Source organism: Haliotis rufescens, unplaced genomic scaffold (genome assembly GCF_023055435.1).
Source record: "Haliotis rufescens isolate VD_foot unplaced genomic scaffold, xgHalRufe1.0.p SCAF_1, whole genome shotgun sequence".
Lineage (NCBI taxonomy): Eukaryota > Metazoa > Mollusca > Gastropoda > Lepetellida > Haliotidae > Haliotis > Haliotis rufescens.
The window spans coordinates 48,881,903-48,946,828 of record NW_025963779.1 but is presented as its reverse complement, the minus strand read 5'-3'; the positions used below and the strand labels follow the sequence as shown (position 1 = coordinate 48,946,828).

At 43.0% G+C, this 64,926-nt stretch overlaps 1 protein-coding gene across 3 annotated transcripts; it reads left to right on the top strand.

The window, feature by feature from the left end:
* The first annotated feature begins 13,923 nt into the window (after positions 1-13,923).
* On the top strand, positions 13,924-49,673 carry LOC124131421 (galactocerebrosidase-like). Of its 3 annotated transcripts, XM_048397010.1 has the most exons (19): positions 13,924-14,128; positions 20,940-21,008; positions 21,654-21,717; positions 22,237-22,325; positions 23,615-23,779; positions 25,219-25,257; positions 27,266-27,396; positions 28,081-28,198; positions 30,907-30,944; positions 31,973-32,097; positions 36,022-36,161; positions 36,975-37,067; positions 38,713-38,802; positions 39,529-39,598; positions 39,710-39,781; positions 42,914-43,091; positions 47,356-47,525; positions 48,228-48,307; positions 49,288-49,673. In XM_048397010.1, exons 1-19 carry the CDS (start codon positions 13,991-13,993, stop codon positions 49,543-49,545), a joined length of 2,127 nt encoding a protein of 708 aa, XP_048252967.1. In that variant the 5' UTR covers positions 13,924-13,990; the 3' UTR covers positions 49,546-49,673. The 3 variants fall into 3 exon arrangements, with proteins under 3 accessions (XP_048252967.1, XP_046350655.2, XP_046350657.2); XM_046494699.2 differs by lacking the exon at positions 39,529-39,598 and having other exon boundaries at positions 39,640-39,781; XM_046494701.2 differs by lacking the exons at positions 13,924-14,128; positions 39,529-39,598 and adding an exon at positions 19,994-20,557 and having other exon boundaries at positions 39,640-39,781.
* The last annotated feature ends 15,253 nt before the right edge of the window (positions 49,674-64,926 follow it).

The window sequence follows — 64,926 nt, the reverse complement described above, 5'->3', positions numbered from 1 at the left end:
TGATCTAGACTAGCAGCTGGACTTCCATTTTGTGGAAGCCTCCGTGACCTAGTGGATTAAGATTAGGTGCTTCGCTCTAGATGTGAGGGTGTGGGTTCGAATCCCAAACCCACCAAAAAAGTACTAGGATTTGTACTTCGCAAAACAGATGTTAGATATTTTTAATTCTCGAGACATGCACTGTAACCAGAGATTGAACTTTTTGTGTTTTGTGTTGTTTTGAGTGGCATTTTGGTTACGCCAAGAGGCAAACCCTTCATTCGCTTGCTGACTGAAGAAATGACATTACTAAACATAGCCGACATTTGCCGTGGTGTATTGTAGACATCACATGGCGCTTGAGAGCATTCCTTTAGTTTTGAAGAACATACACCTGCCACATGCTATTTAGGAGGTCAGTCTCAAATCGCGACACAAACATTTACTTGGAGTGTCTAAAATGTCATAATTAGTGTTTGCGATGGGCAGCTTGTAGACGGAGCCACACGTGAGCTTACCAAGTGTTGTAGTGTAACGGTATGGGAAGGCATCACACCTCATAGGAGAACACAACTCATAATTGATCATGGCAATTTGAATGTCGTACGCTAGCGGGGCGTAACGTCACGTAACAGCAGGATAATTTCCACCCACATGTTGACGTGTTGTAACAGATTTTTTAGGCAGTATAGCATTACTGTGCCACAATGGCCGACTGTGTCTCCAGACCTCTCCCCAAGAGAACACGTCTGACATGTGATAGAACGACGCCTAAGACAGGACCAGAACCATTCAGTGACGCAAACAGCTGCTTAGTTGGACTAATCTTCGGTTGACATTTGGAACACACCCCTGACTGTTTTCAATCATCTAGTGCCTTCAGGGCGCCGCCTCTGTCTCGTCTGTATCAGCGCAAATGGGGGTAACCCGATATGGACATTGTTAATTGACTTGTTACACCACCCCTCTTTTCGGGCGTGTCCCTCTGTCTTCTGTTACCAGGTATGTCAATAAATTTGTTATGATTTGTTATGACATTTACACCACTTTATATGAAGCACTGTTACTTTTTCTATCAGTATAGATGGATGGATGGATGGATGGATGGATGGATGGATGGATGGATGGATGTTACATAATACTATAAATAACTATATTTTACTTTAAACGACAAGGTTATGCGATATAAAGGTGGCGTCAAATTGCGGGAAGTTCATTCTCGCCTGTGGTCTAGTCTACGTCAGACCTACTTGTATATAAGTATAAACATTATAATTGATTTGACAGCTACGGTATTTAAGGTGCGAGATCTGAGATCTTACAGTAAGGTGTGCCGTGATCTGCAGAGACGTGTTGACCAAACTGGTTGGGATGGTAACCGGCAAAGACGGCTGTCGTGTTTGTGAAAGTGTTGGTCTTATAATAACGCCTCATTGGCTGAATAGACGCCACACCTTGTACCGTAGGAGACGTTCTGGCTTTGATGGACTTTGTGTGTGGTTTGCGGGGTGGTGCAAAGAACTGCTATTGATATTTAACTGCAGACAATGAACACAAAATGAAAATAAAGATGATTAAGGATGATAATGTATATTGAGAAGGATGTGAATGGTGGCTTGATGAGTCGGGGGCAAATATGTTTCTAACTCAGTACAATAAAAACTAACCGGCATCTACACATGCTTACAACTTACAGCTCAGTTGGGACGCTAAGGCTTTACATTTGGCAAATTAGTAACACTACTTAGCTTTGCATATGATGGATGAACAAAACATTACATATCCACCATATCCAGAAAGGTAACAAAACATGAGAGCCACGTGATCGAAGCTCGTGTATGTTCTGCATGTGAAACATTGTGAATAGGTCTGTACAAGTGTTGGGTTCTTGGTTGCCGAAACGTTGGCTTTTAACAACTGCTGAACCGTGCAGTCATGCCAAAACTATCTGAGAGACAACTGTACAACGTCGTTGAACATTTGGAAGCATGAGAATTGTATTCGGCTGTATCCAACTGTCACAACGCTGCCCCGGGCCGCTTCATACGGTTACGTCCTTTGCAGCACCCTCTAGTACATAGGCAATTCAAGGATTGCGAAGGATTTTCAAATCTGACCAGACAGCGTGGAAATGCTTTTGTGAGGCTTGTCAGCTTGTCAGAGATGTTGTGGCGCAACAATATCGTCAACTGCGACGTCAGAGGTGTCAAGCATACAGAGCGATGGCGAAATGTTTGATTCAGCGACGAGTCAAGTTAAGATTTCAGCTCTATCTAGCTGATGTGAGACCAAGGTGTACCGACGTCGCCATGAACACTTTGCCGCTAATTGCACAAGGGAGGTCATCAGATTTGACGGGGGCAGCCCGCAAGCAGAATGTAGCACAACCGACGTCCTGAGTATCAGCAAATTTTAATCATTAATTTTCCAGAGTGGCACTAACAGTGATCAAGGGTGTGACAGAAACCATGAGAGGCTAATGTGCTGTTCCAGGACCACCATTATGTCGTAAAATCAAGAACTCCTAAAACAGCATCTAGGAGTATACACACATTATATATATATATATATATATATATATATATATATATATATATATATATATATATATATATATATATATATATATATATATATATATATATAGATAGCCGTGTCAAGCAGCGAGTAGATGCTCCCTCAGTGGTCGAGGTTCTGGCTGGATCATAGTCCCTTCGTATCAAGAGTGGCACAGAGGGTAGGGTTCCTTTGTAAGTGGCGCCATATCAAACTTGGTAGTTGCATAGACATTCCTGATATGCTTTCCTCATTTGGCATGCCAAGGTCTAATGATTCCCACAGACAGGAAAGACCCCACAAGTATTCCACCTACACTTAAGTTTATCCCTTAGAAATATTTCCAATCTGGCGTCTCATCTCGTATCATGGTATGGTATGGTTCGGTATGGTATGGTATGGTATGGTATGGTATGGTATGGTATGGTATGGTATGGTATGGTATGGTATGGTATGGCATAGCATGGTATGGTATGGTATGGTATGTATGGTATCATTAAGTTGATCAGTAAGATGATTCACTGGAATATTCTCCATCCTCTTGAGTTTATCAGGTAACCTAATCAAGGTCAGTTTTATGACAGTTTTCGTGAAAACTTTCCAGAGTAACATGTTTGACTCGCTGTAGAAAATTATCTTCTAACTTGTACTGGCTTTCATTAGGATAATAAGGGAGGATAGTCATATGAGCATTATATGCTGAACATGAGGAGTTCAACTTAATTATTTCCAGAGGCGAGACCGCTATGGTGTATGAAAACGGGTTATTACTATCACTTATCATTACAAGATCCATCCTCCTATTTGTTGTCAATACGCAACGTCCCGCGATAATATATTCTGCTACAGGCAATATAGCATTTGGTTTGACCTCCGCGTGACATGTCTATCGGTCTTTCGGTTCATCTTTCATAAACAGAGCAATTACACATAGGTGCCAAAGATTGATCGGGTAGATTGTGCTCCGGATATGGCAATAGCCCGTAAGACGTTTTGTAAATGTCTGAACTTATTTCGCACGTTATTGACTGCAATTGCCTCTGTTTTAAAAAAATATGCTACTACTATATTATGCATGTCATTTGGTCCTGTAGTTATACCATAAATGATTATTGCTACCAGCAAATTATGAGCCATGTATATTCCGAACTGACACTAACATCTGAAAGAGGAATGGACCTGATTATCAATATCTTAACGCACAGGACGATGGAACATATACTGAACAACAAAAGTTCCTGTGACATTGAATAAGATTTAATGCAAAGTTATGTTTTTAATCAAATCTGAAACAATTTCGGTTTGCGACAGATAAAAGACTCCTGTTAGTGTTCAAATGGTATAATTTGCCATACTGACTTCAGAAAATGCGTGATTTCACCAAAAAGAACATGAACATGCCAAAATGTCAATTTACAAATCAATAGCGTGTGTGTCCACCTCTGGTTGCGATGCAAGCAACACATCTTCGTCTCATGGAATTGACCAGGGGTCGCACAAAGTCCTGTGGGATATCTGTCCATATAAGGTGGAGCATGTTTCGAAGTTCCTGAAGTGTCTGTGGAACACGTGGTTGACGTCGAAGGCGCCGATCCATCTCATTCCACATGTGCTCGATTGGTGAGAGATCAGGGAAGCGAGCCGACCAGGGGATGACATTCACGTTGTTTTGTTGAAGAGAATCCTGAACAAGTCGAGCAATATGAGGCCGGGCGTTGTCATGTTGAAAGGTAATGCCTGAGCCATGACGACGCAAAAACGGTAGAACAACTGGGCTGATGATCTCGTCGCGGTAGCGCTGTCCATTGATATTTCCCTCTACCACTATCAAACGGGTTCTCTGTCTTGCTGTAATCCCACCCCATACCATAACGCTGCCGCCCCCGAACCGATCTTCTTCCATGACACAATAATTGACGTAATGTTCACCTCGACGTCGGTACACTCGAATCCGTCCATCGCTGTGGCTGAGGTGAAAATGAGACTCGTCAGTGAATGGAACTTGTCCCCACTGCATGGCCGTCCAGCGTAGACGCTGTCTGCACCACCGTAGACGTGCTTGACGGAGGTTTCCTGTCAAAAAGGGACGTGTGGCGGGTCTTCTGGCGACAACGCCTGCACATCTGAGGCGACGACGCACGGTTTGTGAAGATATTCGTCGAAGGCCAGGGATGCTTCTTGCAGTCACTGTTGCCGGCTGGAATCGATTTCGTAGGTGTGTTGTTCGAATCCAGTTGTCTTGTCGATTATTGGTTACGCGTGGCCTGCCACTCCGAGGATGGTCTCTGACTGCATTCGGCTGTTGCCAACGTTGCCATAAACACCAAATGGTGTTTCTGTGGACGTTAAATTGTCTTGCAACCTCACGTTGACTCGATCCTGCTTCAAGCATACCAATGGCTCGCAGACGTTCATTTTCGGACAGGCGTGGCATTTCGTAATGTTGAATAATTGCGTAATTTTGTAGTTTTTCTGAGTGGTTGTTGTCAGCGCGATGCTAAACAATGCATATGGAATCCCGTTAACGCACATGTTTTTATACCCATTCTTGGGTAGTGAAATGCATGGGGCTTGCATAAAAGTCAACTTTTGCATGGAATGCATGCTTTTCTGTAGCAGTTGCGTTTTTTGTGACTTGATTCCATACATGTACTACAATATCTAAAACCTAACTTTACATGTTTGAAAAATACACTAAATTATTGGTGTCACGGGAACTTCTGTTGTTGAGTATAGTAAAGACTTATAGAAACCCCATAAGTTGTCTACTGTATCATCCCCTAACCAGAATCTAATAGGTAGGTGGGTTTGTATTCCACTCAATTCAGAAACTTCAGTAACTGTCAATTCAGTCAACAATTCACTAACTGACTTTGTGTTATGGTGCTTGGTGATATATGCCCTTAAGCCAACATATACACATGCACAAAAGTTAAGGTGAGGTGAGGTGAAATGGGGTTTAACGTCGCGTCCAAGATTATTGCACTTATATAGCGACGTGCATGCACGTGTGTGTGTTTGTGTGGCTGCTTGTACTAGTCCGGACTGATGCCGATTTATAGTGCTAGCTCACTGAGATACCATGCCGCAGTTTAACATGAATATCCCACTCAGACACATTATACTGACTCCGAGCCGACCAGTCCTTGTTTAAGCCCCTTAATGCCGAGCGCCAGACAGGGTAACAACAAGTACCATCTTTTAACGTCTTTTGGTATGACGCGGCCGGGGATCGAACCCCGAACCTTCCGCTCTCCGGGCGGACGCTCTACCACTAGACCACGGAGGCGGTCCACAAAAGTTAAGCGCCACCCACAATTTTTGTGAGCTGTTACTTTTGGCATTTAATGATGACTATTATAACAAGATGTACGATTGTTATAAGCCGTATATGTAAACCCCATGTGATGCAAAAGTTGTCCCAAAGCAAGTTTATCTTGTGTTCCAAAAGAATATGAGCAGAAAGGAATTTTACCGAAGACCAGAAATTGAAGGATTAGAAAACATTGAAAAACTTTTTTTTTTGTCATGTAACTGTCATGATATCAGCAGACAATATCAGGTGTCACATAGACACCCTAGGGAGTGCAGAGTCTATTGCAAGACAAAAACGTCAGTAACGTGTGTATGATCCACGGACATTGACCACAGCTTCAACCCTACGCCTCATACTCATTACAAGTCGTTGAATGCTTCTCTGAGGCAAACGGATCCATTCTTCATGAAGTGCGGCTTCAAGTCCAGCGAGATTTTGAACTGGGGGATCACGATGTCTGTTTTTTCCGGCCAAGAATGTCCCAGACATGCTCAATCGGATTAAGATCCGGGCTACAAGCCGGCCAAGGAAGAGTGGCAATAGCTTCTTGACGCAAATAAGCCAAAACTGCCAGAGATCTGTGTGGTGTGTGGTCTAGCATTGTCATCCATGTAAACAGGTCTTGTCTGAAGAGGATGGTTGTCAAAATGAGGGACTACCATTGGACGAACAACGGCATCTTGGTATTGTTTGGCCATTCAAGTTTCCACGAATTGTCACCAGCAGAAATTTGCAGCCGAAGGAAACACAACCCAATATCATGACAGGACCCCCCCCCCCCCCCCCCCCCCCCCCCCCCCCCCAGGTCTTCTGTTCTGGATGTGTTCCTTGGTGCAAAACGAGTGTTACGTTGCCTCCAAACACGTATTCGACCATCAACAGTTCGTAGCAGCATTCGACACTCGTCAGACCAATGGATCCTTCTCCAATTGGCCAAGTTCCATCGACTACGGGCACGACACCATATCAGACGATTCCGCATGTGCCTCTCAGTGAGTTGAGGACGTTTTACTCGTCTTCTGGCGTTATAACCAGCCGCTCTGAGGCGACGCCTTACGGTCATCGTCGAGAGTCTCTGATGGGTAATCCACTGCAGTCTTAAATCTGTTGAAGTGGCAAATGGATTTCGTCTGACTATCCTGAAAAGACGTCTATCCTCTCTGTTGGAGGTCTTTCTTGGCCTACCAGACCTATGCCTGTCATTGACATCATTGGTTTGACCATGTTTGACAATCAAACGAGTGATAACACTGTGATGACGACCCATTTGTCTTGCAATGGCCCTGCATGACATGCCAACATTTTTCATGCCTATCACTTGCCATCTTTCAGCGTTCGTTAACTTTCTCCTCACCATGGCTGATTTTCAACCAACATATAAAGCACGCTTTCCTTGTGGTATCTGGACAAATTTGGGTTCATGAAACTATGGAAGCCTAATTGAGTCATACATCATCATATTTCGTATTTCTGATTCCCACACGTGAAATCAAGAGACTATGAATATGGTGGCGCTTAACGTTTGTGCATGTGTATATTAATTTGTAATTGGAGGTGTTCCAAATGTGACAAAAAAGTTTGTACCATGCTTCGAATACCTTTGATTACTACTTCTTCTTGCAAATAGGTATTTGTGGCCCATTCTAACTAAGTAAAACGAGGCTCTTTGCTTACTCAATGTCACAAAGGCATTCTCAATTTCTTGTTCAACCTCATCCAGATCGTTGACTTTGTTGATGTCATGACTCGAGATTTGAATCGTTCTTGGTATCATGGATAGAGACCCCTTAGTGTATTACATGTGCCATACCTGCTTGATTCTCTGCAAGCATATGTACCTCTTGCTTAACGGTGTTTAGGTCAGCGTCAGACACAGTGCCTAATAAAAACCTTAAAGCCCTGCCAACAAATGGCAATAGCAAACGCTTGGGTCGGGTGCACAACCTGCCATATTCTGAAAAATGATCTACTAGGGCTATTTACGTTTGTAATCGGTGTTGTTATTTCTTCGTCTAATTATCAGATAATCAAAGACCAGCCTATCTATAAAGAATCTTGGCGCTCTATCGAGGCACCATTCCCTTCCCTACCAACTCATGTGTATGCCTCTTCAGCTATATTCAGCAGCCATCTGCAAACAGCAGCACACTTTCTCAATGTTTCTGTTTTACTGCCCTCAACAACATGAAAGCATGTTGTGAGTCCATTATCTCGGCAAACCTCCTGGTCAAGTCATGCCCTTGTTCCTGCCATGTTGCCTGATTGTGATCTTGTAAATATCGATAAAAACCATTACTGTCCCTGAACCTGACTGATAGTCAACTAGTTTTATCCTTTCTTGATCTGAAACTTGTAAGTACTGCATATCTTTTATGCTTTTTAATCATGCTTTAAATATTGTGGGTTCCCCCTCAAAAGCTTTAATGATCTGCTCTATCTCCTGAGCACCTAGGGTTGTCAAGGTTAGCTAACTGTACTGTTATTTATGTAACGAATAATGAACAGAGAAGAAGTCTCAGCTACTGACCCAAGTTGGTCTGAACTTCAATCTCCATTTGTCTCAGGCTGTTCCTTTTTTAGGGGGATCCGGGTCACGTCACCAAAGAAGAACCCAACGTAACCTCTACGTAGCAAAACAGCAGACGTTCTAGATTTCAGCAATTTTTAATCAGTACTTTTCTACGCTGGTACTAAGAGTTATCGAGGGCGTGGTAGAGGTGTGACCAGAGCTCGTCCTGTAGTGTTGGACTTCTTGGAGATAAGCTGGTGGTCAGCTCATGGTTTGTTGGTCTTCTCAGTCTCCTCTTCTGGACTGCTCTGGCGGTCTGGTCTTGTTCAATGCCCTGCTGTGCCTCTCTATTGACTTCACTGACCGGCAACTGTCAGTCAGAAATTGTCTAATTCGTGATCATCACGTCATTTCGAGGATCAAAACAAGTACCCAGCTCAATCAGTTGGAAACAACTTTTGGTCAGCAACTGTCCGACCGTTACCTGCATCATGTTGTTAAAACAAGAACTGCTAAAACCAGCCTCAGTGAATTTCCTGATGCATGGGGGAAGTCTACTCCAATATTATCACGGGTCAGAAACTGGCCATTTCGTGTGATTGTCAAAATAAGCCGGCCTACCTACACAGCCTCTGACCACTGGACAGTGTTACAAGAACAGACCTCGTGCAAATGCAACTTCCCCAATCAACATCAACAGCACGTACAGGTCCTCCCGTGGCCCTCTCTTTTCCCAGATTCAAATAGAAATCCTGTTGTTTGATTTGGACTGCCATATACGACAGCGCCCTCCTGAACCACAGAGGCTGAGAGGGTTACCATTTCCTAACGTGTGATCATTACGCATATTGCGTCCATGGACGGGAGGTGCCAGAGAGTCCCGTAATGTTGGACACACCAGATATTGAGTTCTCGTGACCTTGACTCATTCCGTGTAATCTGTTCATATTGGACAAGTGAAGACTGGATGTCATCACTAATCGCTCAGCTGACGTGCAGTCAATATACTGCACAACACAAATTTGGTTTGTCTCTTACTTTTTTCAGACGTATATCAAATGCTGGTTTAAACAACATCTAACTGATTAAATGCAGACATATTGTGATGTTAAACATTGATTTAACACGATCGACTCCTGTCGGGGGTAATATCTATCTAACTGGAGCCGACGTAGAAGTGTCTTGATGACATCTCGAACACTGAGCTCTCAAAACCACTCCAAAATAATCCACGTGACAACATGTGCTTATTGCATGTAAATCCGATGATGTGTTTTCACACCGTGCAGCATGTAGCTTTGGTGTGAATGTTTGTACGAGCGGGAACATAGTTTTCACAAATTCAGGACAAATTCGCCCTGAGGCATTGCGTAAATGAAGTGGAAATGCTTGCATTGTCAATTTATGTCCTTTTGTCGTTTGGTTTAACGTAAAATGTGTTACATACGTAATACCTATTTATGAAATATAACATCAAGTGTAAGACGAGTTTAATTACAGAGTTTATAGTAAACGCTACATGTAGTCATGAAACGGGACATTTTATGTAGCTTCGCTAGATCCATTGGCCGGCGATGAGACCCGTCGATACCACACGTACAGTCCCCGACTTGGATAGACACAGCATGTAAATGCACATGGTATCTTCGATCAATATTTCTTCCTTTGCAACACAGATATTGTCTTTTCAATAAATACAACAATGATTTTCGCACTGTGTTGATGTTGTCGTGCCATGTTTTTTCTTGTGAATACAAACTGAATCATTCTGAGATATGTACATCTACATTACACCGTGAGTGAGTTTGGGTTCAATATGTAAGTTAACTGCACGCCTAGACTAACATTCAGTCTCTGAATTGAAACAGTTGTTGAACTATGTTAATAAAATATAATAAAAGGGAGCCCAGAGATTCTTCCTGAAACTGCAGTAATCTAGACTTGCCCACTATTATAGACTTGCGTGGGCTGTATTGGATATATATTTGTTTCATGGTTTGTATGACAGACAACTGCACGGCGGGCACTGTCAATATCGGAGCGAAGTCTGAAGGAAATATATGTTGACAATTTTGGTGAGCCATATGGTAGTTTGGGCATGGTTCGTATGCTGACAGATCAATGATCATAACTCCAGTGAATGTGGGATTCGACCCCAAGACCAATCTGCCAACAGAGGGCCCTTTTTTCTCAGGCTTGATGGATATAGCCGAACGTGATTGCCCAAAGACTAGTGTATCCTGCTAGCTAAGGGAGGCGATCCCTTACACACCGCGGTCTGGTCGCTACTTCAACCTGGCATATATCTAGTTGAATATTGAACTAGTGACACGATACGTAGACACACTGGCCTTATACAAATCGTACGCCGCCATTTGTTATCTCGGCCGCCATGTCTGCTGTGCATGAATCGAGGCTGGGAATTCATTTATGGAGTGCCCTCGCCCAAGGTGTCGCTTTTGTTGCTGTGCGCATTCATTGTGCATTGTAATAGTCAAATGTAGCGAAAAGACGTCATATGAAAAGAAAGAACAATGTGCACTAAAGAACTTCAGTGCGCACGAAAGGACACTTAACTGCTAAAGGACGTTGACAATAAAGAACGCCAGATGACGCTGCAATTTGTAAAACATTGCGAGTTTAATCGGCTTGTTCCGCTTAAATTTGGGCCCTTTCCCTAATGTATATGTACAGACATTGATATATATATACACAATACACATATACACATGTACATATACATACATATATATACATTACAAACATACATACATACATACATACATACATACATACATACATACATACATACATACATACATACATACATACATGCACACATACACACGTATACACACGCACATGCACATACATGCACACTTACGTACATGACCTGTGAAGATCCGGGTTCGAATAGGTCTTCAGCAACCCATGCTTGCTGTAAAAGGCGACTATGCTTGTCGTAAGAGGCGACTAACGGGATCGAGTGGATTGATGCATGCCATCGTCTCCCAATAACGTGGATCGATGCTCATGATATCAATCACTGAAATGTCTGGTCCAGAGTCGATTATTCACAGACAGCCGTCATATAGCTGGAATATTGCTGAGTGCGACGTTAAACACACACACACACACACACACACACAACACAACACACACACACACACACACACACACACACACACACACACACACACACACACATACATACATATGTTCACATACACTAACATTCATTTACATTATTATTGTGACTTTCAGCTGGAGATTCATCCCCGTAGAGAATATTTTGTGTTGTACATGTAGATCCAGCTTTTATAATGCCAGTGCACATGATACATGTATTTCTGGGAATAGTGTCATTGGGACATTCAAGAAAGAAGTGTATGTTGTTTTCACATGGATTTCCACATTAGCAGGACAAAGTATCAGATAAATTTACTTTGAAAAGATCTGCATTTTGGGAACTGCAAGGATGCCTTAGACGTGTAATTAAAATGTTAGCTCTTCGGTTGCCTGTTAAGAAGTATGGCAGTGTAGCTGCAATGGTTGTTTTAATCATCTGTTTAAAATTTGACAACGACGTTGCACTTCTGTATTCAGCTCATATCTACTAATAGTTGATACTTTGGGAGGTAACGTGTCATGTAAATACGATGGACATACATTATCAACAATACTGTAAATTGTACAAAGTTTTTTTTTATTTTTCCTTCCATAAGATAGTGATTCCCATCCTGTCTCAAAATATAAACTCGATCTTGAGGAGAATTTAGGGAGACCTGTTACTATGCGAGCGGCTTCGAGTTGAATCATTTCAAGTTTTTAGGAACTTTCTTGACTGCAGTAACCCCATACCTCTGAAGCATATTCTTATATAGGCCTTATGAAAACGAGATAGATTTTGGACAGGGTTTTGGACTGTCAAGTAAATATTTAACGGTTCTTAACGGACAAATCATTTTGGAAGCTGAGCGGTAAATGTTATCAACGTGGGTTGTCCACTTCATATCATGAGATAGAGTTACGCACAGATATTTGTGCGAGATAGATGCGCTAAGAGAGGTATTGTTATAAATAACATCTGCAGAGCCGTTTTTACAATGAGTGAACAATATAAATGTTGTTTAGTCCGGGTTAAACTTAACTAGCCATCTATTGGCCCGGTACTGAGAAGCTCCAGATCACTGTTTAATCTATGTTCTATCATCAGTATGTGAAGAGATGATGTACCAATGGAAGTATCGTCAGCGAAAAGAGGAGTAGAATTCTCTAGATTATCAGCGAGATCGTTGATGTTGACTAAAAACAAGAAGGGACCTAAGACCGAGCCTTGGGGGACACCGGCTTTGGTGAATTTCAAAGATGAAAAGTTGCCATTTACAAAAACCTTTTGTCTCCGATGACTAATATAGTCATAGTAATAGCTTATGAAGTAATCCTTTATGCCAGACTCTATCAAATGCTTTCCATACATCACAGAATACCATACAATAGTATTCATGCTTGTCAACAGATGAGACAAGATCATTATAAATTCCTATAAATTGGGAGGTAGTAGAATGTCCTGGTACAAAGCCAGATTGATATTTGTACAGGAGACTTTTCATATTGAAATAGTTATATAAACGTTTAAAGACTAATCTCTCCTGTAGTTTTCCAAGAATTGATAACAGGCTTATTGGTCTGTAGTGAGTGAGTATGGTTTTACGCCGCTTTTAGCAATATTCTAGCAATATCACGGCGGGGGACACCAGAAATGGGCTTCACACATTGTACCCATGTCGGGAATCGAACCCGGGTCTTCGGCGTGACGAGCGAACGCTTTAACCACTAGGCTACCCGACCACCCTAATTGGTCTGTAGTTTGAGGGTAGTGCTTTGTCACCTTTCTTGTATAATGGCATGACGTGAGCGAGTTTCCAGATTTCTGTCAGCCAAGAGATTTAAAGTCTAGGGTTTATATAATCTGGTCCGCTTGATTTATTGCATAGTAGTGTCTATGTGAGATCACTTATTTCTGATTCAGCAACAGTAACCCTCCGAGAGAGGGGGATCACAACGTTGACTGAAATCCGGAAGCGGCTGATTACCGTCATCAACATCACAAATAGAAACGAAGTAAGTATTGCGTACATCGATCAGCCTTTTCGATGTCAGTAAATGCTGTAGGTTTATTAGGGTCGGTACAGAGAGGGGGCAAACATGTTGGTGAATTAGCATTTTTTATGATAAATCTCAATAATTTCCAGTAGATGGAACTGTTTGAATTAAAATGTGTTTCCAACAAGCCGTTAATGTTACTATACTATTTTTCTTTGGCTATGTTTTCCATTTCAGTAAAAAATATTCTTTGCCTTTTGTAATTGACAAGACGTGAATCACATAAAATAAAATATTATACAAATAATGCCTCCTCATTCTGACAGATTAGGTTGAATTAACCTAATGCGTTCTCGACCTACAGTTTGGGCGAGACATCCTATCGGAAGTATTATGTTTTCTCCGAACTATTTTTCCGGAAACTTACCCACGCGCCCGAACACTGTCGTACCTGTCGCCAGTCAGTCAACAGAGCGGATCGACTGGTATCACACGAGAAGCGCTGGAGATCGAACTGTTCCGAGATGAAGCTACTGGCTGTGCTGTGTTACATCTATTTCACCTTGAAGCGTGAAACAGTTGCATCGTCCGTATATAACATAGATGATTCTGTGGGATTAGGGAAACGGTTTGACGGCATTGGAGGTCTCAGTGGGGGGTCGGTAAGTGACACTTCGATCTTTCGGGGGCAGGCTAAAACGGCACCTCAGCAATCCCGCATAACCACAAAGGGGCGTCTCAAAAGTTTTGTATCACTTTTCTTGTGAAATTGTTTAACTGATAACGTACCTATATAGATCTATGTTGTTCCAAAGACGTATATGACTTTGGTTGTTCTTGGTGTTTTTAAATTGCAAAAAGTAATATTGAATTATTATACATACGAGACATCAAATCATATATATATGGAGTTCACGCAGGTAGGAAAACACCCGCGGGAGCTGAATATATTTATCATGATCTGTTTGTCATCGTCAAGTGCTCATCTCTTCTGAAACAGGATGAGGTTAAAACGGCACTCTGCTAAAACCGCATAATATTTGTCAGGCGAAAACAAAACCATGTGGACAAGTATTCATGGGCAAACTTTTCAAGTCTCGTCTGTTTTCGATTCAGAAAGTAAAAATGGCTTTTGGTGATATTTAATGTATTCCTGACATTATGTATATACTGGGTTTAAGTCAATATGCAATACTTTAGTGGACTTCAGAAACAACATTGAATATATGTTTAAAGGGATACAACACTCCAAGTTTGAAAGTATTGAGATATGGATCTTTGTGGATTCTGAATTTGCACATTATGGACTATACTTTCGAGGGGCGGTGAGGTATAGTAGCCTAGTGTTTAAAGCTTGGTTGAAGACCAGGGTCTGATTCCTCACATGGGCACAGTATGTGAAGCCCATTTCTTGTGTCCCCTGACGTGATATTGCTGGAATATTGCTAAAAGCCATGTAAAACCATACTCACTCACTCACTATAATTTCGACTGGTTTGATATGTGTTCGCCGGGCTATTTGAAGCGACACCTATCAGAGTATCGAAGAATGAGAAGCCTTACATCATAACAAAGATTGACAATAAGGAGCTGCAAACTGACATGTGTTTAGTTGTTCATAATTGCATGTACGACTTAAAAGGGTGAAGCTATCGGTCTAGATCATGTTCTGAACAATAAAAAACTACACAGTATCCCCTCAGAGAATTCAGGTAAATGAAAAGATGATGATAAACTTGATAAATAAAAATGTGAAATTCAGGTAAATTATCACTAAGCATGACGAAATTGGTTTGATTTGTATGTTCTGTTCTGCTACAGAGTTAGGCATTGTTTTAAATGCAGAAATAAAGATTATCGTGTGTATGTCCTTGTAAACTAAGATGGAAATAGCATTCAGGACGTTTTCCACATGCACAATGAACATTTTATACTAATCTCCCTGTGATTCAGTTAAAAAATACACAATATATATAACTCTAAAGAATTTTGTTGCAATGATCAGATGAACAGTACCTGAACTTATAATTTTTAAACTTATCCTATCTCATACCATGAAGTGGAAAATGTGCTGATACAAAGGTTTCCAGCTTCTAACAAAACAATTCGCCCAAACACCCCTTGCATCACCATGGTCACCTCCCAACAATCTGGGTCACACACACTCTGTATGCTTGTTGACCTATACATGTGAGCCACGTGATTTCCCCAGCCAACTCATTCTCTTTCTAATTGCCAGGGTGTGGTGATGTGCTATACAAATTAATCCTTATTTTTTTACCTGAGGATATTTTTCAACCCCTTCAGTGTTTTTCTCTCGCAGTCTAATTATGGACGATCAAGCAGTGCGATGTCCTACTTGCTTGACATGCAGGAGAGTATTTTAACCCTTGGATCCCTGATTGTCCGGACGTTGCAGCGCTTCTTCCAATTGTGGTCAATGTAGGGATTTACCTAAAGAATCCTTCAGCCTCTATTTGCACTAATACCGGGGTAGAATAGGTCTTCAGCAACCCATGCTTGCCGTAAGAAGCGACTATGCTTGTCGTAAAAAGGCGACTAACGGGATCGGGTGGTCAGACTCGCTGAATTGGTTGAAGCATGTCATTGTATCCGAATTAAGTGGATCGATGCTCATGGTGTCAATCACTGGATTGTCTGGTCCAGACTCGATTATATACAGACCGCCGTCATAAAGCTGGAATATTGCTGAGTGCAGCATTAAACAAGAAACAAACAAACAAATGCCGGCATAGAGAACAGGATTGCTACGCTAGATAGCCTGAAAAAATCTTAAGAGTCGAAGAAAACGCTGTCTGAAAGGATAAAATAAGCGGCAAAATTGTCCACAACATAGAAACAGCACTGCCTCATGCCCTCCAATCGTGGTATTCTTGGTTAGCTAGCTCTCTGACTGACAATATCTTGCCTGCACTGCAAACTTTCTCCGAGCACTTCGATGAACCTACCTTCGGGGACGGACGCTCGGAAAATGCTCACAACTGTTTTGGATCCTGCCAACCCTACGACTACTACTTCAGCCTCGGACATTTTGCCTTCGATGAACCCTTTGGATGTTCAAAATACTTCTCCACTTTCCACTTCAATGATAGATAACTCGAAGTTACTCTCGGCAGAGGGAACTTCCAATGGCTTCGGCAGATCCCTTGACAGTTAGAGACAGTTATGGGAGATCTTCTTTAGATCGCTCATCTATTCCGTTTTTTCTTCGACTTCAGTCTTCCAATGACACTGCCCCGATCAGGTTCGATCGACAAGACGGCCATAGGCGGGGAAACTACCCTCTGCAGTTTGTGTTTCAGACTAATAACATTTTTCGTCAGAGGATCGGTGAACCAAAGAATCGCAATTCATCCTCAGACCAACTCACCTCTAAGGTGTGTCAAACGTCTAAAGATCAGCGACCGTCTCTGGATCACCATGCTTCAAGCACTCAGCCTTCCAGTACTTAAACCACTTAAAATAAGGATCAGCGAACCTCTCAGGATTGGCGAACCTCGAAAGATAAGCAAACATCTAGAAAGCAATGCACTTCACTGGAGTGGCATGCTTCATCAGACCATATGTCTCCCAAGGTTGGTTGATGGTTGAGCCTCTAGCGTATGTTCCTCTCATCGGGGGGGGGGGGGGGGGGGGGGGGGGCACAGGTGGCCCAAGTGCAAAGTTGCGTCCCTTGGGCAGGCCAGAAACCTATAATTGTGGGTTCGAATCCCAGTTCACCCCAATTATGTTTCTAGGTTTGTCAGCACCATACCCGTGTCCATGGGTTTCACCGAAGTGGAAAACGTCAGAGACCTGCATCACTTCGGGCTTTCCTGCCACATTAAGCTGACACGCCATGATATGACTGGAAGCACTCACTCACTCACTTCCTCTCATCGTCGCTCACGCAGAGACTCTTAAGAATCATCACATGATTTGGAGGCTGGACATTATAAAGACTCATTAGGCCGACGGTCTCAAATGTCTCCTTCATCTTCAAGTCATCCGGACTCTCACCTACAGGATCGGTCACATTGTAACAACTACCATCACCAGCGCTGTGAACTATCTTTGAACCCGACCTCGTCTCCTGCTTACGCTCACATGACTCATGATTGGGATCACTACCCTCAGTCCATGGAAATTCTCTCACGCTACCGCACACCCAGACTACCACACTTGATTGACCTTCTCACACAGAGACAACCCTCGCTGCTCTGCTACTGTCAGCAGATATCTATCCCCTCTCAATGCACCAGGTTTTTTACTCTTTCCGTCAATTACAAGATGGGTTACAGTCTCCTCCTTTCATACCGAGGGAAACAGGCTCTCCTGGCATCACTACCTCTGCTCCTGAATTGGATGGAGATATCTCCACTTTGGCACCGAAGCGTCCTTTCACTTGTTCTTCGGTAGATGACAGAGAGGTAGTTCATCTTGACACTACCATTCATCGTACGTTGCCTTTAGCATCTACCACCCTTTCTACGTTTGAAACCTTTCACTCGGTAATCTTCACCAGAGGAGGCTTGAATTCGTAGGGCATTTGACCTAATTCACGACAGATGTCGGGCATCTTAGATCTCTTGGCTCACTATGCAGGATCCATCACTACTTTGCGATGTCACGGGATCCTCCAACACTGCTCCTAGGATGAGCCATTTAAGAACCGACTCTACCAATTACCGTGGTGCACATCCTCATTGTTCACAGGACCTATTCAAGACATAGCTCAGGACGTTCAATGGGATTCCTTCCGGAGACAGTTGATGTTTTGTGTCTTCAAGGGAACCAACTGGAGGAAGAAAGGAACGGAAGCGACCTTCTTTCGTACCCAACCAACCGGACCTTCGTAAAGTCATTAGCTCAAGGTCCAGCTCCTTTTGTGGCTGTCAAGGGCAACACAGAGGAAGGTCAGCTGCATGTACTGTTTCCTTTTCCAGGTCAAAAGGTGGCGACTCTCTCAAGAAGGGAGACTCTCTTCTGCCCCCAGCCATTCCAATAGTTCCATTACCTGTCGGCGGAATATTGAGCAGCCGTCTCGCCAGTATCAGGTCAAACAACTTGCCATTCTCACCAACACTCTAGAAAAGCTACTCACAAATAACGCTAGAATGCCTTGGTATGGCTCTGACCAGTTGTACCTAGAAGTTCAATTCTTCGTCGTGGCAAATTCATGATCATGATTTCCTTCGGGTCTTTTTTCTTTGCTGCCATTACCAATGAAAGGTGTTTCCATTTGGAATTTCTTTCGGCCCCGTGGCTATTTACCTGCCTCACTAAGCCCCTCTCCAGATTTGACCCTTGAAGATCCGGGGTAGAATAGGTCTTCAGCAACCCATGCTTGCTGTAATAGGCGACTCTGCTTGTCGTAGGAGGCGACTAATGGGATCGGGTGGTCAGGCTTGCTGACTTGGTTGATGCATGTCATCGATCCCAATTGCGTGGATCAATTGCTCATGATATCAATCACAGATCCAAATTTCTGAAAAATAAACTGTTGCATATTGAAACTGGAGACTAGCTATCCCGCATAGCCAGCAATAGTACAAGACTATTTCACTGACTGGGTCAGTGGTTCAATCCCAAAAGATGTTAAAAGATGGTACTTGTTATTGCCCTGTCTGGTACTCGGCATTAAGGGGATAGAACAAGGACAGGTTAGCTTGAAGTTAGTGTAATGTGTCTGAGTCGGGGTATCCATTTTAAACTGCAGTATGGTTTCTCAATGAGACAGCACTATAATTACAGCATTAGTCCAGACTGGTACAAGCCGATACACACACACATGCTAGACTCACATTTTGTCCCAGAAATAAAGTTATATATATATATTCCAAATAGAGCCTAGAACAAAGTTGATGCAATCTGGACTTGTTACATCATTCTAGACCTAACTTGGATTCAATTTCTTAATTTATTCTCTTGGGTCTGGGCGACAGACTAACACACATGCATACACATCACTTATATATAAGTGCAATGATATTGAACACGACATTACACCCGATATTTTCACCTCATCTTACGGCAAAATATGTCCAAAACAGAAAATGTTGGAAACTAAGTCAACTGTTCACACACTCATCCCCAAATAACAATGAATACTGGATCAAATGGATATATCATTCCACATTGTTTTCATTTAGATGTTATTGATAGATTTGGTCTTCTGGACATGCTCAATCCGGCACACTTTCAATAATGATTGCAGTAAAACAAAATATGCATGAACATAGATGGCTTATACAAAAAATTACTTTTGGTGCTAAAAAACACATGCAAATGATAGGGTTTTCTATGTTTTTCTCACAACTATCAATGTTATTGTGGAAAGGAGATGTAAATATGAAATGTCAATGCAAGAGAATAACCAGTCTTGATTATCCGCAAAAAAAAAGAATTAATTTGGCATAAAGGACAAAATTGCTGAAAATTATATGAATGGATTTCTGAAAATAAGTGATAAAAGAATGTGACCAGATGTTTGCAAAAAGGGTAAGCATGTCCTGAAAGTAAGAGATTAAATTTCTGGTACCATATCCATCAATAAGCAATGTTTACTTATAAAGAAACAGTTTTATGAAAATGACATGACTTCACTGCTTATGAGCTTGAAAATAGGTAACAATGGTAACAAGGGGATAGTATTATATGCACAAACTAGGGAAAATAAGCAATAATTTACCATTAGCCATGTACTTAAACCACACACACAAAATTCACCGATTTGGAGCCATGTAAACACTCACTTCATTCTTCTCCTGGAAGCGCAGGAATTTGGACCTTGATACGTCTCCAGCCCATGGACATGTTGTTGAGTCTGTTCTCATCAAGCTTAGCCATTACAAGAGATAATAATTTATTATTGGTAAAAACATGTGAAATGATGCCTTTTTAAAGATTTGTTTTACAAAACTGGTGGATTTTATGTGAATCTATGATGCATTTTGTGTTCCTGTGTTGTAAGAAACTGTTGCTCGAGAACCGGTAACCTTTCAACCGCTGTCACTGTCAAACTTTGTTGCTTATTTGGAATTACAACACTGACATCTCCTTTCAAGTTCATGAAACCTGTGAAGATCCGGGTAAGAATAGGTCTTCAGCAACCCATGCTTGCTGTAAAAGGCGACTATGCTTGTCGTAATAGGGATCAGGTGGTCAGACTCGTTGACTTGGTTGATGCATGTCATCATATCCCGATTGCGTGGATCGATGCTCATGATGTCAATCACTGGATTGTCTTGTCCAGGCTCAATTATTTACAGACTGATCATATAGCTGGAATATTGCTGAATGTGGCGTTAAACATGTTAAACAGCAAACAATTAATTTATATGTTCATGGTGTACAGGAATTGATGCTGATAACATGTTGAAGATTTTGGTTCATTATTTGGTTGAATGTTTCAGGAAGTGAATGTGATGTGGTATGACCAGCTCCAGTGTCATGTTGTGCTTCATGTTTCAGGCTACTTCCAAACTGCTGAAAGCTTATCCAGACAAACAGAGGAATCAGGTTTTAGACATTCTGTTTAAGGTACAAGTTTGTGCTATGTTGTATACAACTGATTTTATAGTTCAAGCTTTACTGATAAATAGGATAAATGTTACGGCTTCAAAGGGTCCAAATTCGTGGGCTAGAGTACCTGAGGGGTATCTGATAATTCAGCAGACAAGTATTTGTTGATGATTATCATTCCAACATGTATCTTCATTTAAGTGTAACCAGACCTACCTGCTAATGATATGGCTACAACAGTGCATGATTTGTATTCTATTTCATCCAGTTAACAAGTACGTTTTCAATATTATCAACATCACACAACACTCACTCAGTTCGAAACTGCAAATAAAACACACAGTATTTAAATTAATGTTACTTAATGCAAACAATCCCTGATCAAATGGGCTAGATTTGCTAACATACTAATCATGATGTTAGAAATTATATTCGTTCACAAATACAGTTACCCCACCATTTCAACACTTGGGTGAGGTAAGCCTGTTATTTGTATATTTTCACATATATTCAGAGAGTCAGTCATTGAAGCAGGTTACACTGTAGGCGTGATGACACTTTGATGGGGTGCAGATCTTTCCAAACCCTTGCTCACCATGATGCCCTATGTATTTGAATCCATCCTGCTGTAGACGTTGCCATGGTTATAACTTGTTTTTCCAGCCCAACTTTGCAGCCTCACTCCAGATTCTGAAAGTAGAGATTGGAGGGGACTCTGAAAGTTCTGGTTGGTGAACTGTGACACTGTGCATGTCTTGGTTCCTATGTGTCAGTGTTAACATTGAAAGCTACAGAGAATCTCACCAAACTGATTTATATATATCATTGCACATAATTTATAGTAACAAAATCTTAGGCAATTTGTAATCAGATATGAACATTATTTTATTTGGCATGGAATGACAGATTAACTATAGATAGGAAAGAATAAGGTGTTCTTTAGTGACCAACCACTTCATAATCTGGGAGGGGCGGTCTGGGATTTTGTATTGATATTTCTTTCATTAAACTCTGAGCCCAAATATTTGGTAAAAATACAATGTAATTTGTGTGGCAGACAATTTTTTCTTACCAGCAATTTCAAGCATTTTTTCAAAATATTTCGGCAACAATATATCTTTTTATATAAAATCCCAGGGTAACCCCCATAAATGGTTGGCACTTAATTTCGTTTGAGTAGTATATATTCGGCCGAGGGAGGCAGTGCCAGAGGTCAGCAATGCTCTCACTGTAGTGACTTTTGTAGATGCAACGGAGGCCTCGCACATGCACAACAGCTGGGATGAGGACTACAACAGAGGATACGAGTGGTGGATGATGGCAGAGGCTAAGAAGGTACACAGAATCAAAGCTGAGTCTAGATCTTCAGATGACCCACGTCCTTGACCACTGAAAAACAACAAATGGCCCTCTAATTCTGAATAATAAAGTCCTCGAACACTCTACTTCTGAAACCTGGCCTGTCGCTCTGAAGTGTTCAATGTTCGCTCTGAAGCCCTGTTAGTCTGGTCACCTGTTGTCCTTGGCAGAAATTTATCTAAGTGCCATTTGGAGGCAAATTGGGATACTGTTTTATTATTTTATTCAAACTTGTAATATTTAAGAAAAGGTCATATACTACATCTCAGTAGCATGCATCGGTGAGGTATTGTTCAGTAGCTAGATATGCAAGGTAGCAATAATTAGGCTTTTTATATAACCAACATTTCTTAAATTCCATACAGACAGATAGTTTGATTTGACTTGGTTAATCAGAGGTTTCAAATATCTATATATACATATGCCTCTGATTAAAATATCTTATTTGATCGCCACAATGAATTTGTACACATCCCATTACTTTCTATGTTATATCAGTGTAACAAAACAATTTTATATGATTAATAATATTGGTATGGAGATGGGAGTAATCAGGCATCATTTCTATTTATCTATGGAGAAACTCAAAGTTATATGTAGCACTCGTCCAGTGTGCATCCTTTCCTTTCGTCATACAGGGAAGTGCATTGATGTGCATCCTTTGAGGTTACACACAACCAAATGTTTTCCCATAGACTTCTATAGTAACGTTATAAAAAGTTTTAAAATAACTAAGCATTCAACAGCTATTACCTGTACCTGTACAGTTTGGCCTTAGAGCAGCAATAAAAACATAAAAATGACTAGCTTAGCCAGCTCCTTTTCCGAGTACAGGAAGCTAAACACACCACCCCCAGTTTTGCACCAAATGTCACCAACTTGAAAATAGCTGTGGTCACATTCAGCATAAGTCATCATGTTGAAAAAGACAGTATTAAATATAGAAAAACATGCTCAGTTTTAATAACTGGATGGATGTACATTTGAAAGACATAAAAATCTTACAGAATATCCTCCAATCACAGCCTGCAGATATCTCTCGATCTGCACTGAAGGATCCCTACGAAAACCGCACTGTCCAAACTGGTTCTGATTTGGGGTAGTAGAACCTTGACTGTCTATAATTGATCAAGTACAGTTACCCCTGACACAAGTGTGAATGGCTGACCTACAACCTGTATTATTTGGATTTAGATGGAGAATACTTGAAGTGATTCCTAATTATGTTATTAATATATATTCTGATTTTGAGGTTGTTGTTTCAGAGAAATCCCAGCATCAAGCTGTATGGTCTGCCCTGGAACTTCCCGGGCTGGATCGGCAATGGCACACAAAACCCTTACAACAACGTGGATGTCCTGGCCACATACATCAGGAAGTGGATTCAGGGAGCGCGGGACGTCCACAACCTGACAATAGATTACATCGGGGTATGGAGCCACTAGGGAGTCTGGGATATCCACAACCCGACCATACATCGAGTACTGGGATATCAATGTCCAACTATGGACTACACGGGGTACTGGGGCGCTATGGAGTCTGGGATATTAATGTCCAACTGTGGACTACACGGGGTACTGGGGCACTGGGGAGTCTGGGATATTAATGTCCAACTGTGGACTACACGGGGTACTGGGGCACTATGGAGTTGGGATATTAATGTCCAACTGTGGACTACACGGGGTACTGGGGCACTGGGGAGTCTGGGATATTAATGTCCAACTGTGGACTACACGGGGTACTGGGGCACTGGGGAGTCAGGGATATCAGTGTCCAACTGTGGACTACACGGGGTACTGGGGCACTGGGGAGTCTGGGATATCAGTGTCCAACTGTGGAGTTCATCTTAGTACTTGGGAGTCTGGGATATTAATGTCCAACTGTGGACTACACGGGGTACTGGGGCACTGGGGAGTCTGGGATATCAATGTCCAACTACGGACTACACGGGGTACTGGGGCACTGGGGAGTCTGGGATATCAGTGTCCAACTGTGGAGTTCATCTTAGTACTTGGGAGTCTGGGATATTAATGTCCAACTGTGGACTACACGGGGTACTGGGGCACTATGGAGTCTGGGATATTAATGTCCAACTGTGGACTACACGGGGTACTGGGGCACTGGGGAGTCTGGGATATCAGTGTCCAACTGTGGAGTTCATCTTAGTACTTGGGAGTCTGGGATATTAATGTCCAACTGTGGACTACTTGGGGTACTGGGGCACTATGGAGTCTGGGATATTAATGTCCAACTGTGGACTACACGGGGTACTGGGGCACTGTGGAGTCTGGGATATCAGTGTCCAACTGTGGAGTTCATCTTAGTACTTGGGAGTCTGGGATATTAATGTCCAACTGTGGACTACACGGGGTACTGGGGCACTATGGAGTCTGGGATATTAATGTCCAACTGTGGACTACATCGGTGTACTGGGGCACTTGGGAGTCTGGGATATCAGCGTCAAACTGTGGACTACAAGGGGTCCTGGGGCACTATTGAGTCTGGGATATCAGTGTCCAACTGTGGAGTACATTGTAGTACTTGGGAGTCTGGGATATCAATGTCCAACTGTGGACTACACGGGGTACTGGGGCACTATGGAGTCTGGGATATCAGTGTCCAACTGTGGACTACATCGGTGTACTGGGGCACTATGGAGTCTGGGATATCAGTGTCCAACTGTGGACTACATCGGGGTACTGGGGCATTTGGAGCCATGTGAATAATGATTATGGAATTCAAGTGTATTAATTTGATTTAAAAATTTTATTGTGAAAAATCAAATGGATAAGGCACAGATCACACACTTACGATGTAAAATTTACTGATTGTATCTTCACTGCATGAATCCTTACACACTTTGTTGCAGATATGGAATGAACGGGCTTGTAATACCACTTACATAAAGGTCAGTGTCACATCACGCTATTGTCCTTGCAGTTCATTTTGAGCCAGGAATATCTGGCCATTCTGAATATGCGTTTTACGACTAACACAACCAGAAATTATATATTAACCATAACAGGTGTTCCTGTTTGTATGTGTGTCAGAGATCAGATGTTCTTCTTCGTATATGTCAGAGATCAGATGTTCCTGTCTGTTTGTGTGTCAAGAGATCAGATGTTCCTGTACGTATGTGTGTCAGAGATAAGATGTTCCTGTACGTATGTGTGTCAGAGATTAGATGTTCTTGTCCATATGTGTGTCAGAGATTAGAAGTTCCTGTCCGTATGTGTGTCAGAGATAAGATGTTCCTGTACGTATGTGTGTCAGAGATTAGATGTTCCTGTACGTATGTGTGTCAGAGATAAGATGTTCCTGTCCGTATGTGTGTCAGAGATCAGATGTTCCTGTACGTATGTGTGTCAGAGATCAGATGTTCTTCTTCGTATATGTCAGAGATCAGATGTTCCTGTCCGTGTGTGTGTCAAAGATCAGTTGTTCCTGTTTGTATGTGTGTCAGAGATCAGATGTTCTTATTCGTATATGTCCGAGATTAGATGTTCCTGTATGTATGTGTGTCCGAGATCAGATGTTCCTGTACGTATGTGTGTCAAAGATCAGTTGTTCCTGTTTGTATGTGTGTCAGAGATCAGATGTTCTTATTCGTATATGTCCGAGATTAGATGTTCCTGTATGTATGTGTGTCCGAGATCAGATGTTCCTGTCCGTGTGTGTGTCAAAGATCAGTTGTTCCTGTTTGTATGTGTGTCAGAGATCAGATGTTCTTATTCGTATATGTCAGAAATTAGATGTTCCTGTATGTATGTGTGTCCGAGATCAGATGTTCCTGTACGTTTGGGTGTCAAAGATGAGATGTTCTTCTATGTATATGTCAGAGATCATATGTTCCTGTACGTATGTGTGTCAGAGATTATATGTTCTTCTATGTATGTGTCTGAGATCTAATGTTCCTGTACGTATGTGTGTCAGAGATCTAATGTTCCTGTACGTATGTGTGTCAGAGATCTAATGTTCCTGTCTGTATGTGTGTCAGAGATCAGATGTTCCTGTATGTATGTGTGTCAAGAGATCAGATGTTCCTGTATGTATATGTGTGTCAGAGATCTGATGTTCCTGTACGTATGTGTGTCAGAGATTAGATGTTCCTGTACGTATGTGTGTCAGAGATTAGATGTTCCTGTCTGTATGTGTGTCAAGAGATCAGATTTTCCTGTATGTATATGTGTGTCAGAGATCTAATGTTCCTGTACGTATGTGTGTCAGAGATTAGATGTTCCTGTCTGTATGTGTGTCAAGAGATCAGATGTTCCTGTATGTATATGTGTGTCAGAGATTAGATGTTCCTGTACGTATATGTGTCAGAGATCTGATGTTCCTGTCTGTATATGTGTCAAGAGATCAGATGTTCCTGTATGTATATGTGTGTCAGAGATCTAATGTTCCTGTACGTATATGTGTCAGAGATCTGATGTTCCTGTCTGTATATGTGTCAAGAGATCAGATGTTCCTGTATGTATATGTGTGTCAGAGATCTGATGTTCCTGTACGTATGTGTGTCAGAGATTTGATGTTCCTGTCTGTATGTGTGTCAAGAGATCAGATGTTCCTGTATGTATATGTGTGTCAGAGATTAGATGTTCCTGTACGTATGTGTGTCAGAGATCAGATGTTCCTGTACGTATGTGTGTCAGAGATCAGATGTTCCTGTACGTATGTGTGTCAGGGATTAGATGTTCCTGTACGTATGTGTCAGAGATCAGATGTTCCTGTACGTATGTGTGTCACAGATCAGATGTTCCTGTACGTATGTGTGTCAGGGATTAGATGTTCCTGTACGTATGTGGGTCAGAGATTAGATGTTCCTGTCCGTGTGTGGGTCAGAGATTAGATGTTACTGTAAGACTGAAAGCAATTATTGTACCCATACTCTACATGTTTTATTTGTTTTGCAGAGGTTGAGACGGGACCTTGATAAACACGGGTTCTCTCATGTGGGTATCGTGGCAGGAGACAATGGAGCATGGGGAATAGAAAACGACATCCTGAAAGATGCCGATCTGGCCTCAGCTGTAGATGTTATTGGGTATAACTAAGATTCTGAAGATAACTCTGATAGGAAGATAAACACAGGACGTGTCATTACATGTCATCTTTCACTCACTGAGCAGCTGGTAGCCGCCATGTGGTGATGTGTTGGAGGAAGCTGCAGTGGAGCTCTAGACTGGAAGCATCCCACTCCATATCAGATCAACTTCCTCATCCCTCGTGTGATACATGAAAAAAAACCTCTGTTTCAATTATGTTTACAAAATGTGTTTGTTTGCTTGTTTAAGGCTTGTTGTTGTGACATTTTTTACATTTTATGATAATAAAATGAAGACTGCTCCAATCTAGGACTTACCATGTAGGTGTAGCTGAATTTATACTAAAGTAACTGCATTCATATGCATTTATTGGAAACATGATTATGATTATGTGGACTTTATTTCTACCGATTGATTAATGTACAATACAAATTATATGTCAAGACAGACCAGACAGTCTGTTTCTATTACGGTAAATAATCATGAACTCCACAAAAGTTTCCCTTTCAAACTGCTGTATATCTCATGAAAGTAATCTGACATTTCACCATATTTGTCTTAAGAACACAAAGTGCATCACTGGGAAAAAGAGAGTTTTAAATTGTGTTCTTCTTATTTTGCTGTTCATGATGAAGGAATCTGCTACATTAACCATGTGAGACATGACCTCTTCTGTGCTTTAGAGTTCACTACCCTAGGAAGGCCACACCTGTAGCGGCACTGAAGACGGGAAAACTACTGTGGGCATCAGAAGACTACAGTGCCTTCAACAATGCTAGGGGTGGCGGAATCTGGGCCAGGGTGAGTCTGCAACACCTTGAACAACAATCAGAGAGGGAGGTGGATCTGGGCCAGGGTGAGTCCCCAACACCTTGAACAACAATCAGGGAGGGAGGTGGAATCTGGGCCAAGGTGAGTCTGCAACAACTTGAACAACAATAGCGGAGGGAGGTGGATCTGGGTCCAGGGTGTGTCTGCAACACCTTGAACAACAATAGCGGAGGGAGGTGGATCTGGGCCAGGGTGAGTCTCCAACACCTTGAACAACAATAGCGGAGGGAGGGGGATCTGGGCTTGGGTGAGTCCCCAACACCTTTAACAACAATCAGGGAGGGAGGTGGATCTGGGTCCAGGGTGAGTCTCCAACACCTTGAACATCAGTCAGGGAGGGAGAAGGATCTGGGCCAGGGTGAGTCTCCAACACCTTGAACAACAATCAGGGAGGGAGGTGGATCTGGGCCAGGGTGAGTCTCCAACACCTTGAACATCAGTCAGGGAGGGAGAAGGATCTGGGCCAGGGTGAGTCTCCAACACCTTGAACATCAGTCAGGGAGGGAGGTGGATCTGGGCCAGGGTGAGTCTCCAACACCTTGAACATCAGTCAGGGAGGGAGGTTGATCTGGGCCAGGGTGAGTCTCCAACACCTTGAACAACAATAGCGGTGGGAGGGGGATCTGGGCTTGGGTGAGTCCCCAACACCTTTAACAACAATAGCGGAGGGAGGTGGATCTGGGTCCAGGGTGAGTCTCCAACACCTTGAACATCAGTCAGGGAGGGAGAAGGATCTGGGCCAAGGTGAGTCTTCAACACCTTGAACAACAATCAGGGAGGGAGGTGGATCTGGGCCAGGGTGAGTCTGCAACACTTTGAACAACAATCAGGGAGGGAGGTGGATCTGGGCCAGGGTGAGTCTGCAACACCTTGAACAACAATCAGGGAGGGAGGTGGATCTGGGCCAGGGTGAGTCTGCAACACCTGGCCATCAGTCAGGGAGGGAGGTGGATCTGGGTCCAGGGTAAGTCTGCAACACCTTGAACAACAATCAGGGAGGGCGGTGGATCTGGGCCAGGGTGAGTCTTCAACACCTTGAACAACAATCAGGGAGGGAGGTGGATCTGGGCCAGGGTGAGTCTCCAACACCTTGAACATCAGTCAGGGAGGGAGAAGGATCTGGGCCAGGGTGAGTCTGCAACACCTGGCCATCAGTCAGGGAGGGAGGTGGATCTGGGTCCAGGGTAAGTCTGCAACACCTTGAACAACAATCAGGGAGGGAGGTGGATCTGGGCCAGGGTGAGTCTTCAACACCTTGAACAACAATCAGGGAGGGAGGTGGATCTGGGCCAGGGTGAGTCTCCAACACCTTGAACATCAGTCAGGGAGGGAGGTGCATCTGGGCCAGGGTGAGTCTCCAACACCTTGAACATCAGTCAGGGAGGGAGGTGGATCTGGGCTTGGGTGAGTCTCCAACACCTTGAACAACAATCAGGGAGGGAGGTGGATCTGGGCTGGGGTGAGTCTCCAACACCTTGAACATCAGTCAGGGAGGGAGAAGGATCTGGGCCAGGGTGAGTCTCCAACACCTTGAACAACAATCAGGGAGGGAGGTGGATCTTGGCCAGGGTGAGTCTGCAACACCTGGCCATCAGTCAGGGAGGGAGGTGGATCTGGGTCCAGAGTAAGTCTGCAACACCTTGAACAACAATCAGGGAGGGAGGTGGATCTGGGCCAGGGTGAGTCTGCAACACCTTGAACAACAATAGCGGAGGGAGGTGGATCTGGGCCAGGGTGAGTCTCCAACACCTTGAACAACAATCAGGGAGGGAGGTGGATCTGGGCCAGGGTGAGTCTGCAACACCTTGAACAACAATAGCGGTGGGAGGTGGATCTGGGCTGGGATGAGTCCCCAACACCTTGAACAACAATCAGGGAGGGAGGTGCATCTGGGCCAGGGTGAGTCTCCAACACCTTGAACATCAGTCAGGGAGGGAGGTGGATCTGGGCCAGGGTAAGTCCCAACGCCTTGAACATCAGTCAGGGAGGGAGGTGGATCTGGGCCAGGGTGAGTCCCCAACACCTTGAACAACATTCAGGGAGGGAGGTGGATCTGGGCCAGGGTGAGTCTCCAACACCTTGAACAACAATCAGGGAGGGAGGTGGATCTGGGCCAGGGTGAGTCTCCAACACCTTGAACAACAATAGCGGAGGGAGGTTGATCTGGGCCAAGGTGAGTCTCCGACACCTTGAACAACAATAGCGGAGGGAGGTTGATCTGGGCCAAGGTGAGTCTCAAACACCTTGAACAACAATAGCGGAGGGAGGTTGATCTGGGCCAAGGTGAGTCTCCAACACCTTGAACAACAATAGCGGAGGGAGGTTGATCTGGGCCAAGGTGAGTCTCCAACACCTTGAACAACAATCAGGGAGGGAGGTGGATCTGGGCCAGGGTGAGTCTCCAACACCTTGAACAACAATAGCGGAGGGAGGTTGATCTGGGCCAAGGTGAGTCTCCGACACCTTGAACAACAATCAGGGTGGGAGGTGGATCTGGCAGGGGCTGGTCATTTGCTAGCACCTTACAGACAACGGAGGAGTCCATCAATGGGGTGACCTAGCATTTCTTCTAGGACTCACTACCTTTGAAATATTTATACTCTATAAATCTACTGTGACATTATTAATATTCGTATCATGACTGATAAAATGAATTCATCAATAATAAATTGTTTCAGGCCTTAAACGAAAACTATGTTGACCGGTATTTAACAAGGTAGGTGGAATCAAGCTGGAAGAATTTCTTTACTACAATCACAATTCTTTCTGTTACTTTTTTTCATACAATGTTGACTGGTATTTAACAAGGTAGGTGGAATCAAGCTGGAAGCATTTCTTTACTTCAATCACAATTCATTCTGTTACTTTTTTTCATAGAATGAAAATGAAGGGCATTTTATATCCAAAGTACAGTCTATAAGTAGTTTCATGTTTAAGTAAATCATGATGGAAATTCAGATTAATGAATTGTAGTAACATTTTGAAAAATACATAATTCTGCCACTCTGAGATAAATCTGCAAGATGTTCTGACACAAGCGATATATCTGGTGCATAGATCAGTAGCATGAGGGAGCGAACTCCATGCAGCTTACTACATGACCAAGTGACAATCTCAATCAAATCCTATCTCTACAAAGATCTGAGGACATCCCTTTACGGGTCACGTCAGTTAGACCTTTCACATACTTTGACCAACCAATAAAATGACTAACAGTCGACATTAACCAATCAGAAAGCGGCTTTCTCGATCTCTATGACACTAGTTTGAAACTGGCGACTTCTATTCCAGACTATGCTTTAACAATATGTTGACAAAGTTCTCGATCAAAAATTTGAAAACTAAAGAAAAGGACATTTTGGAATATCTACCGGGGTAATCCAGATTGTATGGCAGTACTTGTCACTGGCTATGCAACATCTCTTCCATTCAGATGTTTAGAAGCGAGAGATAAACGATGATTTTGATGGATTAGGTCGGACAGGCTGTAACTGTCGTTAGAAATACCTTTGTATTGTTGACCTTTTCCAGGTTACATGATTAAAAAACACATTCTGACTGTCACTTTCCTTATCTGGTAAGCCACACACTGATTGGTCGGATGAAAGGTTGTTCTGACATGACCCGTAATGGGATATCCTGACATTCTTGTTTAGTGGTAGCGAGAATGAAGACCTGATGTTAATGAGATTGAGCAAGTGATGACTTACCATCATCCAAACATTGAACTGCTCTCTGTTGTAGCACTATTGCCTGGAACCTGATTGACTGCTACTATGAAGGCCTGACCTGGGACCGAGACTCCCTGATGACTGCCAGACAGCCTTGGAGTGGCAACTACATCATAGAGAGTCCTATATGGATGTCAGGTACTGTCCTATACACAGTCAGCCATGACAAGTTAACATCAACACAATGATTCACTGTCAATATGTTCTAGATATTGTGGGAAGGAATTGCAATATTTATGAACAATAAACTTACCCTGCATTATGGGATGCATATTGATGCTTTCAGGTCGAAAGTATTCATGGAAAGAAGCGGTCAGAGGATTGTATTCTTGACATAAATAAGGTTGTTGAACCAGTAGTAGCCCAATGAGTTACCTCCCATGCCACTATTTGGTCATTGTTGTTTCACCTTGGTCACAGAGCTCAGAAAGATTGTTCAACTAAACTTATATCCTTAGTGGAATTGCCTCTTATTCATAAGTTGGTGTGTTTTCTACACAATATACACCATACCCATGGATTATACTGCATATTCCACCATAGGTGGGATTTTTCACGCACATGTTCAACACTACTCATTCACGCCATTTTGGATGCCTGCCATTCTGCAAGAGGCCCATTGATTTCATATTACATTGTCTCTAATTTGTGTTATTGTCATTCCTGTATTGTCCCAAGTCATAATGTAATTTTGGCTGATAACTATGTAATTTATCTTCCAAGTTATTTATGTTTGTGTTTAGTCATTAAACATCCTTGGCGGTTTTCAGTCGCCAAAACTAGGCTGGATCGTCAACAAACAGAAGTCGGAACAAATACCAACCTACAGTCTGGCTTTCACTTCGACACCACAATCGGTCTCCTACGTCTCCTTTCAGACAAATGGTAGAAAATAATGGCCCATGTTCACCTAGCTCTTTTCGGTTCACAATCGCTACTTAACAGACAGACAAAGACTCAATCTACGCCCACTTCAGTTCTTCCTTCTGCTGCACCTTCTGCGTCCTCATGACTTTGAGGTCACCTACGCCAGTTCCTTCTCTGATGGACGATTACATGAAGTGTCCTAGGAGTCTTCTTGACAGAGTTAAAAGCAACACACCACCTATTCGTCGATGCATCTCTTCAAGGATGGGGAGCCCACCACCTCCAGCCTGTTGTCAGGCGATGTAAAGGGAACTAGAGGCAGTCATGCAAGCAGTCCAGCATGGGAGCCATTAGCCAAGGAACACCAAACTACTGATCATGACAGACAACTCCACAGTTGTCTGCTATATCAACAAATGTGCAACTCATTCCAAGTCCCTACTTGTTCATACTTCCCACTTCTGTCCATCTGATAGACCAGATCCCACTGCAGGCCAAGACACTTCTCGGGTTCCGGAAACCTAGCCAAGGCCCTATGTCGTCCGGATTCTGTTGCCAACCGAAAGAATGCTACATCCATCTGGGTCAACCCAATCTGGACCTGTTCACGACAGACCTTAACACGTGAAACGATCGTTTAGTTTCAATACGAAAATCTTTGTCTCAGTACTTACACGTGTCACACTTTGTGTTTCAGACACTGACAGGACTGAACGGATCGATGCCGTACATGTGTTGTTATAAGATTATTCGGTAGAAGGTACGCACCACTGCCTTCTGACGGATAAAGAACTGTGCATAATGTAATGCAGGCTTAGTAAAACATATTTGAATATTAGAATGTATTCTCTATTTAATACTTAGCCTGCATTATATGTCTAAGTACCCTCTCTTGGTCGGTTGCTTTTCCTCCCCACCCACAAAAAGGACATGGGAGGTAACTCCAGGGAGCTGTGTCTGGGATACTACTGGTTGAACAACTTTATTTATATCAAGAAAACAATTTTCTGAAGTCTCCTTTCCATGGATATATTTGACATGAAATCACCAATTAGTATTAACTTGAGATTCTAAGATGCTTCAGTTAAAGATCAAAGGCGCCAACCTACTTTATCCTGTGATAAGGTACACTTTTTGAGTTTCATCGTAGTGGGCTGACATCATGACGCTGTTCAAATTACCTACCCGTGATCTAACATATCCCTGGTAACATTGTTCTATCATTACTGTCAATTAAGATTGCGCATACACATCCATTATCGATTGGAAAAATTTATTTAACTTGTCGAATATTTGACTATTATTCCCTGGGAAAGAAATATGGCAAGATGTTGTCTACCATATCTCATGCTGCTGGCCTACCCCAAACATTTTCAAACCACTGTGTCTGTGCCACAGCAGCAACAAAGTTGTCTGAGCCAGGCGTGTGTGTCCTTGAAATTATGTCTCTGGACACAGGAATGAGGAATGTTTCAAAACCACATGTATACCTGTTGCTCGGTGCTGGGCAATTAGCAACATACGGCATTCAAAGAAAATGGAAGCTGTTGCTCTTCCTCTACCATCATCCCCTAACGCAATATCACACCTCATGCCATTGATTCTCTTCGGTTATGATATCATGATCAAGGCTATCATGAAGTACAATCAACTTAATAAGCACAGTATTTCATGGCTTGCAGCGTCAGTCCTATGGGCGGCCATTCGGTAAAAAAATACAAAGTTGAAAAAAAGGACAAAACTACGCAATTAAGGTCACATATTACGAATAAAGAAGTAAATGTTACTACTAAAGGTCAAAATACAAAACAAACAGACGAGGGTTAACATACAAAGTTGAAATAAATGTCAAAAGTACGCATTATCCATAGTCAAATGTTACGAAAAGACGTCATAAGAAAAGAAAGAACAATGAGTACGAAAGAACGTCAGTGGGCACGAAAGGAAGTTTTCAATAAAGAACGTCAGTGAGCACGAAAGGACGTTGACAATAAAGAACATCAGTGAGCACTAAAAAGACACAATAAAGAACGCCAGATGGCGCTGCAATTTGTAAAACATTCTGAGTTTAATCAGCTAGTTCCGCCATGTATGTAACTGCATGCCGAGGTGCACAATGTATTACGTCATTTCTCTTGCACTCACCGTCTGTCGTTCTTTATTGAAAACTTCCTTTCGTGCTCACTGACGTTCTTTCGTACACATTGTTCTTTCTTTTCTTATGACGTCTTTTCGTAACATTTGACTATTAATATTGCGTACTTTTGACATTTATTTCAACTTTGTATGTTTAACCCTCATCTGTTTGTTTTGTATTTTGACCTTTAGTAGTAACATTTAGTTCTTTATTCGTAATATTTGATCTTAATTGCATACTTTTGTCCTTTTTTCAACTTTGTAATTTTTTACCGAATGGACGCCCATACAGTCCGCTAACATTAGTGGTGGAGACTTTTACCACAGAAAACACAGCAACTCACAACATAACCAGCAAGAAACACTGGCTATTATGAGAGTGTTTTCCTTCTGAAACTGTAGGGGTCACAGATTACCTTGTCAATAGTGCAGACATTTGCTATGCAGGGTTGCATCCCTGAGTCATTACAGGATCTGATAGATGCTTTTGAATTGTCATACATTGGTCACACTGAGGAGATGAACAAAGTATTTTGTATGTATTTTACCAATGAATCAGTTGAATAGCAGATCCCTGACTCCTGAAGCTCAAATATCTTTCAGTTTATGGCAAGGACATTCATTTACCAAAGGTAGATACAAGCACATTCATATGGTGTTGAAAATAATGGGACTGCATGTTGGCTCAGTAGGATGCTCCATGGTCTAGTGGTAGAGCGTCTATCCAGAGAGCAGAAGGTCGGGGTTTGATCCCCAGATGCGTCATACCAAAAGACGTTAAAAGATGGTACTTTGAATTCATTTTGCTTGGTTTCACATAACATGAATTCCTATTGAGGCTTTGAAAGAGAGAGAGTCCGATGCTGCTGATGAATATAGAGCGATAACTGACTGCGATGTGATATTTAACAATGTTATGTACATGTTATGTTATGGTATGAAATGTGGAAAATGTTTCTAATTGCCATTTTGATATCACTGATGACTGAAAACATTCTTTTGTCATAAAACCTTGTTTCTCTTCTTACTTGTAAACAAATACTGTGGATATGTTGGTAGGCCACACCACCCAGTTCACGAAAATAGGGTGGAAATACCTGGCTCATGGATCCGGAGTGGGTCCGCTTGCACAGGGAGGGACATATGTCTCACTGGTCAGTCCTGACACCAAGGACCTCTCAATCATCATTGAGACAATGGTATGTAGCAGAACACTGACCGTGACCAACTACACTGGAACTGTAGACGATGGTATGTAGCAGAACACTGACCGTGACCAACTACACTGGAACTGTAGACGATGGTATGTAGCAGAACACTGACCTTGACCAACTACACTGGAACTGTAGACGATGGTATGTAGCAGAACACTGACCTTGACCAACTACACTGGAACTGTAGACGATGGTATGTAGCAGAACACTGACCTTGACCAACTACACTGGAACTGTAGACGATGGTATGTAGCAGAACACTGACCTTGACCAACTACACTGGAACTGTAGACGATGGTATGTAGCAGAACACTGACCTTGACCAACTACACTGGAACTGTAGACGATGGTATGTAGCAGAACACTGACCTTGACCAACTACACTGGAACTGTAGACGATGGTATGTAGCAGAACACTGACCTTGACCAATATACACTGTGACTCTATGCTTTGAAAAGCTGGCATGTAGCATGTAATAAACTGAAACAATTTGCTGATACATAGACAAAGTCTTATTCTCCAAAAACTATATAATTTTGACAGAAACAAATAACTCCATTTAAATTGAAAAGTAACCCCAGTGATTCAGAACCTGAGGAAAATCTGAGTTGCTTCATTTAGGGCTATTGCATTACAGAAAGGGCCAACGGAAGGGAAAAAATTATGGTTCAAGGACTGTGAAACAGACTAGCTAATACAGTACTATGAGTTTTAAGGCAGAACATTCAGTATGGGTAGAGTTCATCTAGCCCTCCTCATGTCATGACTCTGATGGGGGTTGTTTCATGATGTTGCAGACACTGAACCACTCGTTGTGTACAAGGGATGCAAGATGCTCCCCCCGGCCTGTTGGGCCACAGACCATCACGCTGCACATTGGGGGAAGCTTTGTAAGTCGCTGAAGCATTGAATAGAATTTATGAAAGTTACGTCCCATATGCCATAACACCTCTACCTGATAACCAGCCCACATCACCACCTGACACTAAAATATCAGTCTCCTCAACCTTGCCCTGCTTACCAGGGCTACGGGTGACCCAGTCAACAAAGGCAGTTAGGTCCCTTAGTTGTGCCAGAAACTTGGAATCGTGATTCCCCCATATGTGTACCATAACACCTATAGCCTGATAACCTACCCACACCACCACCTGACACTCCCCATGTACCATAACACCTATACCCTGATATCTTGTGTCCACATCACCACCTGACTCTCCCCATGTACAATAACACCTATACCCTGATATCTTGTGTCCACATCACCACCTGACTCTCCCCATGTACAATAACACCTATACCCTGATATCCTGTGTCCACATCACAGCCTGACTCTCCACATGTACCATAACACCTATACCCTGATATCCTGTGTCCACATCACCACCTGACTCTCCCCGTGTACCATTACACCTATACCCTGATATCCTGTGTCCACATCACCACCTGACTCTCCCCATGTACCATAACACCTATACCCTGATATCCTGTGTCCACATCACCACCTGACACTCCCCATGTACTATAACACCTATACCCTGATATCCTGTGTCCACATCACAGCCTGACTCCTCCCGTGTACCATAACACCTATACCCTGATATCCTGTGTCCACATCACCACCTGACTTTCCCCATGTACCATAACACCTATACCCTGATATCCTGTGTCCACATCACCACCTGACTCTCCCCATGTACCATAACACCTATACCCTGATATCCTGTGTCCACATCACCACCTGACTCTTCCCGTGTACCATAACACCTATACCCTGATATCCTGTGTCCACATCACCACCTGACTCTCCACATGTACAATAACACCTATACCCTGATATCCTCTGTCCACATCACCACCTGACACTCCCCATGTACTATAACACCTATACCCTGATATCCTCTGTCCACATCACCACCTGACACTCCCCATGTACAATAACACCTATACCCTGATATCCTGTGTCCACATCACCACCTGACTCTCCCCATGTACCATCACACCTATACCCTGATATCCTGTGTCCACATCACAGCCTGACTCTTCCCGAGTACAATAACACCTATACCCTGATATCCTGTGTCCACATCACCACCTGACTCTCCCCATGTACCATAACACCTATACCCTGATATCCTGTGTCCACATCACCACCTGACTCTCCCCATGTACCATAACACCTATACCCTGATATCCTGTGTCCACATCACAGCCTGACTCTTCCCGTGTACAATAACACCTATACCCTGATATCCTGTGTCCACATCACCACCTGACTCTCCCCATGTACCATAACACCTATACCCTGATATCCTGTGTCCACATCACAGCCTGACTCTTCCTGTGTACCATAACACCTATACCCTGATATCCTGTGTCCACATCACCACCTGACTCTCCCCATGTACCATAACACCTATACCCTGATATCCTGTGTCCACATCAAAGCTGATACCGTGACATAAACGTGAAATACTATCCAATGTGGTGTTAAATCCTCACTTGCTCACTCTCACTCAAGAATATACCATGTTGTAGGCTGCTGTGTCTCAGCTGAATGTGTGGTACAGCAAGCTGGGTTTTGATGGTAAACAGTCGGTGTACTTCAAGCACTTGGATCCTCTAAAGGTAACTACTACTACTGCAGGTTTTTTGAAGAATCAAGAATCCTGTGATTCATTGCCCATAAACTACTGATTTGTATTCAGTGTTAGCCTGGACCTGGACGAGGTGAACTCACTGACCACTCTCAACACAGGCTACTTTGCTGATGCCTTACGCCTTCTATGTCTGTTTCAGGTGACTCACGGCGTGGCTAGCATCAGTGTGGGCCTGGACAAGGTGTACTCACTGACCACTCTCAACACAGGATACTTTGCTGATGCCTTACGCTTTCTATGTCTGTTTCAGGTGACTCACGGCGTGGCTAGCATCAGTGTGGGCCTGGACGAGGTGTACTCACTGACCACTCTCAACACAGGCTACTTTGCTGATGCCTTACATCTTCTATGTCTGTTTCAGGTGACTCACGGTGTGGCTAGCATCAGTGTGGGCCTGGACGGGGTGTACTCACTGACCACTCTCAACACAGGATACTTTGCTGATGCCTTACACCTTCTATGTCTGTTTCAGGTGACTCACGGTGTGGCTAGCATCAGTGTGGGCCTCGACGAGGTGTACTCACTGACCACTCTCAACACAGGATACTTTGCTGATGCCTTACGCCTTCTATGTCTGTTTCAGGTGACTCACAGTGTGGCTAGCATCAGTGTGGGCCTGGACGAGGTGTACTCACTGACCACTCTCAACACAGGCTACTTTGCTGATGCCTTACGCCTTCTATGTCTGTTTCAGGTGACTCACGGTGTGGCTAGCATCAGTGTGGGCCTGGACGAGGTGTACTCACTGACCACTCTCAACACAGGCTACTTTGCTGATGCCTTACGCCTTCTATGTCTGTTTCAGGTGACTCACGGTGTGGCTAGCATCAGTGTGGGCCTGGACGAGGTGTACTCACTGACCACTCTCAACACAGGCCACAAGGGAGACTTTGGGCAGCCACCTCAAGCCAAGTCCTTCCCTCTTCCCTATGTGGAGGATTTTGATGGTACTGAATGACACTTTAAGAACTGTATTATATAGAACAACTTATGAAAGGACCTTTTCCTGCAAGTTGGTTTACTTATCTCTGCCACCAGTGTTTTACATCAGAACTGATATCCTGTGAAAACTCATGGTATTAGTAAAATCATTGGTCCAATCACTTGTTGAACATGTTAAAGTTCCAGGCCATGTTGAACATATACATGTTACAATATGTGGCCATATTGTACAGATACATGTTACAATATATGGCCATGTTATACAGATACGTGTTACAGTGTGTGGCCATATTGTACAGATACATTGTTACAGTATATGGCCATGTTGTACAGATAAATGTTACAATATATGGCCATGTTGTACAGATACATGTTACAGTATAACGCCATGTTGTACAGATACATGTTTCAGTGTGTGGCCATGTTGTACAGATGCATGTTACAGTATAAGGTCATGTTGTACAGATACATGTTACAGTATATGGCCATGATGTACAGATACATGTTACAGTATAACGCCATGTTGTACAGATACATGTTTCAGTGTGTGGCCATGTTATACAGATACATGTTACAGTGTGTGAACATGTTGTACAGATACATGTTACAGTGTGTGGCCATGATGTACAGATACATGTTACAATATATGGCCATGTTATACAGATACGTGTTACAGTGTGTGGCCATGTTATACAGATACATGTTACAGTGTGTGGACATGTTGTACAGATACATGTTACAGTGTGTGGCCATGATGTACAGATACATGTTACAATATATGGCCATGTTATACAGATACGTGTTACAGTGTGTGGACATGTTGTACAGATACATGTTTCAGTATATAGCCATGTTATACAGATACGTGTTACAGTGTGTGGCCATGTTATACAGATACGTGTTACAGCGTGTGGCCATGTTATACAGATACATGTTACAGTGTGTGGACATGTTATACAGATACGTGTTACAGTGTGTGGCCATGTTATACAAATACGTGTTACAGTGTGTGGCCATGTTATATAGATACGTGTTACAGTGTGTGGCCATGTTATACCGATACGTGTTACAGTGTATGGCCATGTTGTACAGATGCATGTTACAGTATGTGGCCATGTAGAACAGATACATGTTACAGTGTGTGGCCATGTTGTACAGATGCATGTTACAGTATAAGGTCATGTTGTACAGATACATGTTACAGTATATGGCCATGATGTACAGATACATGTTACAGTATAACGTCATGTTGTACAGATACATGTTTCAGTGTGTTGCCATGATGTACAGATACATGTTACAATATATCGCCATGTTATACAGATACGTGTTACAGTGTGTGGCCATGTTATACAGATACATGTTACAGTGTGTGGACATGTTGTACAGATACATGTTACAGTGTGTGGCCATGATGTACAGATACATGTTACAATATATGGCCATGTTATACAGATACATGTTACAGTGTGTGGACATGTTGTACAGATACATGTTTCAGTATATAGCCATGTTATACAGATACGTGTTACAGTGTGTGGCCATGTTATACAGATACGTGTTACAGTGTGTGGCCATGTTATACAGATATATGTTACAGTGTGTGGACATGTTATACAGATACGTGTTACAGTGTGTGGCCATGTTATACAAATACGTGTTACAGTGTGTGGCCATGTTATACAGATACGTGTTACAGTGTGTGGCCATGTTATACCGATACATGTAACAGTGTGTGGACATGTTGTACAGATACATGTTTCAGTATGTGTGCAATGTTATACAGATACATGTTTTAGTATGTGTGCCTTGTTATACAGATACATGTTACAATATGTGGCCATGTTATACAGATACATGTAACAGTATAAGGCCATGTTGTACAGATACATGTTACAGTATATGGCAATGTTATACAGATACATGTTACAGTATAAGGCCATGATGTACAGATACATGTTTCAGTGTGTGGCCATGATGTACAGATACATGTTACAATATATGGCAATGTTATACAGATACATGTTACAGTATATGGCCATGTTATACAGATACATGTTACAGTCTGTGGCAATGTTGTACAGATACATGTTACAATTTATGGCCATGTTCAGATACATGTAGCAGTGTGTGCCATGTTGTACAGATACATGTTACAGTATGTGGCAATATTGTACATATATATGTAACAATATATGGCCATGTTCATATACATGTTACAGTATATGGCAATGTACAGATGCATGTTACAGTATATGGCCATGTTATACAGATACATGTTACAATATATGGCCATGTTCATATACATGTTACAGTATATGGCCATGTTGTACAGATGCATGTTACAATATATGGCCATGTTCAGATACGTGTTACAGTGTGTGGCAATGTTGTACAGATGCATGTTACAGTCTGTGGCCATGTTGTACAGATACATGTTACAGTATGTGGCCATGTTGTACAGATGCATGTTACAGTCTGTGGCCATGTTATACAGATACATGTTACAGTATGTGGCCATGTTGTACAGATGCATGTTACAGTGTGTGGCCATGTTGTACAGATGCATGTTATAGTATGTGGCCATGTTATACAGATACATGTTACAATATATGGCCATGTTATACAGATACGTGTTACAGTGTGTGGCCATCTTGTACAGATGCATGTTACAGTGTGTGGCCATGATGTACAGATACATGTTTCAGTGTGTGGCCATGATGTACAGATACATGTTACAATATATGGCAATGTTATACAGATACATGTTACAATATATGGCCATGTTATACAGATACATGTTACAGTCTGTGGCAATGTTGTACAGATACATGTTACAATATATGGCCATGTTCAGATACATGTTACAGTGTGTGGCCATGTTGTACAGATGCATGTTACAGTGTGTGGCCATCTTGTACAGATACATGTTACAATATATGGCCATGTTCAGATACATATTACACTGTGGCCATGTTGTACAGATACATGTTACAATATATGGCCATGTTCAGATACATATTACACTGTGGCCATGTTGTACAGATGCATGTTACAGTGTGTGGCCATCTTGTACAGATACATGTTACAATATATGGCCATGTTCAGATACATGTTACACTGTGACCATGTTGTAGACTATCCTGAGCATGCTGAGCCCCTACTCCTTGCCCAGCAGAATGGTGCATTTGAGGTGATCTCTGCGGACTCCAGCAATGTGATGAGGCAGATGGTGATTGAGACACCTATAGTATGGTGCCAGACAAACTTTGATCACTATACTGCTACCATGAACGTCATCGGCTCTGCTGACTGGTAGGTGCTTGACACCCTTGCTTGTGGGGGAGATCAGGGGCTGCCTAGTTAACATGTCACATTCTTGGCATTCCCCTGACAGTAGGCAGTTCTCAAGTAGCTTCTGTTAGGGTATGTGTTAAATGATTTTACAAACTATATACATTGTAATTTAAATTCACTCGCCAAAATTTCAAAATTTCGATTTCTCTTTTTGCCTTTCCCAAAAATGATCGGTTAATTCATTGTCAAAACTGACCAATGCTGAGTGGAAAAATTTAAATCCTGAACCATGTAAAATGTCACCCTACCATGTTAGTGTTAATCTCACAATTAAATGAATCAATTGAATGGAACACAAACATAATTCAGTGGCTAATATTTTAAAATTTTCTTTGGCACCACAGGCCTTCCTTTCCAACGATGAATGAGTAATGTGAGTTTAACAGTATTCCAGGGTGTAACTACCTGTTGACAGGTCCTAGATGCTGACCACCTCGGTGAAGTCTGCGGGCATGGCTACAGCACCTCTGCAGTTGGCCACTATATTTATTAACCCTTTGTTGGTTATTTCAACACTTCTACTCTACACTGGCATGTTAATGTGATTCATGTCTGAAAATAACACAATCATTCAAATCACCCTATGCCGAGGCTCCATGAAGATATAACAAGACTTGCATTATCTCCATTGTGATAGGTAGAAGTTGGACAATACAGACAGCAGCCAGACGAGCCTGGCTCAGTACAGATGAATTGTTTGATAAGCATTACGTAGAAGTTTACAGATGACAAAGTAGACACAATTTATAGATAACAACTATTTTATTTACTGTAAAGGCGACGGATTAGATCTTTATACCGCTGTCAAGCAGTACAGATAAATGACTATAATAGACACTCTTCTTCAAGAATTACTAAATGTTACATTTTGTTTTCATCTGATTGTCTGTAAATCTTCTGGACATAGTGATTGCTTCAAACCTCCTGTGTGAATGCTGGGAAAGTGCTGACTGTTTGTGTTTGGTCAGTCACAATCACATTTCATTGCCAAATGGTTTTGAAATGTTCCATGTGTATGTGGAACATGATCTGTACAATACCATCTGAACTAGGGCACTGGGTGCACACACAGTCTCTGTCTGACCCAACTCTCCATGCAGATAGTTTAGATAAGTCTAGAGTTCAAAGAAGTCTAAATAGATGTAATGGACAAATATGATACCAGGGACATTTTTAACCTCTTATTTCATATGAGTTCTGGATAGGGCAGTATGGCAGTGATTTCTGTATGTGTCTTTTGCCCTCTGGTTCTGAAGCATCCTGCCATTGTTCCACACATAGTTGTCATCTGCTATGTGTTAACATGTGCCCTCACACAGCACAGAGACACATGGACACCCAGCACCGAAACACATGGACACCCAGCTACTGACACATGGACACCCAGCACAGAGACACATGGACACCAAGCTACTGACACATGGACACCCAGCTACTGACACATGGACACCCAGCACAGAGACACATGGACACCCAGCTACTGACACATGGACACCCAGCTACTGACACATGGACACCCAGCTACTGACACATGGACACCCAGCACAGAGACACATGGACACCCAGCTACTAACACGTGGACACCCAGCTACTGACACATGGACACCCAGCACAGAGACACATGGACACCAAGCTACTGACACATGGACACCCAGCTACTGACACATGGACACCCAGCACAGAGACACATGGACACCCAGCTACTGACACATGGACACCCAGCTACTGACACATGGACACCCAGCTACTGACACATGGACACCCAGCACAGAGACACATGGACACCCAGCTACTAACACTTGGACACCCAGCTACTGACACATGGACACCCAGCACAGAGACACATGGACACCCAGCTACTGACACATGGTCACCCAGCTACTGACACATGAACACCCAGCTACTGACACATGAACACCCAGCTACTGACACATAGGCACCCAGCTACTCCAGCTACTCCAGCTACTGACACATTGACACCAAGCTACTGACACATGGACACCCAGCACAGAGACACATGGACACCCAGCTACTAACACGTGGACACCCAGCTACTGACACATGGACACCCAGCACAGAGACACATGGACACCCAGCTACTGACACATGGACACCCAGCTACTGACACATGAACACCCAGCTACTGACACATGGACACCCAGCTACTGACACATGGACACCCAGCACAGAGACACATGGACACCCAGCTACTAACACGTGGACACCCAGCTACTGACACATGGACACCCAGCACAGAGACACATGGACACCCAGCTACTGACACATGGACACCCAGCTACTGACACATGAACACCCAGCTACTGACACATGGACACCCAGCTACTGACACATGGACACCCAGCACAGAGACACATGGACACCCAGCTACTAACACGTGGACACCCAGCTACTGACACATGGACACCCAGCACAGAGACACATGGACACCCAGCTACTGACACATGGACACCCAGCTACTGACACATGAACACCCAGCTACTGACACATGAACACCCAGCTACTGACACATGGGCACCCAGCTACTCCAGCTACTCCAGCTACTGACACATTGACACCAAGCTACTGACACATGGACACCCAGCACAGAGACACATGGACACCCAGCTACTAACACGTGGACACCCAGCTACTGACACATGGACACCCAGCACAGAGACACATGGACACCCAGCTACTGACACATGGACACCCAGCTACTGACACATGGACACCCAGCTACTGACACATGGACACCCAGCACAGAGACACATGGACACCCAGCTACTAACACGTGGACACCCAGCTACTGACACATGGACACCCAGCACAGAGACACATGGACACCCAGCTACTGACACATGGACACCCAGCTACTGACACATGGACACCCAGCACAGAGACACATGGACACCCAGCTACTGACACATGGACACCCAGCTACTGACACATGGACACCCAGCTACTGACACATAGGCACCCAGCTACTCCAGCTACTGACACATTGACACCAAGCTACTGACACATGGATGCCCAGCACAGAGACACATGGACACCCAGCTACTGACACATGGACACCCAGCTACTGACACATGGACACCCAGCACAGAGACACATGGTCACCCAGCTACTGACACATGGTCAACCAGCACAGGGACACATGGACACCCAGCACAGGGACACATGGTCACCCAGCACAGAGACACATGGTCACCCAGCACAGAGACACATGGTCACCCAGCACAGAGACACATGGACACCCAGCACAGGGACACATGGTCACCCAGCACAGAGACACATGGTCACCCAGCACAGAGACACATGGTCACCCAGCACAGAGACACGTGGTCACCCAGCACAGAGACACATGGTCACCCAGCACAGAGACACATGGACACCCAGCTACTGACACATGGACACCCAGCACAGAGACACATGGACACCCAGAACAGGGACACATGGAGACCCAGCACAGAGACACATAGTCACCCAGCACAGAGACACGTGGTCACCCAGCACAGAGACACATGGACACCCAGCTACTGACACATGGACACTCAGCACAGAGACACATGGACACCCAGAACAGGGACACATGGACACCCAGCACAGAGACACATGGTCACCCAGCACAGAGACACATGGTCACCTAGCTACTGACACATGGATGCCCAGCACAGAGACTGATGGACACCCAGCTACTGACACATGGACACCCAGCTACTGACACATGGACACCAGCTACTGACACATGACAAGTTTATCTCTGCAGTTTTTGTAATATGCAGCTACCAGCCAATTCGTCTCGAATCAAAACACGGGCTGTGTATTCGCGGGCAGATGACCACAGAGTATGCTGATCACTGTGTCGGATTAATGAGACTGATTAATGACTGATTTCGGTAATTCGTTGCAAATTAGGTGTGTCAGAGTCGGAGTGCAAGACTGTCGGATTAACGGGTCTAAATAGCACTGATTTAATTGGTTCCCATCATTAGTTTCAGATAAAGCCAATTGTCGGATTAACGAGTGTTGGATAAACGAGACTTGACTGTATTTGTAAATCTAATTCTTTTAAAAATGTTTCTGTTATATTTTAAATGACCAAAGAGGTTAACCATTGTCAGCAAACTGACAAGGTAAGGATGTTATGTAAGGTAACCTGTGGCCTGACTCCACATCCTGCTTCAAAAGCACTGACTCCTTTGTCCTATGTTGGTTGTAGGAGTGACATATACATAGAGTCTGAGGTGCGAGTTGGCAGGGTCAACGGTACACACGGCATATACATCGCAGCACACATCAACAACACTGGATGCACCTACTTCAAGGCTAGAGGCATCTTCTTCTTCATCTTCCCAGTCAGCAGGTCCTACAGTGTCTCCGCAGATATTGGTGAGACAGCTGGCACTCCGGCTTGTGTTTCTCAAGTCATGAGGTCTCCAGGTTTAATTTCACTTTTCTTACCATGTGTAATGCATTTTGAAATGTAAAGAAATTTGATGCCACTTGTGAAACTACTGATAAACAGGGAGAATATTCATCAATACATTTAAACAAAGGTACATGAGAACTGATAAAGCTATTTGAGGTGATGTACCCTGGGGAAATACTGTCCCACAACCCAACAGGATGCACACAAAATAAGACTGATACAGTTTTACATAGGTTTAAATGGGCCACGTTGTTTTAATCTTAATTTCTCTCTGACCGGTTACATTTTAGTTATTTCAACAATGAATGAGTTGCATCTTTTATCATGACAGAAGAAAATACCAAGTTACTGCATGTTTATGACATCCTACTCAACCACAAGTGCCAAGGACGCAGTTGGGTGTCTGGTCTCAAACCCTGACAGTGTTCATAATATCAATCACTGGATTGTCCAGACACTGGATTGAGGCCAGCATAATATTGCTGGAATATTGCTAAGTGTGGTGTTAACAAACAAGCATCTTTAAAATGGCATTGGATATCAAGTATACCCTGAGTGATGCAACATATCCCCAGTATCAGACATAGCTTGTTTCTTCCTGTCTCTGCTAGGATTGTTTTGTGATCCTATGACTACGTCAGTAACAACACATCTTCTTCCAGAGAGACAGCACATATACGATGAGGGAGCCGCTCCGCAGCTTAGTCAGTACGGCTGGAACAAGATGTCGCTACTAGCCCAGGTAACTGACAGACACTGCTGTAATGTTCATGTCACTGACAGACACTGCTGTAATGTTCATGTCACTCCCAGGTAACTGACAGACACTGCTGTAATGTTGATGTCACTGACAGACACTGCTGTAATGTTGATGTCACTCCCAGGTAACTGACAGACACTGCTGTAATGTTGATGTCATTGACAGACACTGCTGTAATGTTGATGTCACTCCCAGGTCACTGACAGACACTGCTGTAATGTATATGTCACTCCCAGGTAACTGACAGACACTGCTGTAATGTTGATGTCACTCCCAGGTCACTGACAGACACTGCTGTAATGTTGATTTCATTGACAGACACTGCTGTAATGTTGATGTCACTCCCAGGTCACTGACAGACACTGCTGTAATGTTGATGTCAATCCCAGGTCACTGACAGACACTGCTGTAATGTTGATGACACTCCCAGGTCACCGACAGACACTGCCATAATGTTGATGTCACTCCCAGGTCACTGACAGACACTGCTGTAATGTTGTCACTGACAGACACTGCTGTAATGTTGATGTCACTCCCAGGTCACTGACAGACACTGCTGTAATGTTGTTGTCACTCCAAGGTAATGCTGTAATGTTGATGTCACTCCCAGGTCACTGACAGACACTGCTGTAATGTTGATGTCACTGACAGACACTGCTGTAATGTTGTTGTCACTGACAGACACTGCTGTAATGTTGATGTCACTCCTAGGTCACTGACAGACACTGCTGTAATGTTGATGTCACTACTAGCCAGGTCACTGACGGACACTGCTGTAGTGTTGATGTCATTCCCAGGTCACTGACAGATTGCTGTAATGTTGATGTCACTCCCAGGTCACTGACAGATACTGCTGTAATGTTGATGTCACTGACAGACACTGCTGTAATGTTGATGTCACTCACAGGTCACTGACAGACACTGCTGTAATGTTCCTGCTGAGCATCTGTTGTTTATTGCAGGGAAGTCATGCTGTGGGCTACATCAATGGACAGGTTGTTTTCAACTTGACAGTTGCTGCTGAACCTGCTCGTGGCTTTGTTGCAGTGGGCACAGATGTATTTGGCATCGCTGACTTCGACAACCTGAAGCTGGCCAGCAGTATGGCCGAGGCTGACCAGGTCAGGGGCAAGAGTAGTAGATATTATAACAGTCTTCTAGAAACACACAGTTCCAGAAGCAGCGATGAAAAGTTGAATTTCAGACCAGGATTTCAATAAATAGTAATTATGGGTCTTTATGTCAGTGTCAATTGCTGTAGGTTCCCACATATATATATATATATAATGTTTTTCTCAGTATTTTAGTTTTTGTTCTTTTTGTTCAGTAGAATAAATAATTGCTGACCTGTGTCTGTCATTCTTGTGGTAAAGAACCACTGGTCAAATTGAGTTGAACTATTTTTAGAAGATAATGACCACAAGAAGTTTCAAATTTCTTGTTGGCATAATCATTGGCAATTTGGGCCATTGTTTTTATATTTCATGAAAATACCTTTTTGAACATTTCAGAACCTGCAGTTGTGTATGTGAAAGAAAGAATGAAAGAAATCACACAACCATGTGACTGAATTCTAGATTTACTCCAGAGCCACCTGAATTCTTACAACCCATATAGGTTTATGAAACGGAAATGCACATAAACGGAAAGTGATTTTACATTATTAGCTTACTGGGTCCGAAGGACCAAGGGCGGTCGGATAGCCTAGTGGTTAAAGCGTTCGCTCGTCACGCCGAAGACCCGGGTTCGAATCCCGACATGGGTACAATGTGTGAAGCCCATTTCTGGTGTCCCCCGCCGTGATATTGCTGGAATATTGCTAAAAGCGGCGTAAAACCAAACTCACTCACTCACTCACTGAAGGACCAAGATAAGCTTATGCCATACCATCTTCTTCTGAACCACTAATGTCAAATTAACGAAATTTGACTGGAAGCATCACCAGGTGGTGGGGATTAAAAATTGAAGTAATTTGGCATTATTGCTTTAAAAGACTTCTTCTCTGGAACTAAGAGATAGATATCAACCGTATATGGTTGGAAGCATTCTCCAGTGTGAGAATTCACAATTGTACAAATGGTGGGGCTGACTCCCCAAGGAGCTGAGGGGCGGGGCCAAAAAGAGTTTATAACTTGGACACAGTTAAGATCCCCACCATATAACCATATGTACAATTGCTGAGTATAATGAAAGTAATGTACACATGCTACCAGGATGGCCCGAGGGGTCTTGCGCCACCCCTGGAGACCTAACCCCTGGGTCATAACTTTGAAACAGTTGAGATCCCCACCCCATAACCATATATGCAATTGCTGGGCATAAAGAGACAAACACAATCATGGTACAGTGCTCCCTCGACTTAACGCTCCTCGATGTACCGCTACTCTGGATGCACCGCGGGGTAAACCTTGGCTCCCAAAAATGCATGAAGAATTTCCCCCTAAAAGCGTGTTAAAGCAAATAAAGTTACTAATAAACTGATGAGATTTAATTCCAAGTTGAAGTACACGTGTGTATTAGAATTTAGCCTGGGGTCTTGCCACAACCCTAGGCATTAAGTTCTTGGGTGAAAACTTGGAAACAGTTGAGATCCCCACCCTATTAACATATACCATACATGTATACGTGTAATTGCTTAGTATAACAAGACAAATACACATATGCTACCACGACTGGTCCTTCTGTTCATCTGTCCGGCACACCCAAAGGAGTTAGAACCTTGACCACAACATGCAAACCGATATTATCCCCACCCTATAAAAAAGGATACATTGTATTAGGGCTGGGACAAGTCCAATTTTACTACCCGAGTACCCACACCCCTATTACCCAGGCCTACCCGGGTACCCACTGTTGATGTCAAGAGATAGATACAAAATATCCGATTGGGAATAGTTTGACAGTAGATCTGGCAGAATGTATTTAGATACATGTGTAAAACAATGTGTTCATGCATACACTGAAGTTGACTGACATTTTAACTTTGTTCAAACATATATAAGTCAGAAGGAACGTGTTCATAATCATGAAGAAATGCGAACATTAGATACTTAAAATTGTTGTGTAACCGTTTTATTGTGAATTTTTGTCATGAAACAATATATCACGTGACTAACCACGGGTCCAGGTAGTCCTGTGGGTACCTGGGTCCTACTGAGTACCTACCCGACCCGAGTACCCGAGTTACCTGTGCCAGCCCTACATTGTATACATTTGTTTGTTATGAAGAGAATAATACATTTATGCCAAAAGGATTCTCCCTGTGATCTTAGCCTTGCCTCTGGAAACTTAGATCCTGGATCATTACATGGAAACGGTTTAGATCTTTATGCTACATTTGTATCTAGAGAAGTACATGTTCATGCTGTCAGATTTGCCATCCACCCCTTTTGAATGCCAACAGAGTTAAAATTACGAAATATTTGCAGTATTATATATACATGTACAAATCAAATGTATATTTTGTGATGATTGCATAAATATTTAGGTGAGCGATACAGGCCCTTTGGGCCTCTTGTATTTAGAACACCACATATTTTCCCTCTCCAGGGGGAAAGTCCAGGGATAGGTTATGATATATGGCTAACTCAAACACTATGTTTGGGAAACACAAATTAACCACTACAGTCATCGTCAGACAGATGGGCAGGTCTCCGGTCACATGTTGTGGTCTTGGAGTCTTGGTCCCAGGATGTTCTGCTTGTGGTCTACTTGTATCGCGAGTTGCGAAAGTTGACGAGTCAGTGGTGTCTGAAAATTCTTGTTTCAATGGAATCAGACGCTTGGCATTCCAAGTGGTACCATCTGTCAATCAGTAGGAAGCGTTGTTCAATTGCTTCTCAACTGACTGAAGCTTGTGTCCATGAATCTCAAACCTTGAATGTTGGTACCTTGGATGAACGTGTGCTGTCTGTACAACTGTGACTTGACCTGTCTGTGAGTGATGTCCAAGGCATTCAGAGTTTCGACTGACTTGTGTGGCACTGGTCTGAGTCTGTCCAGAGGAAGTTTGATGCTGCAAGCAACCATCAGCTCTGCTGGTGATTTCTGCGTGAGAGGATGAGGCGTATTTCTGTAGGTCATCAAAATAGTTTGGATTGCCTCTGTGAATAGTTCCCTTTTGTCATGTTTTATTTCAGGCTTTCTTTGATGACTGTTGAAGCGTTCAATACCACCATTGCTCTGCCAATTGTATCGAGAGGTCCTCCGGTGTTCTCTTCCCAGACCTGTGAGGAACTGTTTGAATTCATACGAGCAGAACCGTGGCCCGTTATCAGATATCTCTTATCCCTTGGAGCAGTTTGGACTCCTCCAAATATATCAATCTGCAGTTGCTGCCATGGCTTCTCTGGCCATGGAATGAACTGTACAGAAGCAGCAACAGGCTTCAAGATTTCTCACTGAGAACACAGGACTCCCAGACATTCGTAAACTTCTCGATTTGGCGGTCAATCCCTGGCCACCATACCGATTCACGGCACTTTCATCCTTACTATCCCTGGATGACCGTTATGAGCCATGTGAGGCACTCTCTGCTGTAAACTTTCAAGAATAATAGACGTTCCTCCTCTTCCCACACAGGCAGAATTGAAGATGAACAACACATATTTCATCTTCTCATATACTTCAAGAACATTTAGTGTCTTGTTTGCCCAACCGTTAGTAACAAAGTCTCTTACTTGTGTCAAGACAGTATCCTCTCGTGAAGTGTGTTTCAATTCTTCTGGGGGCACGAACTTTTGCAGTGATTCACACAACACCGACATGACTTGTAATTCAGCCTCAGCTGACCGCATTTCCTCACATTAAGGCACATGGTGAACACCTGCTGAGCATATCAGTAACAGTATTATTCTTCCCAGATGTGTACTGTACATGAAAGTTGTACTGATGGTGTCTATCTGATCATCTGTAGATGCGAAGAGGTTTGTGGCCAGAACCTGTTTTAGATGACAGTGTTGTAAGAGACTGGTGATCAGTGCGTAGGGTACATTTTCTGCTGAAGAGGTACACATGTCAGTGCTCACATGCAATGTACGAGACCATAAAGCAATGGAATGTTCCTCTCCATTGATGACTTGTGATAGCACTCCGAGTGCAATTCCAGAATTCATTCAGGATCAAAGTGGGCATGTATGGGTGGGGAAGTGATGTCCCCTTTTAAGCTGATTGAATGAACTCTGTTGCGGTCTTTCCGACTGCCACTTTGTGTCCTTACATAGAAGTTTACACAAAGGTTCAGCTTTGTCAGCGTAGTTTGGAACAAACTTCAAATAGAAATCTGTTGTTCCGAGGAAAGAGGCGAGGTCAGTTCTTTTCGTAGGCTCCTTCAGATCCAGAATAGCTTGGACGTTCGAAGTGGTAGTAGGCTGAATCCCTTGTGTGGAGACCCTGAAGCCAAGGAAATCCACCTCATCTGCTGAGAATTTGCACTTGTCTGCATTCAAAGTGACGTTGTAGTCGGAAAGTTTAGTAAGCACACGTTCCAGCCTTTGGTCCTGCTCACTCTGGTCTTTTCCATGAACGACGATGTCATCCATCCATTGGAGCTCCTTTCAATCCTTGCAGGTTGCTTGCGCGAATTTTCTGGAAGGCACTTGGGCTTGAGGACAGGCTGTAAGGGGTGAAGACCCCCAATGAGTGACGGAAGCTGTCAGAAATCTACTTTCCACTTTCAGCTTCACTTGTAGGTAGCTACGATGTAAGTCCATCTTGGTGACTACTGTGGAGCCGTGAATCTCTGCTGCAAGCTCTTCTATGGTCTGGAGCAGATACTTGTCCAGAATAATGGCTTGGCTTTTTTGACCTCTTTCATGTCTTCACATAGACGAACTTCTCCAGACATGCGACGTGCAATGACTAGATTGTATACCCATGGTGCAGAATCAGTTCTCTGGATGATACCTTGTTGTTCAAGACGCTGAAGTTCTGTCTCTACTCCCACTTGAACGCTTAGAGATATCCTTCATAACCATTGTGATAACCATTGTGAAACCTGTGGGTTGACCCTGGGTGCATAAGAGAATGATGAAATATCTCCAAATCCTGAGAACACGCTGGGGAACTGGCGTATCACATCTGCCGCAGCTGTTTCCAAAGTCTGTATGAGAGAACCATGTCTGTAGACTTGAGTCCAAAGTCCAAAGCATCAAACAGATCAACACCCATTAGACATGTACCTTGTCTTGAAATGTAGAATGAGTGGTTATGGATAATCTGTCCATCAAGCTCCACATTGAGCTCCACTATTTCCAGGGTTTCTTTATTGTGGCTGAGGAGTAACTGCTTTTGAGCATGCAATTGGTACTTCGCAAACTTCGCAAACTTATCATTCAAAATTGAAACCTTTGCACTGATATCAATCAGCAGAGTGACAGGTTCATTAGAAATTAACAAATCACATTTCTTGAAATTTCTTTGATTTGAATTTACAGTGAATACGACAGTATCTTCTTCATAATAAGAATTGTCACAATCTTCGTAGGAATGTTCAAACTCTGTATCATCTTGTAAGATGGTTCGAGAAGACGGTTAATTTTCCCACAAGATCCACATTTCTTGCCTTTAGCTTGCAAATGTTTTGCCGTAAGCAAGATGTGAAGGCGATCCACAACAAATCAATATGGCTGTGATGAATATTCGCTGCCCTTCAGTTCCCATACAGTGAATCAGAATAGCACACCAGCGATCTTCACTGACCTTTTTGTCGTCAGCTAGACTGCTATCCATTATGTATGTATCAAACTGCTCAATCCATCTGTTCCACGGAACTGGCGGCTTACCAGGCTTTGCAAGAAAGGGAGGTGGTGAACAAAGTCCCTAATCTGCCATCCCTGTCGCCAAAATATGTTGTGTACATGAACGTAATGAAAGAATTCCTGATTTACTCCAGAGCCACACAAAATCTTTCAAAACCTACATATACTCAGCAACAAAAGTTCCTGTGACACCAATTTTTTAGTGTATTTTTCAAACGAGTAAAGTTTGGTTTTCAATATAGTAGTTCATGTATGGAATCAAGTCACAAAAACGTCACTGCTACAGAAAAGCATGCATTCCATGCAAAAGTTGACTTTTATGCAAGCCCCATGCATTTCACTACCCAAGAATGGGTATAAAAACGTGTGTAAACGGGATTCAGAAAAACATCAAAATTACACAATTATTCTTAACATTACGAAATGCCACGCCTGTCCGAAAATGAGCGTCTGCGAGCTATTGGCTTTTAGCAATATTCCAGTAATATAACGGCGAGGGACACCAGAAATGGGCTTCACACATTGTACCCATGTCGGGAATCGAACCCGGGAACGAGCGAACGCTTTAACCACCAGGCTACCCGACCGCCCCTGTCCGAAAATGAGCGTCTGTGAGCCATTGGTATGCTTGAACCAGGATCGAGTCAACGTGATGTTGCAAGACAATTTAACGTCCACAGAAACACCATTTGATGTTTATGGCAACGTTGGCAACAGACGAATGCAGTCAGAGACCATCCTCGGAGTGGCAGGCCATGCGTAACCAATAATAGGCAAGACAACTGGATTCGAACAACACACCTACGAAATCTATTCCAGCCAGCAACAGTGACTGCAAAAAGCATCCCTGGCCTTCGACGAATATCTTCACAAACCGTACGTCGTCGTCGCCTCAGATGTGCAGGGATTGTCGCCAGAAGACGCGCCAGACGTCCCATTTTGACAGGAAACCACCGTCAAGCATGTCTACAGTGGTGCAGACAGCGTCCTTGCTGGACGGCCATGCAGTGGGGACAAGTTCTATTCACTGACGAGTCTTGTTTTCACCTCAGCCACAGCGATGGACAGATTCGAGTGTACGGACGTCGAGGTGAACAATCATTGTGTCATGGAAGAAGATCGGTTCGGGGGCGGCAGCGTTATGGTATGGGGTGGGATTACAGCAAGACAGAGGACCCGTTTGACAGTGGTAGAGGGAAATCTCAATGGACAGTGCTACCGCGACGAGATCACCGGCCCTGTTCTACCGTTTTTGCGTCGTCATGGCCCAGGCATTACCTTTCAACATGAAAACGCCCGGCCTTATATTGCTCGACTTGTTCAGGATTCTCTTCAACAAAACAACGTGAATGTCATCCCCTGGCCGGCTCGCTCCCCTGATCTCTCACCAATTGAGCACATGTGGAATGAGATGGATCGACGTGAACCATGTGCTCCACAAACACTCCAGGAACTTCGAAACATGCTCCAGCAGATATTGACAGATATCCCACAGGACTTTGTGCGACGCCTGGTCCATTCCATGAGACGAAGATGCGTTGCTTGCATCGCAACCAGAGGTGGACACACGCTATTGATTTGTAAATTGACATTTTGGCATGTTCGTGTTTTTTTTATTAAATCACGCATTTTCTGAAGTCTGTATGGCAAATTAAACCACTTACAAGAGTCTTTTATCTGTATGGCAAATTAAACCACTTACAAGAGTCTTTTATCTGTTGCAAACTGAAATTGTTTCAGATTTGGTAAAAAACATAACTTTGCATTAAATCTTATTCAATGTCACAGGAACTTTTGTTGTTCAGTTTTTGTCTATGAAATGGAAAATGCACATAAACGGAAAGTGATTTTACATTATATTTAGAACACCACACCTGCCATACCAAATGTGGGGATACTCAGCTCTTTAAACATTGTATTTTTAACTTACTTGAATATTACATGGAAGCTTTATGCTGTTCTCACGCAACAAAATAAGCAATATGTAGCCTAAAAGTGAAGCCCCTACACCAGTCTTAAAGGAGCTGGTGTCCAGACAATGTAACCTAACAGTGCTGCCCTATAACAGTCTTAAAGGAGCTGGTGTCAAGACAATGTAGCCTAACAGTGAAGCCCCTACGCCAGTCTTACAGGAGCGGGTGTCCAGACAATGTAGCCTAACAGTGAAGCCCCTACACCAGTCTTACAGGAGCGGGTGTCCAGACAATGTAGCCTAACAGTGAAGCCCCTACACCAGTCTAAAAGGAGCTGGTGTCCATACAATGTAGCCTAACAGTGGAGCCCCTACACCAGTCTTACAGGAGCGGGTGTCCAGACAATGTAGCCTAACAGTGAAGCCCCTACACCAGTCTTAAAGGAGCTGGTGTCCATACAATGTAGCCTAACAGTGGAGCCCCTACACCAGTCTTAAAGGAGCTGGTGTCCATACAATGTAGCCTAACAGTGAAGCCCCTACACCAGTCTTAAAGGAGCTGGTGTCAAGACAATGTAGCCTAACAGTGAAGCCCCTACGCCAGTCTTAAAGGAGCTTGTGTCCAGACAATGTAGCCTAACAGTGAAGCCCCTACACCAATCTTACAGGAGCTGGTGTCCAGACAATGTATTCTAACAGTGAAGCCCCTTCACCAGTCTTAAAGGAGCTGGTGTCCAGACAATGTAGCCTAACAGTGAAGCCCCTTCACCAGTCTTAAAGGAGCTGGTGTCCAGACAATGTAGCCTTACAGTGAAGCCCCTACACCAGTCTTAAAGGAGCTTGTGTCCAGACAATGTATTCTAACAGTGAAGCCCCTTAACCAGTCTTAAAGGAGCTTGTGTCCAGACAATGTAGCCTAACAGTGAAGCCCCTACACCAGTCTTAAAGGAGCTTATGTCCAGACAATGTAGCATAACAGTGAAGCCCCTACACCAGTCTTAAAGGAGCTTGTGTCCAGACAATGTATTCTAACAGTGAAGCCCCTTCACCAGTCTTAAAGGAGCTTGTGTCCAGACAATGTAGCCTAACAGTGAAGCCCCTACACCAGTCTTAAAGGAGCTGGTGTCCAGACAATGTAGCCTAACAGTGAAGCCCCTACACCAGTCTTAAAGGAGCTGGTGTCCATACAATGTAGACTAACAGTGAAGCCCCTACACCAGTCTTAAAGGAGCTGGTGTCCAGACAATGTAGCCTAACAGTGAAGCCCCTACACCAGTCTTAAAGGAGCTGGTGTCCATACAATGTAGCCTAACAGTGAAGCCCCTACACCAGTCTTAAAGGAGCTTGTGTCCATACAATGTAGCCTAACAGTGAAGCCCCTACACCAGTCTTAAAGGAGCTTGTGTCCATACAATGTAGCCTAACAGTGGAGCCCCTACACCAGTCTTAAAGGAGCTTGTGTCCAGACAATGTAGCCTAACAGTGAAGCCCCTACACCAGTCTTAAAGGAGCTGGTGTCCAGACAATGTAGCCTAACAGTGAAGCCCCTACACCAGTCTTAGAGGAGCTGGTGTCCAGACAATGTAGATTCAAGATTCTAAATGAAGGAGATTGTAACATTGTTTTGGATATCGACATGGGTTCATAGGTAGCAATCTCAACCAGTATTTAAGTACCTTTATTTTGCTAAACATATTTAATCGCCCAGTTATACCAAGAATAGCTTTATTAGAGGCATATTTTCCGATACAAAGATAATTTTTAAAGTAGGATGTATGTACTTTTTCCATACATTCATAATATTTTGCCCCCCAGATTTCAGCCCCATAAAGTAATATAGGAGCAATCTTACAATCAAACATTGTACAAGCAGTTTCGAATGTTATATAGCTATTTATTTTAAAAGCATGATAAATGGCTCTAGTGGCTTTAGAAGCCTGTGATGCTAGGCTTTTACAGGCCATTGACCAGATTAGCCTTGAGGAGAAAATTACTCCAAGATTCTTGTAGTAAGTGACAAGTTTTACATTTATAGAACCATAGAACCATTTTTCATTTTCTCGTATAATGCCACCGTTTCGGAATACAATTATTTTTGTTTTATCAAGATTCATACTTAGGCCCCAGGTAGTGCAAAATTTTCTTAAGATATCTAATTGTCTTTGTAGATCAATAACTGTATATGAGAACATAGTCACATCGCCGGCAAAAAGTAGTAGCATAATATCTTCAATACTTTCTGAAACAAACACACCATGACAGCACGTTTTATAAATGTCAGTTACAAGCTCATTAATGTAGCAATGTAGCCTAACAGTAAAGCCCTACACCAGTCTTAAAGGAGCTGGTGTCCATACAATGTAGCCTAACAGTGAAGCCCCTACACCAGTCTTACAGGAGCTGGTGTCCAGACAATGTAGCCTAACAGTGAAGCCCCTACACCAGTCTTAAAGGAGCTGGTGTCCATACAATGTAGCCTAACAGTGAAGCCCCTACACCAGTCTTAAAGGAGCTGGTGTCCATACAATGTAGCCTAACAGTGAAGCCCCTACACCAGTCTTAGAGGAGCTGGTGTCCAGACAATGTAGATTCAAGATTCAAGATTCTTTATTCAGTATTTTGGGCCATGTGGCCTAGAGTATAATTACAATTACAATAATTGCTGCGTCACGTGGTGTCAGGAAAATAAATACAGGTAGTCTTATTTGACATTTAATACTTGATTTAAGTATAAGGACAAAGCCTTTACAATGTTGATATTTTTGGAGTTGAGTAGATTACATAAACTGTGATTATCATGATGGACATTAGATAACCAAGGCAAATAGTGGTTTCTGACAAGAATATTTTGAACATATAAACAAAACATGAAATTCATCCTCTAATCGCCTCCCTTTACAGTGGGTACATAGATGTAGACTCAAGTCTTCATTTGTATGTTTTAACTTTCGTAGCATGTTAATCTTAAAACCGTGTAGCGATATTCTGAATTTACAATATGCTCTCCTGAGTGATTTATTCGTGAGATTATTGATGTAAAATTCTGGCTGTAAAAGTGATTTCAAATTTGCATAATGTGACAGATATTTTTATGAAGAAATAGAGTCATGCCACTCTTGTGAATACATATCAATCAGCCTTTGTTTTATTTTTAGTAAAAAAAGATTTTCATCACCAATATGTTGAGAGATCCATGCAAATGAGATGCCTGAAGAAAACAAAATGTATCTTACATCAGACACCCAAGTGTGTTTATCATTATCATCTAACTGTTTAAGGAGATTGTAACATTGTTTTGGATATCGACATGGGTTCATACGTAGCAATCTCAACCAGTATTTAAGTACCCTTATTTTCCTCAACATATTTAATCGCCCAGTTATACCAAGAATAGCTTTATTAGAGGCATATTTTCCGATACAAAGATAATTTTTAAAGTAGGACGTATGTGACTTTTTCCATACATTCATAATATTTTGCCCCCCAGATTTCAGCCCCATAAAGTAATATAGGAGCAATCTTACAATCAAACATTGTACAAACTGTTTCGAATGTTATATAGCTATTTCTTTTAAAAGCATGATAAATGGCTCTAGTGGCTTTAGAAGCCTGTGATGCTAGGCTTTTACAGGCCATTGACCAGATTAGCCTTGAGGAGAAAATTACTCCAAGATTCTTGTAGTAAGTGACAAGTTTTACATTTATAGAACCATAGAACCATTTTTCATTTTCTCGTATAATGCCACCGTTTCGGAATACAATTATTTTTGTTTTATCAAGATTCACACTTAGGCCCCAGGTAGTGCAAAATTTTCTTAAGATATCTAATTGTCTTTGTAGATCAATAACTGTATATGAGAACATAGTCACATCGTCGGCAAAAAGTAGTAGCATAATATCTTCAATACTTTCTGAAACAAACACACCATGACAGCACGTTTTATAAATGTCAGTTACAAGCTCATTAATGTAGCAATGTAGCCTAACAGTAAAGCCCTACACCAGTCTTAAAGGAGCTGTTGTCCATACCATGTAGCCTAACAGTGAAGCCCCTACACCAGTCTTACAGGAGCTTGTGTCCAGACAATGTAGCCTAACAGTGAAGCCCCTACACCAGTCTTAAAGGAGCTGGTGTCCATACAATGTAGCCTAACAGTGAAGCCCCTACACCACTCTTAAAGGAGCTGGTGTCCATACAATGTAGCCTAACAGTGAAGCCCCTACACCAGTCTTAAAGGAGCTGGTGTCCATACAATGTAGCCTAACAGTGAAGCCCCTACACCAGTCTTACAGGAGCGGGTGTCCAGACAATGTAGCCTAACAGTGAAGCCCCTACACCAGTCTTAAAGGATCTGATGTCCAGACAGTCTAGACTAACAGACCCGATAGGGCTCACATGGCAACATGTTCAGATACCTGTTTAAAGGACAAAACCATACCAGACATTTTCACACACAAAAACACAACAGGTATCTTTGTCGCTGAACCAGACTACACTAATATCCAGATTCGTGTAGTATTTGATTTTTAGCATCTATGTGCAAGTATTTGATGCAGAAATGTTAACTCATGCTAAATCACATGTCATAGAACCTGGAGTTAGAGAAAACCTAGGGTTAGAGAGAACATAGAGAGTTTGTTATTGCCCCTCATGTTCTTGGGATGAATTAAAAGATGTTTAATTCTTTTCACATCTTGTTATAAATGTTACTCCATAGGGAAAGTGGTGTATTGAACCTTCCCTGTACAGACGGTGTTGCTCCATACATGGACCTGCTGGAAGATGTTCGTTTCCTGCATGGTGTCTGTGGTAATTGAGGAGACTCCTGTACAGATGGTGTTGCTCCATACATGGACCTGCTGGAAGATGTTCGTTTCCTGCATGGTGTCTGTGGTAATTGAGGAGACTCCTGTACAGATGGTGTTGCTCCATACATGGACCGCCTTGAAGATGTTAGTGTCCTTCTGCATGGTGTCTAGGGTAAATGAGGAGACTCCTGTACAGACGGTGTTGCTCCATACATGGACCTGCTGGAAGATGTTCGTGTCCTTCTGCATGGTGTCTGTGGTAAATTAGGAGACTCCTGTACAGATGGTGTTGCTCCATACATGGACCTGCTGGAAGATGTACGTTTCCTGCATGGTGTCTGTGGTAAATGAGGAGACTCCTGTACAGATGGTGTTGCTCCATACATGGACCTGCTGGAAGATGTACGTTTCCTGCATGGTGTCTGTGGTAAATGAGGAGACTCCTGTACAGACGGTGTTGCTCCATACATGGACCTGCTGGAAGATGTTAGTGTCCTTCTGCATGGTGTCTAGGGTAAATGAGGAGACTCCTGTACAGACGGTGTTGCTCCATACATGGACCTGCTGGAAGAGGTTCGTGTCCTTCTGCATGACGTTTGTGGTAAATGAGGAGACTCCTGTACAGACGGTGTTGCTCCATACATGGACCTGCTGGAAGATGTTCGTGTCCTTCTGCGTGGTGTCTGTGGTAAATGAGGAGACTCCTGTACAGATGGTGTTGCTCCATACATGGACCTGCTGGAAGATGTACGTTTCCTGCATGGTGTCTGTGGTAAATGAGGAGACTCCTGTACAGATGGTGTTGCTCCATACATGGACCTGCTGGAAGATGTACGTTTCCTGCATGGTGTCTGTGGTAAATGAGGAGACTCCTGTACAGACGGTGTTGCTCCATACATGGACCGCCTTGAAGATGTTAGTGTCCTTCTGCATGGTGTCTGTGGTAAATGAGGAGACTCCTGTACAGACGGTGTTGCTCCATACATGGACCTGCTGGAAGATGTTCGTGTCCTTCTGCATGGTGTCTAGGGTAAATGAGGAGAATCCTGTACAGACGGTGTTGCTCCATACATGGACCTGCTGGAAGATGTTCGTGTCCTTCTGCATGGTGTCTATGGTAAATGAGGAGACTCCTGTACAAATGGTGTTGCTCCATACATGGACCGCCTTGAAGATGTTAGTGTCCTTCTGCATGGTGTCTAGGGTAAATGAGGAGACTCCTGTACAGACGGTGTTGCTCCATACATGGACCTGCTGGAAGATGTTCGTGTCCTTCTGCATGGCGTTTGTGGTAAATGAGGAGACTCCTGTACAGACGGTGTTGCTCCATACATGGACCTGCTGGAAGATGATAGTGTCCTTCTGCATGGTGTTTGTGGTAAATGAGGAGACTCCTGTACAGACGGTGTTGCTCCATACATGGACCTGCTGGAAGATGTTCGTGTCCTTCTGCATGTTGTCTGTGGAAGTGTGCCTGACTTCTGATTTTGTGGACCAAAACATCCTAAATGCGAACAATAACATTCCCTAGCGTAAAACTTTGAGTAGATCACGGTTGTCTTTTCTTATTCCGATGGTGACCTTGCCCTTCGTTCGAAGCTGTCACTGACATGCAAGCAGACTTGAGTTTGTTGATTTTAACGTTTTCAATATCGGATCGTACAGTCAACATGAATGTCTTTGGCGAGCACTCTGATTTCCCTCTTCCAAAATGGTACGGACAGGATATATATTCTGCTGATAGATCAAGGAAACCGCAAAATTTTGATTGCACAACCGACTGTTTGTCCGATATTCAGATACCATAGAAAGTCCACTCGTTTCGTATTCTCTATATATGTTTAGTACCCGTCGGCAACCCAGGTCATAAAGATCGTATGTGCACTATAGCAAATATCACTTCACGCGCCCCAGTGTATTGTTTTCATCATCCGGACAAAACTGTTGACGTCAATCGAAACTTTTTGTGACGTAAGGTCGGATTAACGTTACACGAGAAACGACGTCATAGCTAATTGTTGACGTATTTGGACAATTGTGGTTTTCTAAGACGGTGCTCGTGATCGGTGCATTCGGCTCAAGGGAAGCTCAAAAGCATTAAGAAACAAGAAAACAGCGTTATCACTATCCCCGCGATGTGGCGCATTGGAATTTTGTTTGTTCATATAGTAGTGAATATAAACTATAAAAAAAAACATCCTTTGGAGCCTCACAAAGGGATAGTGCTTTGTGTCATGAGAAAAAATTATTAAATGTGAAATTAATACAAACAAAAGCCCCCTTCTCTGGAAAAATAACTTGATTGATAACTTGACAAGTATCTCTAAGATAAACTAACTTCAGAAGTTTCTTCTGAGAAAACTTATTCCCCATTTCAGACACTATGCACCAAGTAAGATACAAGGATCAAGGGCCGTTTTTTCTGTAAACAAATAATTCACAGCACCAATTTTCGAACTCAGTCTTGACAAGCATGCAAACTTTCGTCAGAGTAACTTCAGTAGTTTCTGAGAAAACTTGTCTCTATTGCACATAGTATGCACTATGTTGAAAAGCACGACCATAACTCTTTAAGAAAAGAATGTCCGACACCAATTTTCGAACTCATTTGAGATCGTGACCAGTAACATCAGTGTGTAAAATTTCATTTCTCTAACTTTTTGAGAAATTTTGTGCACATTGAGAAGCGGACAGACGAACTCCGTTCCCATATACCCAGCGCCATGCCGTGGCGGGGGATAATAATGGGTGATAAAGAAATTATTACACTCGCATGTATGTAATACTGATTTTACAATACTCGTGTAAGAATTCATGTTTTACCGTTGTTGGTATGGGCACCATGCTTAAATGAACGAGTGCATGTGATGCAGACTGATTGGTTGAAGAACCAGGAGTGGATACCGTGAAAAGATGGCACTATGTCCCAATATTGTAAGTGACAATACCAAATTTTCAAAGCAGAACATTATACAGGATCATGTTAACTACACAATGAACGAACTCCGGAATTATCAGGCAGTCCTAAACGTACAGTAGATGTATTTGCATTTAGATACTATTTACGAAAGAGTCATTGTATGAAAATAATAAATTTAACGTGGCGTGGCAGTTTAGAAACT

What these genes read in the sequence shown, in the direction of transcription:
- LOC124131421 (XM_046494699.2), top strand. Translation starts at nt 13,991, where the DNA reads ATGAAGCTACTGGCTGTGCTGTGTTACATCTATTTCACCTTGAAGCGT. An exon ending in GTAATACCACTTACATAAAG is followed by an intron (nt 25,258 to 27,265) that starts GTCAGTGTCACA and finishes TTTGTTTTGCAG; the next exon opens with AGGTTGAGACGGGACCTTGA. An exon ending in GTTGACCGGTATTTAACAAG is followed by an intron (nt 30,945 to 31,972) that starts GTAGGTGGAATC and finishes TCTCTGTTGTAG; the next exon opens with CACTATTGCCTGGAACCTGA.